This window comes from Amblyomma mixtum, chromosome 9 (genome assembly GCF_055824585.1).
Source record: "Amblyomma mixtum isolate Tamu chromosome 9, ASM5582458v1, whole genome shotgun sequence".
Classification (NCBI taxonomy): domain Eukaryota; kingdom Metazoa; phylum Arthropoda; class Arachnida; order Ixodida; family Ixodidae; genus Amblyomma; species Amblyomma mixtum.
In genome coordinates, this window is record NC_143020.1 from 28,643,363 (window position 1) to 28,712,924 (window position 69,562).

Sequence of the window (69,562 nt, forward strand, 5' to 3'; positions counted from 1 at the left end):
CCTCACCGCACTTTAGGTCAGCAAAGTGCCTCCTGAATTTTTTGGGTGGATTTAGAATGTCGAAAAGCTGATAAAGATATTCTTGGCTGGAAAAAAGGCACATGAACTAAAACAAAAGAGAAAGGAAAGACACAAGCGCTAAATTGACTTTCGCCTGCGAAGCTACTCAAGTATATGTAAACTTCCACCAACTGTGTTGCCAGATAAAAAGCTATTTACAAAAAGCTCAGTTTCTTTTTAAAGAGCCCTGCCTCATTCTCTCAGGAGTGATACACCGAGGGAATAACCGTCGCGCGTCGTGCTGGTTTCCATTTACTTGATTGTTTTATGCTGCGCTAATGTTTACCGAAGAATACCCCGGAAAGGCACAGCCGGCGTTAAGGCTCATTGCACGTTCAAATGAATTACCCATGAATCCAAAGCCTTCCTTTGCTTATCACGAATAGAACCGTAGTATATTGCCCATATCGAGCCCAATGAGCTCTTATTGTCTCATAGTGAACTCGTGATTTATGTAGAGCGGTATATTTAAATATAACTGACATTGTAGCTAACTGGTATTACACCCTGAAAAAACACGAGGGAATAAGGACGGAGAGGACACCATAAGTACCTAATCGTAAAAGAGAGCTTAATAAGACAACGTAGAATCAACGGAAGGCGTAAAAAGTTAAAAAAAAAAACAAGAACGAAATAATAGATCATCTTGAGGCACGTCCGTGTAAGACATTTCTCTTGCAAGAGTAACGACTGGTCGCTGGCGCACGTTTCCTTGTTGTTATAGATATGGCAAGCTGCTGAATCTTCGCCACAAAACTGATTTGGATGCTAACGCAAACTGTCGTTTAACGTGTCTAACAAGTACCACACAGGTGGTATTTATTGCAGTGCTTGGCTGCATAGAGGACGCCGCTTTTTTATCCAAAACACTGACTTTGCTACACGGTCTCTCAAAAGCCTTTTGTTTTTGATTTCCTGTCCTAGGGGTCTGCAAGCTTATGTCTCACATTTGGCTGTTTTGATGAGCTGCATTTACGGCTCGCTGACAAGGCTCTCGTCATTGTTGACGACGCACAGAGGACGTGAAATGTTTCTACGTAACATCTATACAAAATGTGTTTCTGTTTACAAAGCTCCCCGTTTTTTTTTTTCGAAAAAGTTGGCTATCGGCAGCGGCTAGAGCTGGCAAAAAAAATTTGCCTGAGGAACATTCAGGTGACACCCCACATGTAAATGTACCTTTGTCGCATGCAGCGAACAAATGCGAATTGTAAACATTTGGTTTCGTCCGCTAAAACTGGTGCTCCAGCGGACGTAGAAACTGCGCAGTTGCATGCTCCTGGTCAGTTGGCCTATACTTAAGGTGGCGATCATGACCTTTTGGCGTCGCAATTGGGCAAAAAGTAATGGAGTTCACGCAATGAGCTGCGGCAATACGGTGACAGAAATATAAAGGCGGGTCAGGCAAAGTACTTCGCGACACTGATCGGCGAAATCAACCAGCATGCACTGTTTTATTGTGCTTGCTCTCCTGTGTGGAGTTGTTCAAGGTAAGCTCGACTTTAATGCACGCGGAAACTTAATCGTTTTCTCAGGGCTGTAAGTGCTTGCGTTGTATTGTCGCGTGGTGGTGAAAATTGCATACAGATTAGAAAAGCAGACTGGCATGGGACTGAAATAAACTCTCCGTTGGGCTCACCTGTGCCTCTAACGAATTAGGTTACTAGGAGGCGGTCAAAGCAACAAGCGAGTTAAACTGTCGTCGCTGAAGAGATTCCGCACCGCTCTCGCCCGCGCTCTATTTAAAGCTGACGAACTTGCAAAAAAAAAGGGGTGGAATCACCTTCTACAATCTCGAAAAACATATCAGCAGTTGTGCGCGGCTGCAATCATTCCAGGTAAAGATAGTTGCACATCGCGTTGCAAAGTGATGAAACCTTGTGGTTTCATCACTTTCAAAATAAACCAATAAGCATTCGAAAGCTTTGCAGCAATAGCACCTTTTAAATAAACGTCTATCTTATGCTCATTTCAAACAAGAAATGCAAAAATTGATTTGAACCAGCGCGCGTAAGAAAGGCAACCAGAATACATACTAAAAATTCAAACTGCAATGTCCATAATCATGCATAGCAGGATTTCAGATGCGTGACAAGCACCACATCTCGGCATATGCGACGCCGCTGCGATGCGTCGTTCGATCAGAAATGAATTCATTATGCTGTTCACCGATTGGTCGAAGTGTCTTCTAAGGTTCGAATTAAAAGTGTAACAGCTTTTCACTACGTCCTCGAAAGTGACTTGTTGTCCGCATGAAGGGTATATCACCTAGGTGGTATTCTGCACCACGTCGTCGCAAGTTGTAGCGTCGGGCGACGCTGCGCTGCTCATATTTGTTTAGTTAGCGGGCAGGCCATCGGGCTTTTTCTCCATGCTTAAAATAGATGGTGACGTCAAGGTTTATTCTTGGGGGATGTCTGGGAGTATGTCGTTTATGCAGTGGTTGCCTCCCTGCCACGGATGAGCCTAAAAGACGTCATCTCGGTGGTTACCTGCACTGCGGTGCTGTAGGCGAAGACGACATAAGGGGACGACATCCCAGGTCTTGTATTCCGCGTCGACATATACGGCAAGCATGTCTGCAATGATCTTGTTCGAGCACTCCGGGGCCGTTTGTCCGCGGATAGTGTGCAGTTGCTCTCCAGTGGCTTGTCTGGCTTTTGAGCAGGATTGCTTTCAGCTCTGCTGTAAACTCTCTTATCCTTTTCGTGATGTGCACCTCGGGGGCACCGCATCTCAGCAGGATGCATTTCATGAAAAATTTCGCAATTTCTGCTGCTGTGCAGTTTGGTAGGGTGTTTGCTTCGGCGTAGTAGCTGAAGTAGTCGGGCGCCACTACAATTAATTTGTTTGCACAAGTTCATGTTGGGAATGGCTGAAGGAGTCTATAGCGGTCTGCTAAAATGTCCGTGTCGGTGGTCGGATTAATTTGAGAAGTATTGCTAGTTTGGTAGATAACGCCTTTCGTCTTTCAGAGTCATGGCAGGTTTTTGCCTAATGTGGGACGTCGACGAACAGTGGCGGTGAATAGTACTTGTTATGAATGTGGTAAAGGGGGTAAAGTCCAGATACGCGACTGTCGGTCCGTTATGGGATGCCTGTAGTATTCTCGAAAGCCATTGGGAACGAAAAGAAGGTTTGGAGCCTTGATGGGGCGAGGGGATACTTCTTCACGACAATGCCATTTTGTAGACAGAAAGAGGACAAACCACGCTTGAACGCAGCTGAGGGTAAAGAAGCCTTGCTCTTGAATTTCTGCGGATTTCTTGGGTCACAATGCTGCGGATTGTGACCCAAGAGTGGCTGCTGCGCGGAAGTGTTGCGGCTGATAGCTCCAAGCGAGGCCTTTTCATCGCCGTCTTTCTGAGGTGCGTCGACAGGGCCTCGTTACAGGCAGTCGACGTTGGGGTGCTTGGGTTCTTACTTTTGATGCAACTATGGTCGCATCAAACTCGTGGAATCGTAAGCTCCAGCGAGCGCGGCTGCTTGAAGTGTCTTACAAGTTAGAAAGCCGGAATAACACGTTCTGGCTGCTGACAGCTTTGAATGGCCATCCACACAGAAAGGAGCAAAAACTTGGGTGTGACCATTACGTTCGCAAAGCTCTTTTTTTGTCGTTGCATACTCAGCGCCTTCGGCCTTTGCCAGTGAGCGGCAAGCGTAGCCGATGTCTGGCTCTCTTCTGTTTCTTCTTTAGACGAGGACGGCGCCGAGGCGCAAGCTGCTTGCATCAGTGCAGATTTCAGTTTCGGCTTCTTCCCCAAAGTGGGCGAGGACTGATGGCGCTTGCCAACGACGTTCAAGTTCCTTGAAAGCTTTGATTTGTGGCGCTTTCCACCGACAGAAAGCGTCTGCTTTTGCCAGAAGCGTCATGTTCTCGGCAGTGGGGTACAAGTTACAAACAGGTGATTATAGGCGCACACTTCCAAGAATCTTCCTACCACTTCCAAATTGGCACGCTCCAGGGAGTGCAATAACAGGTGTCTTTGCTGCCATTCATCGGTCGGGCCGCAATTCGTTCGTGCTATTAGCGTGGCCAAAAAAACAAGAGCTACTGATAGCCGCAAAGGCCTTTTTCGAGTTTCAACGCAAGCCTAGAAGACGTGACTATATCTAGCACTTGTTGTAGACTCTTTAAGTGCACATCGAAACTCGTTGCGAAAACTGCAACGCCGTCAGGTTAAACGAGGCAGGTTTGCCACTTCAGGCCTGGTAACATCGTGCCCATGACCCGGTGCAGGTGCGGAGGAAAGTCGAAATGGCCCTGCACCGAACTCTAAAAAGCCTCCTGGCGTGATTTAGGCTACCGCATTTCGTTTTTTTTTAAATGTTGACAACAATCTTCTGGCAGCCGCTCTTGAGGCCCATCGACGAGATGTACTTGATGTTCGAGGGTTGGTCCAGCCTGTCGTCGATGCGTAGGGGGTGGACATTTCTTAGTTACAGTGTACAAAGGACGACGATAACACACGAAGTACTGAAGCGTGCCATCATTATTCTTCACCAGAACAGGTGTCGCCAACGTGCTCTTTGACGGCTGAATAACGTCGTCCCGTAACATTTCTTCTTGTTGAATATCGGGTTCTCGTGGTGACACTTGGTAGGGACATTGACATGCAGGTTACGATGCAGTGCTTGGTGACTGGTGTCTTCGAGAGCTTTAGCAACGAATTAAAGTCGCATTTGTAATGCCGGACGAGATCCTTTAACACATGCTGACATTGCCTCGGCAACGCTGGGTTTACGTCGCTGGTGGGCACTGGTGCTTGGGTTACTGGGGTCACTGACGACGACGCTCATATGGTGAACGTGTCGAAAGAAAATGGAACGCCGACCGAACGTTGTTGATGAAATGTTAGACTTTACAGCTTCCACACTAAACGGAAATCGCTAAGCATGAACCTTAATACGGGCGTCGCAGTTATCGCTCGTAACATCTTGCGTACGTACGCAGAAGAGTACCGTCTTTGCGATTCAGGGTGTTTTCTGTTACTAGAATTATCAGGCACTCCAGATATAAGCGTGACAGCCAAATTCTTCTCTTCCGATAATTGCCGTTTCTTTCCTGGCGATCCTGTGTTTTCCGCAAGCATGTTAGATGCAACCTTCTTATTTTGTGACGTAGTTCTTGTGATCCCCCAATAGTTTTTTGAATGTAACAAGAGTCGAAGTCTGTGCAGGGAATTTAACAAGAGTCGCAGTGTTAGCAGGGAATTTTATAGACGACGCCAGGAAACTTCTATGTCATGAGTCTGTCATTAACGTCCACCATCTCGTGCCTCACATTTAACGTTGGAACTTAAGTGACGTGCTCTTTTTAAGCGCGCAGAACACGCGGCAAAAACTCGCTCACACCAGACACATAAGGAATAGAATCTCGTACGCGGCAAAGAGGACCAACCGGTTATGATCGTCGTGACGAGCGTCGTAGAGCAGAATCCACGAAGTGCTTGGAGAAGCCGCACTGATTGAGCTCTTGCCGCACTTGCCATAGGTCGGAAGCGCGATCTTCAGGTTTCGAGCAGAATTTTTCGTCATGTCGGACGAAGGAAGCAGCGACAGAACTCTTGTGGCATGCTGGATGAACAGAAATAAAATGATATCGAGCTGTGTGAGGGTCCTTTCTGAAGACGCTGAATAAGAGGTGGTCGGTTGCATGCGCAAGATGTGTAGGGATATTAGTGCGATGCCCTTAAGCATAATAATAATAATAATAATAATAATAATAATAATAATAATAATAATAATAATAATAATAATAATAATAATAATAATAATAATAATAATAATAATAATAATAAATGTTTTATTGCACATAATGATACATAGATCAAGGAGCGGGTCTGTCAAAGCCAGCAGTGGCTTGAGGGACTAGGCCCGGCTAAGTCAGCAGACGAGGGTGCAATAATTCAAATCAGCATACAAAAAAAAAGTGTTGAATGATGGTTAACAGTTGGGACGATTAATGTCAACATGTGGTGAACCGCGCACACATATACAAAAAAAAACAACAACATCAGAACAGACAACGCGTACAGATTACAGAAATGAGAACATGCACTTTACAAAGAACCAAGCATGCTTTTTAATGCATTTTTTGATGATACCGAAAATACATCATCTGGCAAATCATTCAAGATTTTCGGCACATAAGCACAACGCCTAGCTTCGCCGAATCTTGTTGAAGATCGCGGAACAACAAAGCGAACACTGTTACAATAATAATAATAATAATAATAATAATAATAATAATAATAATAATAATAATAATAATAATAATAATAATAATAATAATAATAATAATAATAATAATAATAATAATAATGACTATATGCGTCGATTGTATACGGTAAGTCACGCTTTCCGTTTAGGGAACGAGGCTTCCGTGCGGAAGCCGACCGTATAACACTTTAACAACTTCTGGCTAGTGTTGCTTGTCCTTTCGACATGAACCTACTACCTGAGCAGACAAGGTGACGTCAAACGTTAGATTTAGTAAGGTGAATATATAACTCAACCACACAGTTACATCCGAGAATATGCGGGTCTAGTTTTTGTTGAGGACTAAGTGTTCTCTGCTGACGGCAAACAGCACTTACATTTGCCCGCTGCAAAAAATGCGATGCTCCTTGCGATGCGGAGACCACAGTTTATGAGCAACTGCTTGTTGCCCTCAATAATGTCTTCGATGTTATAGTTATCCCCGTCTCATAGAATGACGATTGAGTTTGTTCGAGTTTGGGCGCTGACTTCTTTATTGTAGATCCCGAGGAAAACGTGATTCCGCAGGGTTTTCTTCGAAGTCTCGTCGTTGTCCATCGAAACCATGATGAGGTTGGATCGAGGGTTCATGACTGTTTCGTGTTCAGTCTGGAAGTCCATGCCCAGAATGCTTGTTGGGAACGCTGCTGCAGGACTACGAATGTCGCTGGGTAAGTTGAGGTCCGGGTGAAGGTAAAGATACAAGCTGTTGCCTTCTAACATTTCTCACAAGTTGCCCAACTCAAATATCTTGCTATGGTGTGTACAAGATGGCAGAGGACGCCAATTTGCTTTCTCATGGACAAAAGATTTTTCCTCACTTCTCGGAAGGAAGGCGTGATTGCGCTTCGAACGGAATCGTGTACTCTGTTTACTGATGTCGGCGCCTGTGCGTCTATTGACCGCCACTGGTGTGGTGCATCTTGCCTGCAGCGTATAAGGTGGCCTGTGCTAAAGAATAAAAACGAAGTGCTACCTCGTCTGGAGCTAGCACCAACATGCCTCAAGAGTTCATCGTCAGGCGGCGTCTTAATGCAGTGCGTCACGGTTCGAAATTGCATTGAGGGAGATGGGGGAGAGTCAGTTACCTTTCCCCACGATAGTAAATACCCGGAGCCACCTGCGCTCTGCTACTCTGCACAGTGTACTTCCTTCAACCTCCACATGCGTTCTTTTGGTAACCACGACCGCTAGGCATATGTCGGGATCCTTCGCCTTTACTCTGAAAATTCTATTCTCATCGAGGCTTTATGAAAAGTTGCCACGAAACCTTCTCTAACTACCCTGAAATTGGCTCACCAACTCCCACTTCTTCATTTTCGTAAAGATGAATTTTTAATGGGTAATTTTACCACCTTGAGAAAAAAAAAAACATTGCTGCGTTTTACTTAAAATCAGTGAATGATCTATCCAGTCCATCAAGGGCTGAAACCTGCAATATAGATCTGGCAGCTGAGTGTATTCGTCTTAGGCAAAAGGTACGGAGTTCGATCCTAAATACTCAAGTACCGACTGCCCTTGAACACGTGCAAGGTTTAGCCCTCGTTGGTGCCTTTCTGTTGGGCAAAATGTTTGAAAAAAAGGGCCTTTCCCTCAACCCCAAGCACGCCAAAAAATATTAGCTGTAAGCTGTCTTTTCTTAACCTGCCCTAGTGCTGTTTAAGCCCAATCACTGTCATGGTATATACAGGGTGTCAAATATTTCCTTCTCGCTAGAATTTCGGGTCTTTTACAACCAATGATCAGTATTTTTAGTTTTATACAGTTCTTAATACTCCTACAGTTTTCATTTATAACAAGGAAAATAAGAATGACTGGATTGCGTTTGGAAGGTTATTTGAGGTCACGAATAGCAGTGCCAGTGTCATGAGCCTCCGGGACATGAACGTTTCAGTGCAGTGGGGCCGTGCGGGGGCCCAAGGACCGACATGTCCAAAACTCGCTTGTTCCATACAAAGTTGTCATCATCATCAGTTTAAAAGTGTGCGCGAAGCGGGAAGTAAGGGGCTGTATCTTACCGGTACTCACCTGTGGAGAAAAAACTGGGAGAATAATGGAGGGGGTTCAAGTTAAAGGCAGCAGATTTTCCTATGGAATGTAAAAGAATAGGGGCGAGGTTAAGAGGCCGGAAAAGATCAGAATGGATCAAGATGGGGAAATGGGCATCTAGTGCTAAACAAATAAAAACGGTGGCCCTATTGCTATTACAGCGGACTCCAAGATACGGCTAGCGTAGCAGGTGGCGTCAGAAAGTCAGATGGTTGGATAAGATTAGGACACTTGAACAGACAAGGCGGCCCCAGCTTGGACAGGATAGAGTGGATTGGAGGGTTATGGAAGAGGCCTGAGTCCTGCAGTGTACCACTGATGACAATGAGTCTGGACTAATTCTTCTGGATCAGTACCGAAGTTGATGAAAACTGGTGGCATTGCTTAGGCACAGCTTCGTATGAATCGACGATCATCTTGCAGGGTTACAGGAGCCACGGCTGGTATACCCTCGTCTTCTTCAAGAGCGCTCCAATGATGGGAAGCTTGTTTTGGAGATAGATGATGAGCTCACACTGAATTTAGAAAAAGCATCAATTGCAGCCCCCCAACTGCGGTTCCTTAGAGGAGGGAAGGAGTCACTGACTATCATGGTAAGCATGCAGAGAATACTTTGGTTTGGGAATTCCAAGTAGCGCGTTAGATTGCAATTGGCAGTGAACGAAATAGAATAAGTAAATCTGTTAGAAGCATCGTGCGCGGAGTGCTTTGCGTAGAAACGATATCTGAAAAATTTAGGGGGGCACTTTGTTGACCTAAAGTGTTATGAGGCGATTGCCTTAAGCCCGGTGTTGCTGCTTGTGTCACTGATGTGTGGTCAAGATGTTAATTAAGTACACAATTGTTTGTGAATCTTGAATGCTGGAGACACTGGAGGGCGTTTGGGAGGCATCCGTCTGATTCGTTGCCTTTCTGCAAACTCTTCACTGTCCTAGACAAGAACTACATAGGTGTTGGCAGGAAGTAGCGTAGCCATTAGCAAGCTGGGGTGCGGAACGGAAGTATGGTGGTTCGATTCCCATCGCGTACAAAGATTTTTTCTGGTCTGACTAGAAAAGCGTGACACCTCTGCTGACAACCTTCTGTCGATAACGATGAGGCATTAAAGGCTTTCGCCTTAATATGCCACAGGAATGGTCGCGGTCGTCAAGTATGGTTCTGGAACGCGAAATGAGAAGTGACGGACACACAAGAGTAGGAGAGTCAAGGAAAAACGTGCTAACGCGGTAGAAGCCACAAGGGTATTAAAGCGACACCAAAGGTCGAAAAAGAGTGAATGTGGCGGAGGAGTGTAGAAATTGTGATCAGACGAGATGTGACCTGATCCCACGAACAAATTTTGGTTTCTACCACTGAGCTCGGGACTGCAGCATTAAGCCGCGAGGAAGCTTTCTTGTCTGCTGTCGTGCCTCTCCCCGTTTTTCGTATGCGAGCTTATGCACTGGAAGAACACACTTGGAGTTTGAGGGGAGAGTTTCCGGACGTAGTGCAACAAAACACTTGCCTATCATGACGTGGGAACTTACTCGGAAAAAAGCATAGTCATTAGAAAAATTACCGGAACGTTTTCCCACTATACTGCGCTAGAATTGGGTCTCTGTACTGCTTGAAATGCTGCGTCGTACATTTTTGCTGTATGAAAGGCAGTGCTTAGAGCTGTCTACATAAAGTTAGACCTGCATTGAAGAGGTTGGGTCTCAGTGAGGTTAGCGACTAGTAGAGCAAGCACAGGAATGGCGCACATGCGCACATGATAGGCGCTAGAGCAGACCAAGGGCTGCTTTACAGGCGGACTTGTGCAGCTGAGAAGGCGAACAAAACTTTTTGGACGGGGAGGAAACGGGCAATGAAAAAGTGGACATCTTTAGACCGGCCAGCCGGCGAGTGAAAACTGGGAGACCACACACGGGAAAAAAAAAGTATGGTTGCACTATCGTGGACTAAAAGTCTCAGAGATACTAAAAATATACCTCCTCATACGATGAACTTGTGTCGAATTTTTGTATTTTTGAGTAGACATCAGCGCTATGAAAAAATTCAGGCGGCACTTTGACTGTTTTAAAGTGCGTAGAGGAGAAAGCGTTTTCCGCAGCACTTTGACTGCCTGTGTGGCACTGGTGACGTCTCCAGTGGATGACATCACATATAATTAAGTATTAATTACTAAGTAATGACAAAATACTAATTGATGGCTATTTATTGATTAATGACTAAATACTAATTAACTGCTAATTAACGACGCTTAAACTTCGCACGCGACAGCGTGTTGTAGCGCTGCCGGGGAGTCCACGGAACGCCACCAGCCGTTCGGCGCGATGCCTTGCCCTTTGAACGCAATGCTTTTTGAGAAAAGAAAATGGCGCATTAATTCTCTGTGATCTCGGTGGGCACCTGAACCGCACGGTACAGGAAGGGAGGAAGTGGAAGTGGAAGAAGAAAGAAAAAGAGGGGCCGTAATGGAGAAAATGAAAATTGTATTTGAGGAAAGGAAATTACGCAGTAACTGTCTCACATATCTCAGTGGACACCCTTCATTCGTTTGTAGAGGAAGGGAGGAAGTGGGAGTGAAAGATAAAGACGGGCCGTAATGGAGAAAATGGAAATTGTATTTAATGAAAGGAAATTATGCAGTAACTGTTTCGCATATCTCGGTGGACACCCGTCATCCGTTTGTAGAGGGAGAGAGGAAGTGGGAGTGAAAGAAGAAAGATTGTATTTGAGGAAAGGAAATTACGCAGTAACTGTATCCAGGGGCTCTGGAACCGGGGGGGGGGGGGAGGCGGTCATCCCCCCCCCAAACTTTTTTCCAGGGGAGGGGGGGGGGGCAGTGCCACCTCTGGATCTTTCCCGATAGCTGATGGGGTTCGCCCGATCGGCGGTGCTCGCCGCTTCGGTCTAAGCACATAGGGGTACCAAACGTAGACTTATACAAGTTGTTACATGGAGTTACAACGAGCAGCGCTCGTCCTGTTCCCTTCCTCGTCCGTGTCCTCGTTTTGCGCTCTCATGTCTTTCACGAGCATGTTACATGGGGCTCGCCTGCAACATCCCACCGCTGTCGCCCGCTAGTCCCAAGGGTAGCGTTGACCTGGCGGTCCGGTGTCCCGCGGAGAGCATCGGCAGGTTCCGGCTAAGGACGATGGCATCGCCTAATAAGCAAAAGGTTTAATACTGCATCTCGTACGAACGGGAAGAGAAGCTGGCCCCAGAGAGAAATCTGACACGCCCACAGAGCAGGTGTCTCGACGGCGACCTAGCGGCGGGAGCATCTTTCAGAGGGAAAGGAGAAAGATTCCGAAGACATGCACGTGTCCAACCAGCGGTCATGTTTATGGCAAGCGTTGCTGACTCAGACCCGGCGACGCCGTGATCCGGGTCCATCCGGCCCGGGGCGAACACTCTCTCCCCGAACGCCGTGCTCTCACAAGCGTTTGCACACACACACGCACGCACACGACGACACGTGGCCCAAAAGGAATTCCCAAAAAAGCGGTTTTTTTTATGGCAGCGCGTGATATAGGTAGGAAGTTTCATCTGTCTTTACAAACAGTTCCTCATGTGTACATTTAACGTAAGCCATGGTGTTTAACTGCTCCAGTACAGGACAGAAATGTCAATTGTTTTCAGATCGACGGACGCGAAATTAACGACCAACTTTTTCAAGATGCAAAGAAGTTCGCAACAGTTGCTATCTCAACGAATGGCACCACCGCGGAAATGGTGCGTCCTGTTTCTTGATATTTTCATTTTTTTATTGCCATTTTCCTGATAGCACATTGACTTCATGGATATCGACATGCCTGCGTATAGCAAAGCTAATACATACTCTGAAATTCTGTTATGCGCCTCTAGAAAAGTTACGCCCTGGATACGGTTCGTTTTAGGTATATTGTTTTTTTGGGAAAAGAAATAGAGCAGTAACTGTCGCACATCTCGGTGGACACCCGAACCGCGCTGTGAGGGAAAGGCTAAAAGAGGGAGAGAAACAAGAAAGGAAGAAAGAGGTTGATGGCTCATGGTTTATGGAGGTTTAAAGTCCCAAAGTGACTCAGGCTATGAGGGACGCCGCAGTGAAGGACACCGGAAATTTCGACCACCTCGCGTTCTTTAACGTGCAGAGAGAGAGAAAATTTTATTACAACAGGAATTCGTGACACGCCCCAGGGTCCCCGCACGACCCCACTCCACTCAAGTGTTCATGTTCCTGAGGTCCATAAAACTGGCAGCCCGGCCGGAGGCGATGGTCTGCACGGCCGGGTCCTCCGAGCGCAGCAGGGTCTCCCAGTCCTCCCAGGTCTTGAGGTTCTCTAGGTCCCGCGTGGGAGGGTCCGCCGGGCAGAGGGAAAGGATGTGGAGGGAAGAAGCGAAGGGTTCTGGGCATAGGGCGCATGCCGGAGTAGGGGAGGAGGGATGATAGTGGGTAGGGTAAGGGGCGCGGGGAGAGTGTGTGTCTGTAATCTGCGCCAGAGTGTTGCGTGTCTGTTATCTAGGGAGGGGTGGTGCGGAGGGTAGAGCTGGCGTGAGGCTCTGTATACCTGGGTCAGCTCACTGAATGAGTGCATGCGCTCCTTCGTGAATCCCGCATCCGAGGCCACCTGAGCCCGGTTTAAAGAACCTCGGGCTAAAAGGTTGGCGGCCTCGTTTCCGGGATTCCCGGAGTGCGCAGGCACCCATATCAGCTCCACTTGGCGGGGCGGGGCTGCATCGGGCGAGTCCAGTATGCCAAAAGCAGGGACATGGATTCGGCCTCGAGCAAAATTTATAATCGTAGTTTTTGAATCACTGAAAATGTACCGGGCTTCCGTGCGGGTGATTGCGAGTGCAATGGCGGCTTCCTCTGCAGCCTCTGGGGAGATGTTGGGAGGGAGAGGTAGTGTGATGAGGGCAGATAACGTGCACTGACATCGCATAGTACAAGGGCCTCTAGCATTTCGCCACCATCACGTTAAAGAACCCCAGGTGGTCGAAATTTCCGGAGCCCTTCACTACGGCGTCTTTCATTGCCTGAGTCCCTTTGGGACGTTAAACCCCAATAAACTGGACCGAAATGTGACCGCCACGGCCGGAATCAAACTCCTGTCTTTGGGGTCAGCAACCGAGCATCATAACCACTGAGCCACAGCGGCGGCTCAGTGGGGTCGTAGTGGAGGGCTCCGGAAAAATTTCGGCCACCTAGAGATCTTTAACGCGCATTGGAATTGCGCAGCACACGAGGCCTTTTTGCGTTTCGCGTCTATTGAAGAGCGGCCAGAACGAGTGTTTGGGTCGGTCTGGGACTTTCGGTAAAAAATGCATTACACTTTAGAGATGTATTCTGGTAAATAGGAACGCTCGGATTTCGCTCGCAAAGGCGTGCAAATAGAATGAACACTTTTTGGAATTTCGCAGAATACCATGGCAATGGCCGCACTTGAACAACTGCAGTACACAAAGTTCTTGCTATGCACGCCTAAAGACACTCCACGAGGCTAAACGAACGTTCAAAACCTTTTGCAAGTCAAATATAGATCTTCAAACAAAGATGGTCAAATCGTTCTCCTATTTTCGAGTCAAAGCTGCTTGATTCTATCTTGCTCAACGTTTTTCAGAAAGGACTAGTGGGACCAAGCCACAGAATTGAGCCGCTGCCTGAAATGGAACGTTCCGACTCGGGCCTCGTTCCACACATGATTTACGAAATTGATCAAAAGCCTGTTATAGACAGAGCGATCGGTTTCGACGATAATGGTACGTAAGCATATTTGAAGATCTACTCAGCGACAACCTTACTAGTTCCTGACCAACCTTAAAAAAATTGCAGGACGCTTGCTTTGCATTTAAGAGCGGAACGCGACAGCGTGTTGCAACGCTGCCAGGGTATTTACTAATGTATTTATCAGTATACAAAGACACTTCATGAAGCAAAAGGCCACAACGCATTCACCAGGTCCACATTTATTAAGCTGGAACCAAAGAGCATTCTTAGTGTGATGAAAGAAAAAAAAAAGCTTTCTTAGTGTGTTCTGCGCGTGCTCGTCTCCCAATCTGAAAGACTTGAGTTCGATTCCTCGTATCTACAAAAGAATTTATTTTATTTGGAGGCTAACAATGATGCCGACATCGGCTTTTCTGCGACACGACCCCCTTTGCGCTTTCGCGCTAATACTTCGCGTCATATTAAAGCCTTCCGGTGAAGGAAACAATGGGCACTGCTGAAAGCACCAGGTCTGCATCAACGACTTCTAAGGAGACAGCGAGATGGCATGCAGATGAGTGCTTCTTGCGTAAAACACTCAATTTAATACCATAGCTAGCATGTCTACCTGCTTTAGTTGGAGATGATGCAGCTAGAATGCATGCCGTGTTGACTGACTAGTGGATGTTCTGGAAGTGCGAAAGAGAAAATTTCGGATATATGCGTATGGCTCTTCAAATTACTTAGGCGGGAATCACTTCAAAGAGGGTGAATCAAATGCCGATACTGCCGGCTATTTTACTTTGAATTCTGACGCCGCACTGTGGTTTAGCGTTAAAAGGAACTGAAGACAGAAACGCTGAAATAAAAAGAGTGCCGAAACAAAAAAAAATCGTACCCGTGTTTTGCAATGATTACCCCAGACTGTCGAAGGACCTGGACAAGAAAACTTTCAGAATTGCATGGCGTCAGAAACATTGGATATGGTTTCGCATTTCCTCTTTACTGCTGACAAAACTCCCAGCTTAAGGCGTGCTGTTCACATTATGCGGTGGAGTTCATACGTTTCGTGGCACAAAAATACGTGAGGGCATAGTAAGGTAGTGGAAAGCTCAGCTGTACTATGTGCATTGTTGACGTTTATTACTCTTGTTTAAAAACTACCGCTCGCGCTTTGAAACCACGCCATCTTCTCAACGCTTTTGCTAAAGATTTATCAACGTAATTAAAATCAATAAGCCAGTGAAGAAAATTCGCTTTTTTGTCGTGTTTTGGCATAAAAGGTGCACTTAGAAAACGCAGTTGCCTGCGCGCAAGAGAGCGGCTGAATTTTCTCCTGATTTCACACTCTTAATCATCCAATAAACTTTTTACTTGAACATCGCGCGTGATTGAGAAGTGCAAAATTGGCAAATTTTCCGAAATATGGAGGTTGTCAATTTCTTTACTCCTGCAAAAGAACGAACACAATGAAAAGATGAAAAACTCTGCTTGTGCATGCGTCGTCAAATTAAGTTTAGAGAAGAGAGGGGACAAAACTGCTTCCCATCGTGGGCTGTATAGAGGAGCTCCCTGATTTCGCATTCCTGGCCACGTGGTTCCGTCCGCACACCTTGTTCTCTAGCAAAAGGATGATAACTTTGTAAGCGTATGTGTAGGATGCTGCCGGTCGCGCAGGGTGCCGATACGACCACAATAAAGACACTCTGAACTTAGATGGATTTGTGGACGCTACACAGTGCCGAATAAACACAGGCTGTAAAGGGCGACAAATTCCTACGATGCTTAATACACTCTTAACAGTAGAATGCGATAGCACTTGAAATCACTCCCGTGCAAGTACTCCTTGTCTTTCATAGATTCATAGATCGTGGAGAGCCCTCATACCGTTCCTGGCGCGCTGGTGCAGCGGTTATGCGATCTGCCCCTGCCCGGCAGGTAGCTGTTGCAAAGCCACCGTTGGGGCTCGTGAGTCCCAGGTTGCTCGTCCCGAGCCCCCGTAAGGGTCATTTTGGCACATGATTTCTCTGAGTTATTCGGGAGGATTCTTTCTCTCTACCAATGAGCTGATGCGCAGTTCCATGGTGGGCAGGTATACAGTCTTTGTCAAAAGTAACCAGGCTCCATGGTTTGCTTCTCATTCGTATAACAGACCCCTCACGGCTTCCCTAAAGATCAATAAGTTCTTTGAAGGTGAGAACAGGGGTTCTTCTTACCATACAGAGATTCAGAGCTTGAGGGCTGGCATAATAGCTTTAATATACGACTGATAAGAAAAACGTGCAGCATGGTTACTTTTGACAAAGACTGTAAAATTGCATTGAATATATCAGAATTAATTTCATTGACGGCTGCCATGGAGCGCAGGCTGCCCTAAAACCCACTGGCAGGTGGGCTTCTTATTTTTTCGTGACTGGACGCGGGCTTTTCTCGCGAATGAAGCCTGCATTCTATCGGAATGAAAGGACGAGTATCACGGCAACGCGCAGCAAGTAGATGGAAAGGGGACAGTGCACCGTAGATTCCACGCTGCGGCGAAAGTTAGCTTGGCAGACAGATGCCGAGCCATAGGCCTAAACCCAGACCATCATTTTGAATACATTTCCCTATAAGACAAGAATCTTCTGAAGAAGACATACGCCCCTGCGGCTATCTAAGTTCGGTTCGCGGCAGTGGAGTGGCATCGTCAAAGTTCTCTGGTTGCGGCAGTTGCACTTGGCCTCACGATTGTGATATTCCTTTCGCGAACCAGCTAGCATGACCTACTCATTGGACATTCAGACATGCGAGTTTTCGTGTGCAATTTTTCTTTGATTACAGAGAATTGTCCAGATTCCAGGGAAACAAAACGTCCGAAAAGAAAGCGTGGAAGAAAGCGCGGTAGAAAGCCCGGAAGGCAGCCGGAGCCCGGGGAATTCGTTGCTGAAGTCTTTTTTCTGCTGGACCGTCCGCATTTCCGGCATTTCAAGAACAAGGAAGATGCACTGATGTACATCTGCATCATGCTGAACTCCGTGAGTGCCATTACTCAGAAGGTGTCCATATGTTTGAACATTCTATTGAACTGAACTAAATCTGATTCTGCATTAGAATAATGGTAAAAAAGCAACGCGGGTATATCGGAAAGCGAAGAATGATTGCATAGTAGTTTGGGGCACAACCCAAAGTTGTGTCCTTGTAAAAACGCTTCACAGGGACTGTCATTGAACAGAATACCAAAGAATACCAACAGACATTTTGAAAGTTCCACCAATCAGCTCTAAATGTTGATTGATTTGCGTATTTATAGAACGTATGCGTTGTAGTGCACTGAAAGGGTAATTATTTCATCGCATTCTTGGCTTTACACATTATTTGAAAGATACGTGAAGCAATGAGGAGCATTTGTAGCAATGACCTTTGCACGTCTGGTTTCACATTTGCGAAACGAAAAATTACGGGCTGCTTAAGTCACCTGAAAGGTGCACTACACAGCATTTTGAGTTCGTCTTTTTATCATGGGGTCACGACGTACACGCTCCGAGAATTATTGGAAACTTCGAATCATTATCCTGTGCGGCCCATTTGCCTATAAAATCGGAAAAAACTTCCCGGCTCCCTCCTGGTTTTTGTAGCTCACCGCGCAGAGTAGGAACAGTTAACCAATATGGCTGCCATGGCTTACAGCACACGCGAAGTGCCTTTAAGCCAATCGCGTGGCGGTTTGCTGCTCCGCCGTTTTCGGAGTAAAACGCGGAGCGGTCTTCGAAAATGTGCGCCTGCCGCAGCCGACGAGGTGAAAACATAGTCCGCTTCTTTCGGGTTTGTTATTTCGGTTATATGCTCTCTGAACCACAAATACGTGGTGGTATTATCAAACTTTTGCTAACTATTGCTTCGTGTACAAGAACAATAGCGAAAATACTTCGGTTGCCCTAACGGATTTAATTACTTTAATTCGTCACTGCAGAGCCATGAGATTTGGTCTCGCGAAGAGAAATAGTCCACGCGTATGTTGTCTGCGACTGAAAGTACTTATTCAAAGGCAAACAAAAAAAAAATAGACGAAAAAGAAATTTTTCAGTGCACTATTTATCGCATCTTTAACAGCGCATGCGACAGCGGCGTGTTCTAGTTCCATTGCGCACTAATCGAAGGTGATAAGACAACGACATACAAATCGCAGTGCGCGCGAGAGAGGTGATGATTGTTGTTGGGAGAGTTGGTGATTCGTGATGGTATAAAAACAGCGCGTAACAAGACGGGACAAAGAAGGATATGTTTGGTCTATGAGCACTTCGTAGTGAAGGGCTCCGGAAATTTCAACCACGTGGGGATCTTTAACGTGCATTGACATCACACAGTACACGGGCCTCTAGAATTTCGTCTCCGGAACAAAGAAGGAACACATGACGACACGAGAACAAACTATGATCTGTTCATTGCTTGCCTTTTTCACGCATTAATACAAGAACATCCAGCATGAAACGGCAAGGAGCTATCAGGTCAACTGATACACACTGATACAGCACGGCTCTTTGCTGGTTGCCATCGATCTAGAAACCCGAGCTTTTTTCTTGATAGTGCCAGTGATGCCACTCTCACACACCTGTTGCCTGCACGTGCAATATTCATAGCCTCGGTAATCTCCCTAACCTGCTTGTCTTTATAGCGGCTGATGAAGCAGGGATTTCATTCCTTCCAATAGCTTTAGCCAGACCAACGAAGAGAATATTTATAAGTGATCACCTATTAGCCGCCTTGGAGGCGTGATGGATAATATGCACCACAGACGCCTCCAGCTGCATGAAAGTGTAGTGCGGCACTGGCGCAGTCTTACAGACATCCAAGACGTAATTCTAGCTTAATAAAGTCGAGCATGGATGTATCCAACTTCAAGAAGTTCGCGGCATAGCTGGATGTTAAAATAATTCGAAATATCAGAAATAGTAATCGATAGGGTTATGTGTAACATAAGAGGAAGAGGAGAAAAACATTATTCAAGGCCAGTACTTCAGGCCAATGAAAAAGAGCGCTTGATCGAGTGAAGCTTAGCACTCCAGGACAATGAGGAAGGGTAAAGGAAATATAGAGAGATAATGGCAGGGTTTCATGAGTAGAGAATGAGTTTTGTGTCTGCCCTAATCTCCGGACAGTTGGGACAATGAGCTGTGTCAGGCCATCAGAAATTGTAGAGCATAAGTGGGTTGAGGAGAGTGCTTGTTTGAACTTTGCGAATAATGTGTGCTTATTCGTTTCGAGAGACGGGTGAGGATGGTGCAATATTGTGCTTGCGATCGAGGAAAATGAGTTGGTTAATCAACGGGCCCGCGAAATTAACATCAGGGCGCCTCGATCTCCTGGTTAAATCTAACGTCAGCGGAAGACGCCGCAACATACAAAGAGCAAATAGCTGAAAACTACCACAGTATCAGCAAACACCTGGAAGGACTAATACAATCCCCCAAGGGTGTGATGCGCTTCTTGCAGCAATGGGCCACCTGGTCGTTGCTAGGCCGAACCTGGTTCCCATCGTAGCTGGAGCCAACGATGCTTTGGAACTAGACACTCCCATCATAAATGTTTAATCCAGTTACCAGTACACTTTAATTGAAATATGATCACTAAAGTTATTGTACGCTTGGTTTCTGCAACGATATCGGCTAAGTTATTTAGGGTGGCTTCACCGCGCGCTTTTGACCTGGAGGAAAATTAGTAGAACAGACCAAGAATCCCTCTCAAGCGCATCCGATGTTAACCTCGTCATCCGATCTCACAGCTGAAGCGCTGCTTGAAGGTAACCAAGGCCACGCAGCTGACCGGTCCCTTTGCGCGAGAAGTGATTGACGTTCGCCGTGCGGAGACGGTCGGCTTGATGGAGGGCAACGGGTTATTTTTAATGTTTCGCTGCCCTCAAGTTCTCTAAACGCGAATAATAGCGCTGTACTTTTGCACAGCATTTTCAAGAGGGTATTCTGATTGTAAGATGAAAAAATTATTCAACATTTGCAAGTTTGATTTATTCCGCCCCGATAATACATGAATGGGTAAAAGTTCACGGCGTGGTAGCATGTAATTCCAGACTTGTGGAAAGGCAAATTTAGCGGTATTGTTGTATAATCGCCATTATGGAGCAACTGTACGAGTGCTATGATCAGCACTCGAAAATAGCACCTTAAAATCGAAATAACATATGCTTGGGCGGAAAGCTTCGAATGCTCGTGATATTATACTCGTTATATGTATTATATTACAAAAAGGGCTATGATTTTTCAATATCATTGGAGCATTTCTAACTGCGACTCATTATGTTGCAAGCGCACTGGCAGTCTGATATTGCGTGCGTCTGCCTATCATAGCATTAAAAGAGGTTTCATCAACGTAGATATCTTATGGTAGTAAATGTGTGGACGGAAGGGGTGTGGAGGCTTCAGAACGCACGAATACTCCCACAAGAGCAGGAATGCCTTCTTAGTTTTGTAATAAAAGCTCTAATAACATGGTGGTGAAATATTCAAGAATCACTGATATGGTGAGCTGTTTCACACACGTGCTATACCATGTACCGTATGGATCTAAGCTTGGTGTCAGCTTGGTGTCACAAGGCATTGTTTATAGCCATCCTGTATACGCAATGCCTTCTGACCTCGAGCGTACCTAGAGCTTGGAAAAATGATAACATTATCTTAATTCATAATAAAGGAGACACCAAGGACTTGAAGGATTGCAGACCGATCAGCTTACTGTCTGTTGCCTACAAGGTATTTACAAAGGTAATCGCTAATAGTGTCAGGACAGCCTTAGACTTCAATCAACCAAATGACCAGGCAGGCTTTCGTAAAGGATACTCGACAATGGACCATATTCACGCAATCAATCAGGTGATAGAGCAATGCGCAGAATATAACCAGCCCCCATATATAGCATTCATTGATTACGAGAAAGCATTCGACTCAGTAGAAACCTCAGCAGTCATGCAGGCATTGCGGAATCAGGGTGTAGAAGAGTGCTATGTGAAAATATTGGAAGATATTTATAACGATTGCAAAGCTACCATAGTTCTCCATAAAGTCAGTAATAAAATTCCAATAAGGAAAGGTGTCAGGCAGGGAGACACGATCTCGCCTATGCTATTCACTGCCTGTTTACAAGAGGTATTGTGGGGCCCGAAATGGGAATACTTGGGGATAAGAGTTAATGGAGAATACCTAAGTCATTTGCAATTCGCTGATGACATTGCCTTGCCAAGCCACTCAGGACAAGAACTGCAAAGCATGATCAATCAGTTAGACAGGCAGAGCAGAACGGTGGGGCTAAGAATTAACATGCAGAAAACCCAAGTAATGTTGAACAGCGTAGTAAGGGAACAGGAGTTAGCAATTGGTAGTGAGGTGCTGGAAGTAGTAAGAGAATATGTCTACCTAGAGCAGGTAGTGACCGCAGATCCGGATCATGAGAGGGAAATAACTAGAAGAATAAGAATGGGGTGGAGCGCATATGGCAGGTTCTCTCAGATCCTGAATGGTAGCTTACCAATAACCCTGAAGAGAAAAGTATACAACAGCTGTATCTTACCAATACTCACTTATGGGGCAGAAACGTGGAGGCTAACAAAGAGGGTTGAGCTTAAGTTAAGGACAACGCAGCGAGCTATGGAAAGAAAAATGATAGGTGTAACGTTAAGAGATCGGAAGAGGGCGGAGTGGGTGAGAGAACAAACGCGCGTAAATGATATCCTAGTTGAAATCAAGAGGAAGAAGTGGTCTTGGGCAGGGAATATAATGCGAAGGCAAGATAACCGCTGGTCCTTAAGGGTAGCGGAGTGGATTCCATGAGAAGGCAAATGTAGCAGGGGGTGGCAGAAAATTAGGTGGGCAGATGAGATTAAGAATTTTGCGGGAATGTGGTGGCCGCGGCTAGCGGGGGACAGGGTTAATTAGAGAGACATGGGAGAGGCCTTTGCCCTGCAGGGGGCGTAGTCAGGCTGATGATGATGATGTTGCTTTGCGGAAGTTAACACTTGAGGATGGCTGTACTCACGCTATTGTCTTTTGTGTTTTTCAGGCGAATTTAAGATTTACAGATGTGACGAACCCGAGAGTGAGACTTATGGTAACAGGCGCGGAGGAGCCATCCGTAAGTTGACCAGATGGCGTAAGCCACTGCAAAGACGCCGCCAAAATATTACAGAGCACGCTTCGGCAATAATATTCCTGGAATGTATTACCGAGCGAAACTTATATGGTCTTGTATACATTCGAAGCAAACCATGAACTGTTTTTTATGCAACGCGAGGGAAGACTTAAAAAGGCGATGTTGGCTCCATTTTCATACCAAATAGTTTTGGGCGAAATGATTTTTCAACGGGACATCGTTTATGAACGCAGTTCTATATATATAGTACATTTCGCTATAAAATCAATATATCCGCAGATCTGCTGTCGACGGGCTTGCATTCTTTTTCGCTGTTAACGTTTTTGGTGTCGCCAAAAGCATTCCCCATTTCTTTTCTATTGCCGTCTCAACTACTCAGTTAGAGCGATGGACAAACTTTCCAAGAAAGGTTTTGCTACACATCGCAAATTAGACGAGTAGCTTCAATATTTTCATGACAGTACCTTAAAATTTTTTAGTCTTCAAAATTTTATTCAAGAATGTTGTACATGACTCTGTTGCGTGAGTACACAAAATTTTGCTTATGATGCGGTAATTCCTTGATTAGGGAGAGGAGTATGTGCGGGGAACGGAGGAGTTACTGGCAGACTCCGACACTTTGCCCGAGCTGAGGAAATATGCCGGAAGAAAGAAGGATGAGTTTGGAAATCCAGACATTGTGTTCCTGTTGTCAGGGTGAGCTTTTTTCTTAGTACACAGTCTTAATTATTTTGTGTTTTCGACAAAGAGGGTAATTTGATATCTTTTCTTCTTGACAAATTTTACAGGCGGGACGTGATCGGGAAGAAGGGTAACAGTTGGGACAAGAATGCCCGGGGTGAGCAACATTATTTAAGAGCACATACCAAGTGCAGACCATTTTTCTTGTGTGGCTAGCATTTTAAGTTGTTCGCAAAACGCTAAGAAGCTGTATTGATTTAAAAAAAATAAAATATTTAATTATTGCATTTCATTGTAAAACAGAGTAGGAAATGTTTTGGTTACTATATTTAAAGAACAAAATTCTGTTTTATGCAGGAGAGCGCATCCATAAATGTTCTCTAACGTCACTGTATTTTAGGTTTTGGTAATTTACGCATTGACCAGCAGATATTGCGTTAGTTTTTTTAGACTTGTTGCAATGCAGAATGTTAATAATTAAGGGCTTTCTGGCTTCCGGGCAATTATATATTGTCAAGTAGTGGTGACTGAAGTCCGGAGAGCAGAAGACAGCGAAAATTGCTTCTAAACGAAACTCTTTATTATGGCCGACTTGCGCCCATAAAGACTGAAGAGTCGGCCTCGGAGTAGCAACAAGAGTGCTCGGCGGTCGTCGAACCAAATGCCCGCCGCTCTGGGTCTGCTCATTTTATAGCCGATTGCGAACTTTCGAGATAAAGCGTGAAAGTTAGTAGAGCATTCTGAAGAAGCGTAGAATCGGTTCCGCCAGGGTGCGATCAAGGTAAATCTCTGGGCGTCTTGCCTCACAAAAAAAAAACGATAAAGTTGCGTGCCGGCAGCTTTGAAGATTGAAAAATAAAATCAATCACTACAGAGACTCACGGCAGGATATGGGATGGTTTTCTTGTGAAGAAAAGAATCGGTCAATGGCGGATTACACTGAAGTACCGAATCAGAGCGAGAATCTTCTAAAAGGTCGGTAGCTGCGGCTTTAGACAGCCGCAGCTACCAAGCCTGAATTTTCATCACGAAGCGACTTCTAACACAAGTGGCAGACAGAGGGATCATACTATTACTGAGAGTTCCGAAAAATAAATCCGTGAACTTCAAAATTTCGCATTGGTGTATTGTGCAAACTTCCCACAAGGTTTTCCATTGAAGTGTAGTGTCCAATGAAATATTTTTAGCCACTCAATCTGCTTCGATTTTCTCCAGGAGTTGGTTACGTTAGTGGAGTGTGTACCGACCACTACGTTGCCCTGGGTGAAGATCTCCCCGGACTGTACACTGGAATGATCACCCTGACGCACGAACTTGCCCATGTGTAAGAAAAAAGAAAAACAATTTTCCAACATTAATGCCTACAGCAGAGCAAACAATAATTTCTCTCTGCTAGAAGACATGGCGTCAGGAGCTATGCGGTGTATAAAATTTTTAACTCTTTTTTCTCTTTTTTTTTGCTAATGGATTAGGGTAGAGTTCGTTAATGTGCCCGTTTGCTTTGAGTTTGGTTAGGGTTAGTTTCGCGTGAAACAAAAGATGTGCTCGCTTGATCCGCAGGAAATATGGAGTGCATCAAAATGTATCTAGTAGGGCAACGTTGCTTTTGCGAAGTCAGTATAAGTGCAGTTTAAACTGCAACATGGCTGAAGCAAAGGCACACATATGACAGGGATTGGCGAAGATTGTCAGTACTTTAAAAGCGGTACAAGCACTTGACATATCCCGGGCCTCCCATCGCGTATGCGTTTTTGCATGCTGAACATTGAGTGAATAATGAAAGTCATCGATCATAGGATACTTCCAAACTATTGCTTGCGCAATTTTGATTTTGAAAACCCCGCATCTCCACTCTTACCCTCACAACCAAATTAAACTAGTATAAAATGAGCAGAAGCAAAAATGGCATTTGTGGTCACCTGTAATGTTTCTAACGTGGTCAGTCGTTTTGTAGAATTCATCCGCCATTGCTGTGTTTTTTGAATACGTTTGCATGCCCTCTTTATTATTTCGTGCCACCAGAATTTTCCTCGAAATTCAGTTGTTCGAGCTGCTTGCGTATAAGTTGGGTAAAGCCAGATTAGAATGTTAACGTGCTTCGTTTCATTCGCATGCCTTGGCTGTCTGACAACTTCTGCCGTGTCCTGCTAAAGTCTTGGCTGTGTGCACGACGGTGACGGTCCTTACCCCCATATTCACGGACACCCTGGAGCAAAGTCTTGCCCGTGGGATGACGGCTTTGTGATGAGTTACGTCGACAAGAGCGCAAATCACCATATCTTCTCCCGGTGCAGTCTGCGGCAAATAGCGTTCGTACTCAGGTGAGTGGTGTATTGCTACGACGTTGCCTGCTCGGTTAATTTTGCGCATGGTTAGAATGCTGTTTCTAAGCGCTTTGGCCGTGAACCAAAAACGGTTTGCATTTATTTTGCCAAGCATGATTGAATTGGAACTCCACTCGAATAGCTCCGCTAGGCGCACAACCTTTCGCGCGAGAGGGTTGTTTACCTCAGTAAACATGGTACATACCCCCGCGGGGGGATTGACCAAAGTACGGTGATGAATGCCAAGGACGTATTTAGGCGGGAAAACAGGCGCGAGGTAACGAAGTAGATTAGTGGAAATACCGAATACAGAAAAAAATTAATTGTTTGAGTTTAAAAAGTTAAACAAATTTGATGCACTGGGATACAATAACACATTTTTTGTACCTGTGGAAGATTTTTGTCTATAGTTAACAAAATAACCGACCAGTTGCAATAACGTAACGATGATGTTAGCCGCGAGAGGGCCAATGATCCCGTTTTGCAGAGAAATTTGGCATTGTCTTTGCCGGCGTTGTGAGAGAAAAAATCTTTGGAGAAACAATCTGTGTTTTCCACCGTGATCACGTGACCTTGTGGCGCCATCCCAACTTGCCCACTAAATTGTGAGCAAAGTTACCACCGTCGCAGGTGGCAGTTAAATTTATGATCAGTCGCGAGAGGTCGCTCGGCAAGAGCAACCTGGGTCGCACAAACGCCGCCAGTCGCATAACCTGCCATCGCAGGGCAATAGTGCATTTCTAATCGCGGAATCACGGCGTCGGGAATCGAATGAGGACTATCAGGCATCTATGAACGTGGAGAATTTCCAATTCCGCATGTATGGGCATTCTTCGATTAGTCTCACCTCGGCAATCCGACATTGCGTGCGACAGCTCGGGCGCTTTTCGGGTTTGGCCTCAAATCTGCCTCTTGAAAGAACTACAGATTTGGAAAAGCTCGAAAGCGCGAGTTTGGGGTGTTTATAAGAATGAATAACATATAACCTTGCAGGTTACAGTTGTTCAGGTTATGCTTGATTTCTTTATATTCTGACAGCGGCACGTATCTGCGTGTTCTTGAAGGTTATTGTCCAACCTGTTGAACCCGGGTATACTATGCTTTATATAAAGGGTACTTCTTTCAAGCGGCAGCTTTCAGGCCAAGCTCGAAAGGCGCGCGAACTGCCGCAGCCATGTCGGGTTGCCGAAAAAGCAAACTGCAACGTGCGTTCTGTGTGCGCGTGAAACCGCAGCCATGACCGAAACGCTGCGAAACAGACCCGTCAGAAGGGCGCAGTCTCCCCGTATGTCACACAAGTCAAAGACAATTATAATAGAACTGCTCCAGCTATCGTCAGCCGTCGCATACATAGAAAGAGAAATGTGTCGGTTCCAGCGGTCAACACTACGCGGCTCTGGCGTCAGTTCAAGCCACGCTGTTCAGTGTACGTGCTAGGCGGGCTGACGGCAGTACCTGGCAAAACTGACTAATTCTCATGCGTTCTTCTGCAGCTAATTTTACTTATCTAATAACTGTGGTTTGTTCCTTTGAAAGTAGAGGGGGGTCCTTCGGGGTACTTTTCTTGTGTATACCTCTGGCGTCTTTGTATACTGGACAGCAGTTGGAGCACATTCTTCTAGTGCCTTGTCGGTCGTTGTTCCATTCCTATACGTTTCTTTATTTTTATTTTGCTCACATGTCTATAGTACTGCCTTGATCTATATCTACGCACTGAAATGTGTATGCTTCTTCGTTTGCCGGTTCAGGACTCCCACTCAATTCTCAACGAAATAATAGATTTCTCACGCCTTCAACGTGAGAAAGAGGCAAGGACAAGAGAGCGTGCATAAATTGGAGGGGAACATTGCCATTACATGGGGGGGCATCAGCTCTCATGTAACTCTCCCATGCGGGCTTTTGAAGTACATGTAGATCAATAAATAAATAAATAAATAAATAAATAAATAAATAAATAAATAAATAAATAAATAAATAAATAAATAAATAAATAAATAAATAAATAAAAACTCTACTACTACTTACAACGAATGTAACACTAATCCCTAAAAACTTTCTTACAACTGATCAAAATCAATCCTAGTTTTGCAGCAGACTTTTTTTTAAGAGTAGCATCAACGTCTTTGCTTTCGTTGCCTGCACTCCGAAGTAATTGTCAATGAACTCACATAATAATGGCTGACAATTTTTCTTTCAGAGGGAAGGATAAGAAGTGTTGGGATGTTGCATCGAATGGGTACAACATGAGTAGCCAGTACCCTGGAAATCAAGAAATTATCGAAAAGATCTGCGAAAAAACATTTCCAAACAAAAATGTGGAAGCAAAAGTGGTAAGGACGATTTTACAGCGAAAGAAACATTACATATAAATTTTTAAACAGATAAATGGAGCTCAGAAAGCGCTCTCATTACTTCAAGAATAACTAGAAGAATGAAGCTGTGCCATAACATTAAAGTCGGGGTAGTGAGAGTTGTCGTTAAATATGAGGATGAGGTGACCACCCATCTAGTAAAGTGCACAGAGGATTTTAGGCGGCATAACTAAACCGGCGCCTTTACAGCGAGAGGGGTTCAGGACACGCTTCCTGTTTCTGCGGCGTCATTGGCGTAGCAAGAAAGGCAGATGAGGTGCCGGAGGAGGGGCACTTTGTATGGCCAATGTCACCAATGTCAAGAAAGAATGTGCGAGACGCTTGCGTCTCTGGGTGAAGAGGCCGACACTTATTAAGGCGGAAGCCTTTAATGTCTCATCGTTGTAAGCAGAAGTTGTCGACAGAAATGTCATGCTTTTCAATTGGTCGAAACGGTCGTGACGTCACAGTGCGCGAATTTCAAACGGGGCCAATTGTACTTTGGCTAGTAACAATGCAACCAATTGAAGGGATCGTATAGTGATGCTCAAGTAAGTGGGACTGAGCTTAGTTAATTGCTTTATTAGCCAATTAGCCTAATCAACTTTTCTAGTTAGGCCATATAAATAAATAAAACCGAGTAGGAAACTGGTCGAGCTCGGGAATCGAACCCCGGTGTTCGGAGTGCGAGACGAGTATGCTATCCACTCCGCCATGCCAGCTTTTTTTTTCTTTATTTTCGAGATTGACATGAAAACAATAAGACCACTTCAGCTACACTTGAGCTGATAAGGGTGAAGTTAAAATTTCCTAAGTTTCACTAGATCATCTAGTAGTGTTACCCACTGGGGTGGGTCACGCTGCGCCTGGTAACATTCCCGCAGATAAACAGCACTTTCAACAAAGTTCTCACGTGTACTACGAGTGTTTATATCAGCATGCCTTACTTACATTCGCGTTTTCCACAAGCTGTGGATGCCAAGAAGCATTAATAAGTCATAGGGTACCTCTTTGCGATCAACTGGTAGAAATCTGATCCCATAAGGGTGCAGTGGTAGTTCTTTCTTGATGGTTCTCTGCAGGACATCCCAGAAAAGTATGGCGTCGCAGCAGTCTAGGAAAACATGTTCAATTGTCTCCGGCTGCTAACATAACAGGCAATTTGTTGTCCATGGGACAAAGATTTCTTTTTCATTGAGCCAGGTTTTAGCGGGTAGTGTATTAGAGTGCAATTTGAAAAAGAATGTTTTCACTGTCGGCCGGACCGGCATCATTTTCACCCGTTTTAAAATATCCTGGCCTGGGTCTCCACGGTAAGGCGCACGATACAAAGGTGGCGGCAGCATAATATCAACCAGATCCTTATACAGCTTCTTTTTGGGAACGTTATACAGGTATTCTAGTGAAAAACGCACTTCCAACAACCTGAAGGAAAGGACAACCTCACGCAAATATCCGTTTACAGCACCACACATGTTTTCACACGATGACACTATGATTCCGGGGAGCAGCCTTTGCAACCGCATTTGCATAACAGTTCTCAAAAATGTGTCATTTTGATCACGAAGGAAAATAAAGCGCGACACCACTTGACGCAAAAACAAATGAACCAGTCCAACGCCACCGCTTTTGACTGAAATAAACAAGTTTGTTCGCCTGGTTTTCTCCCAGGTCGACGCCCAAAGAAAAACTGCAAACACTCGATGGATTTTTTGAATATTGCTGCGCGACGCACAGAGCACATTCATCACTTACCATATCTTAGAAATCAAGAAAACATTGCACACAAAGGCACGTGAAAAGATTGACAGCTGCCTTCCTTGACACGCGTCCGCTTTCTCTCTTGCCTTTAACGTCTCCTCGTTCCAGTGTGTGCTGGGATCGCGATAACTTTTTAGGGGCACCCCAAGGTACCGCGTCGGTAAGTCAGTCCATTGCAGTCGAGAAAAAAAATCTGGTGAAATATCCCATTCCCCATGCCAATATCCTGAGCTTTTTCCCCAGTTTATCTGACATCCAGTTTGTTCGCAGAACTTTTCGACCACATTCGTAGCTTCACGAATGCTGTCTCTGTGCAAAATACCGCTATGTCGTCCGCGTATGCAAGGATTTTCACTTCGGCTGCCTGAAGCTTGAATCCAGAAATGCAGTCACTGTTAAGAATGGCCAAGCACAACGGCTCGAGATATACTGCAAAAAGCAGGGGAGAGAGCGGGCATCCTTGTCTCACCGAAGAGCGTACTATGAGGCTGTTGGTAAGTTCGCCGTTATTTTTACTCCGCCATGCCAGCTCGATGGTTTGTAATGAACAAAGGCGCGTCTAGTGAATACGGCGTCTTCGCTCACTCTCATCCTCCTCCCTTCCCTTCCGGCGAGGTTTAGGTGTCCACCGAGATATGAGAGACAGATACATTTCCTTTCCTCAAAAACCAATTTACCGACGAGCGAGGCGTAGAACCGAATGGGCGATGGCGTTCTATGGACTCCCTGGCAGCGTTGCAAGACGCTGTCGCGTTCCACTCATAGAGGCGAAGCTTAACATGTTAACCACACATCAGTGACCACACTTTAGGTCAAAAAAGTGCCCCCCCTGAATTTTGGCTGCTGTCCATCGAAATATGTGAGACAGTTCCTGCGTAATTTCCTTTCCTCAAATACAATTTTCATTTTCTTCATTACGGGCCCTCTTTGTGTTCTTCCAATCCCACTTCCTCCCTTCCTCTATGGTGCGGTCCAGGTGTCCACCGAGATGACACAGAATTACTGCGCCATTTCCTTTCCTCGAAAAGCGTTGCGTTCAAAGGGCAAGGCATCGCGCCGAACGGGTGGTGGCGTTCCGTGGACTCCCTGGCAGCGCTACAACACGCTGTCGCGTTCCACTCCTAAAAGCGAAGCTTAAGCGGTCACCTGTGAAATTTTGGTGCATGTCGAATTTTTTTTCTTGAATTTTACTTGTGAAGGTCTACTTAAAAAAATGGCACCGCAAATACAGCCGCTTAGCCCTTGGGCAACGCGAGTGAGACAGGCAGAGCAGATCGATGGCTCTAAAAATTAACATGCAGAAAACCAAAGCAATGTTCAACAGTTTCTCAAGGGAACAGGAGTTCGCAATTGGTGTCGAGGTACTGGAAGTAGTAAGGGAATATGTCTACTTAGGGCAGGTAGTGACCGCTGATCAGAATCGTGAGAAGGAAATAACTGGAAGAATATGAATGGAGTGGAACGCATAAGGCAGGTTTTCTCTGATCATGAATGGCAGTTTACCGACAATCTTCAAGAGAAAATTATACAACAGCTGTATCTTACTGGTACTCACCCATTGGTCACAAACGTGGAGGCTAACAAAGGGTTCAGACAACGCAGTGAGCTATGGAAAGAAAAATGCTTGGTGTAACTTTAAGAGACCGGAAGCAGGCAGAGTGGGTGACAGAACAAACGCGGATTAATGGCATGTTAGCCGAAATCAAGAGGGAGAAATGGTGGGCAAGGCATGTAATGCGAAATCAATATAACCACTGGTCCTTACGGGTACCGGAGTGAAACGTAGCAGGGGGTGGCAGAAAGTTACATGGATGATATTATGAAGTTTGCAGAGATACGGTGACCGCAACTGGCAAAGGACAGGGTTAATTGGATAGCCATGGGAGAGGCATTTGCCCTGCAGTGGGCGTAGTCACGCTGCTGCTGCTGCTTATGATCATGTTCGATATTTTGCGGTATTTAATATCATCCCTTATGAGCGTAGTTTTGTGTCCCACCATGCCTTTCATTTTGCTAAAACAAATAATAGATGAAAAAGTACTCGAGACAAAAAGGTTTAGTGATTCCCAGTTATGTATACGCATTGCTGAACGCATGCGCACACAGCTGGAAACATAATTTTCAATTCCGTCAAAGCGCTTTGATCACATTAGATTGCATACACCAATTCTGGTGGTTAAATGCTATCACTCTTGGGTAACCATTGAATTTTTTGCGTAAGCAACATGAGGATTCTGCTATCAGGTAAAAATCTTTCCAAAGGTGTACTTACCGCCATAAACCCGAAATAAAGTGGTGCAATGAGCCATTACAAAATCGCTAAAGCGCAAGTATCTGAGTACGACAAAACGTCATTACTGAGCCGGCTGCTTAAGACAGAATACAGCACAGTTACAACATGCACGTTTCTAGATTTGAGTGCTGGAAAGAAATTAGTGCTAGGGTTAGCACCCTACCACAAAAATCTGTCTTTGTAATTCACACAGTTTTGTACACTTGGCTGAAAGCTCCCCAAAGGGAATATACACAGTGCAGCTGTCACAACGTTAAGCAAGTGCTAAATGTAAACACTAACCACTTTTTATGCTGTCTACATAATATTGTGGCAGGATGCCATTAATCAAGTGCTTTTAGAACTCTTGCAGAACACACTTTGTATGAAGGATGTTGGAGGGGGGGATCCAGAAAATATTTGTACAGCAAATTTTCTGGACATGGCTTGGTAAAAACAGCACAGAAGTGTTTTTTTTAACAAAAAATTCTTCCTTGGAGTTGTATACGGGTGAAATTCGGTGCTTGAATGCCCAAGCAGCGAGTGGCAGCTGGTAATTTCTTACTTTGTTACTAACAGAGCTCCAATTTGTAAATAATAGCAGTTGTTATCAGAGGTCCAACGAAGCAGGAACATTGTTTTGCTGTTGACATTTTCTTTAGCGCGTCAGACTCCCATACTTTTCTACGAAGATACACTCACCAGGACAATTTCTTTTGAAGGCCTTTTAACAGCGATACTTGGGATTCGCAAGAAGAAAATTCAAAATAAATATGCCCAATGAAGTTCACAGCCTTACAGAAATCCGCAACTTCTTCCAGGTTTTCCCGAAGGGCAACGAATGTAAGCTGCGATGCCTGTACAAGGAAAAGGAAAGAAGATCTATCAGAAGATACTGGATGGACCTGGAAGCACCGGATTTCGTACGTTGTGGACGCAACAAGGTAATTGTTACTAACGCAACGCAGTCCAATGGTACTAGTTTTATCCTAACTGCGCTAAACAGAAGCTGCAGGTGACGCCTCTACTTTCGAATCAGGTTCACTGTAAAAAAAGGTTTAAGAAAAGTAGAAAGCAAATTTCCGATATTGTTGGTGTTGGTGTCCCGAAAGATATATAAACAATCTCAATTTGTTTTTGAAATACTGTGTGCATATAGACCGAAACGCTTTTTGTGGCGCAGAACTATTTACTAACAAAATGTTGTATCAATATTTTTACACAAACAGTACAGTGTTGGAAAGCGTTTCTGGCGATGATTGAATGGACCATTGTTGTCATGTTTTCTCTCTGCATTACTGAGTTTAGGTGGTGGATAGTGCTTACTGGAGTCATGACTACTTATTTCGGATCTTCTACATTCTAAGAAGCGCAGAATGTAAAATGACATATTTTTCTCAAGCAAATTACTCTGCGCGAATTTGAAAGTGTATCCTTCAAAAATCAAGGATTGGTTTAGCCCCACAGTGATACTGAAACTACATTGAAGCTGTAAGGAGGACATTTAAAAACCGCTATAAATCACATTGCCCTTCAAAAGGATGTTCCTTTCGGCCCTGGTCACGCCCATCGTGACGTCATTATGGTACTGTGTTTTTGGAGAGCCTAGGACAACTTCTTGCTGTGATAGTCGGTGCCTAGGAGTACAGTGCGTTCCTTTTAAAAGACAGACGCGAATACGAAGGCGCTTTCATGTAGAAACTATGCTAGCCTAATTGCAGATAAAGTACCATAGTTTCGCGCTCAAATTGAAGGTTTAAGTGTTGTATATTTACTCAAGATCGCTTTGAAATTCGTGGTGTTCAGTTTTGCAGGAGTTCGTATGAAGTGAAGGTTCAAACGCTTTCTCAATCAAGGGGATTTTAGGAATTCGTTATCATAAAAAATCGCAATGCGTCAGTCATTCATTATTAGTGGTTGTAACACATTATGCCATTTATTTATTGTAAGTCAGTAATGAATTCGATGCTCTTGTTTTACAGGCATGTATTAAAGGGCGCTGCGTGCGTACGTGGAGACCGGGACCAGACGACGAGTGACAAAAAATATACAGTGCTCGAACGACCAACGCATATGATGAAAACCGTTTTTTTAAGTATGAAAAGATAATAGACAGCAGAGATTTGGAAGCAGCCTTTCATACGGATCAATAAAAGCTTCCAGATATTTCGTAATTAAATGATATCTGTCTTTTTCTTGTATCGCTGGCCGGGAGTTCTCATAATGAGGAGGCACTAAGGCAGCGCAAGCAGCCAGCAAAACTGGGCCCGATTCTATAAACAGGCATTGTTTATTTTTTATTAGAGCCGTATTTCATTCTCTGGTATTGGTAACTGTTGTTCGGTGACGTAGCCGCGGCTTTCAAGCTTTCGTGGGAAGGGATCGACAGTGAAGCGCTGCATACGGCTAGTGGCAAAGGCGATAGTTTACGTTGAGACCTGCTGCATTGTGATTTGCTGACTGGCCGCTTTCAGATTTCATCTGATGCTGCCAACACGTTGACGTCCCACCAAATTAATTAGAAAGTGGATATCCATTTCAAATGGATAGCTATAGACTACATCCCCTGCTGAACATTCGTTAAGTTGGCGGCGAAAAAAAAAAGTCCTGCCCGGACTTCCTACGGCACAACGGGCTATCTCTTGCTGAATAATAAGTACTTAATTTTTTTGCAGGTGCTGTCCATGTTCGTATTGTTTTCTGAATGAGAGAGCAGCACTGTCAAATATAGGAACTTGCCCAAGAACGAGCCACTCTTACCAATGTGCCATGAGGAGACGCACAGTGTTAAGCGCCCTCCCAAATAGAAATTTGCTCCAGGTGTGCGCAGAGGAGCTTATAATGAGTGTTAATGGCATGAGAAATACAGCAGGCTCCGGCAAAGTGAAAGAAGGAAGAAATGTCTCGGGAGCAGAATACATTAAAATGAAACGAAATCCTTGAGGAAATCACAGATACTGAGCCTAATGCTCGGTTTAGTCTTTATTGGGCTGTTGGCGTTCCATGGTGTAGGTTCAAACAGAGCACACAGAAGAGGTTGGATAGTAAGGAAGAAGAACAGATACGCTGTGTTCGTCTTTTTCACTGTCCGTTGTGGTGTGTGTGGGCTGTTCTACCCTATAGCTAGGTGCATACCCGCAGCGCACCTGATGTGATCGCGGCGCGGGTAACAGTAGAAGGAGAGACGAACAGAGGGGAATGCAAAATCAGCAAGAAGGAAATTCGTCGCGACTCAGCGCCTGGGACTCAGTGCTGTCGGTAGTAAGGCTTCGTGAACCGCCATGATTGGTTTTAAAAAAGCGCCATATCGCTGTTGCTACTTCGTATAATTATTCATTTGCACTGGAATTAGTGCATTAGCTATATGACCCCAGTTGTGATAAGTTTGTGCTGTTCTGATGTACGAATTATGTTCATGTAGGCGTTGTAATCCTGATTACTGTTGGGTCTCAGATTGCAGGCACTTCTTGAAATTGTTGATTGCAAACTTGGAGCAACAAACACCAGGAAGTAGCGAGCAAAGATAATTTACAAAAAATGGATTGATTGAAGCCCTTTCTCAAAGGAGGGGGGATAAATGTGAACCGTAAACTTACTGGCAATAATATTCTTGTCGATATCTATCTGTTCAATGAAAATTTGAAGGTTTGCTGTGGGAGAACGCCATGGACAGAAAGAAATGTTCATCTTTCGTGAGGAATATGTTGTCCCTTTTTTCTCTATCAGTAACAGGAAAGGATATTTAGAAGTACAGAAAGGTGGGCAAGTTGGTTATTACTATCCATGATAAAACAGCGCGGAAAAAACACGAGAGAGGAGGGTTGAGTGCATCGAGGGTGTTGTTTATAAGATTCCCCTTTCTTGCGGTTGGTGGTATGTTGGCCAGACTGGGAGATGTCTAAACGAACGCCTGAGGGAGCACTATAATTCTTTGGACAAGGCAGCCGGTTCGAATTTGGCGCTTCACTGCAGGCAACCTGAGCACACGTGCGCCCCATTGCTTCATCAGACATCCGTCATCTTCAAACATAAGGATCAGATAGTAAGGGAAATAGTAGAGGCATATCACATTGACAAAGGGGGTACAGCATGCATTAGTAAGCCCTCATTATCACTGGCTAACCGCGAAATCACCTTTTTGGAGCATGCATTTGTAGATATGTAGAGTTAATATTTTTCAGTGATGATGCAGTGTTTTTTTGTTTTGTTTAGTGTTTGGCGGGAATGCTATATATGTACACATGTGCGTAATAAATCGTCAGTTGAAAGTTCAGCGCTCGTGTTGTCGTGTTTGTTCCGTCCTCGTGTTTTTTCCGCGCTGTTTTACCATGGACAGGAAAGGATGTTTTTATCTACGCTCCACCCATAACACAATGCGCATAAAGTCGTTGAGCGTTGTTACAGAAAGCAGGTTCAACAGTCAATGTATATCACCTGATAAACTGTTAACATGAAGGGCTCTTGTTTAGATATAATTGCACTAGCAGTGTAGATATGTTTGCTTCTATACAGGAAGCTAAATGATAGTTTTCAATTTTTGAAAATAAAGCACGGCTGCTTTCTGCTGAAAATCGGAAGGAATTGCATGAAGCTGTATTTAAGGAGGGGGGGGGGGGTGCTTGAAAAAAATAATTGATTTTGGTTCACTGCTTGAGCTGACGCTGACTGAAGCGGTACATATAACATTTAGCACACTGAAATCCAGCTTCTTGAGGCGGTAACGGGTCGCTGAAACCCAGCAGTTGTCTGCCAAAACACACACTCCTGTTTAAGTCGCACGCGCTTTTTAATACGATGAACCATGACCCAGTTCCTTTGTTATAAAGGAAAAAAAATGATTTTGGTTTGCTGCTTGTACTGACGCTGACTGAAGCGGTAAAGATAGTCGTATTTTTTTTTGAAGCATATTAGAAGAAACCAACTAAGGTTTGGTGCATTGTTTTATAGAGAGGGTGCGACTTAAACAGGAGTTTGTGTTTTGGCAGACAATAGCTGGGTTTCAGCCACTGGATTTCACTGTGCTAATGGTAGCTGCTGTGATTTCAAGCCACCGGCTATGCCGAAGCAACCTTTTCTGCTCGGAAACACAGTTGGATTTCATAGCCGCGAAAATGTCAGATTAAGACCAGCACACACAAAAAATGAATTGAAAAGTTCAGTGGGGCAAAGACAGTAGGAAATGACGAACTCATAGGGAGATAAATTCTTTGAACTCGGCAAATGCGTTTTCGGTATCATGCTGAACAAAGCTTGAATATATTCAGCATACAGCTAAACTGCATTCTTGCAAGTGACGAACTATTCACTAAGCGTCGACGGACTTCTGACATCAACGAAGCCGATGCAGTGTTAGGTGAGGGATGTGATGCGCATTATTTTTCGTAAGTATATGGAATTGTAATCGGCCATGCTGGAGAGTATGCTGACACGCTAGTTTTATCCAGCTGTCTCCCAGCTTGTTGAGTTGTTGTCACATACTTTGACAAGGGGCCCAAAAAAAGGCAACTCTTCAGATCCGTATGCTATCATCTCCCGCACGTAAGAGAATTACGTAAGAAAGAAGGCGTGATGTTACCCGGACTTTCAAAGGTCAAAACAGCTGCTGTTGCGAGGAGTGGATGTAGTGACGTGGGAACACTCGTTCGCTCGCTTCAGTTCTCGATGCAGGGAAATTTGTCTTTGAGAAAAGACAAACAAATATTTCATGTGTGACTGTGTCCAGGGTGTCGCTTTCACATGGAGCGTCCACTGTTTGTGCGTTTCAAGATACATATATGTTTGAAACTTGCGGTAATTTAGGCCGTCGTTCAAGTGCGCTATTTCACTGCTCAAACCAAGGAAACACCCAGGTAGCTATGGAAAGTTATGGCGATAAAAAAGAGTAAAGACTTTTCATAGCTCTTTTGCACATATAATGTCTTCATAGCGACTGCTTCTTCGTAGCAATATTTCCTATTTCTTCACAGAGATATTATTTAAGCACTAGCTGAATGTGCCTAGTTTTCTCTGTTTCGCGTTTTTGGCGGTGTCATCTTGACCTGATGGCTCCATTCTTCAGCAAAAAGACAGCTGTGTACATCCTTTGTCATGTGTTTAGAGCCCAGGGGGTTTGCTTTCGAGCGACACCTTGTCGCTCGTAATGCATCCCCAGCGTTCGAAATCGCCTGATGGTAAGATGATTTGCAGTCTTGCCCTCTCCAATAAGCACAAATCCCACAGATGCTTCACAAGCCCCACTACATCTTCTACTTCTCAAAAAGGCTGTACATAGTTGCAAAGCTGTCGGCTCTGGCATGATACCTGCTCCTTACGGCCCCTCTACTCATGGCTGCCTTCTTCGGCGAAGGCAGCCAAAATCTTCTGCCAAAATCGAACCAGAGGCGCTAAGCGGGACCAGGATTCAGAGTAAACTTCCCCTTAGACGCGAATGTGCTCAGTCATTGCGATTTTTCTGATACTTATGTTTGATAAGGGGCACTTAAGTGGCAGTGGCAGTCCCATGTGTCGTAATCTCTGCGTTAACTCTTTCGCGAACCGCCCAGCGCTGAGCACTCGTCCTAACCTTCGGAATGGCGACGGTAATTTTTCCTGGAGAAACACAAGTGCACATTTTTTTTCGAGCACTGTGTTATCTCCGGGATGGGCGTAAAGTTAACAAAGGAGTAATACTTGTTGAAGGGCTAGTTGGGGCATGTTTTCAGGAAAGGGATGTAGCGCTGAAACAGACAACACACAGAAAGCTGTGTGTTGTCAAGGACCGTGGGGGCCGTATGTAGAAACATGTGCTTTAGTATGACGTAGTTTGCAAAGCGGAGCCGAAATGTGACATTCTTTAAAGCTGCTTGTCATGTAGAAAATGGATTGGTAGAGGAATGAAAGAGACAAGTGTACAGCGAAGGTTTATTAGTAACGTACAGAGATGAAACAACGTTCGGTTTTGTTTTAAGAACATCTTAACCATATATCATAGGTATAGCTGTATGACGCACCTTTGCCTTGTGCATTAAATTTGGGCTGCGTATTTGGGAAGCCACACGAAAGGGCCGAACTCGCTCTTTGGACGATTGCATTTTTAGAACAGAAGGTTTGGTAAAAAAGTGTGTTACATTATCCAAGGTGCTTGTGACAGCCTTTGTCTTCAACCACGGCGAGGCACTGACACTCTCCCTCAGAGGAGCTTCAAATACAATACAAATGACAGCTCTATTAAAATGATTTCTTCACAGAGTAGATGAGCGCAAATGATAAATAAAATGACATTGAAGATAACTCGGAAACATGCAGCATTATTTCGATTCCCAGAATTAAAAAGCAACATCACAGCTGGAGATCTTTTGTTGTAAGGAATCTCTACAGGAAAATAGTAATGAAAAAGCAGGAATGAAACATGTATGTGCGGCATTATATAGATCTGTCTTAGTTTAACTGATATGCTTTATAATAATATGCGATAAAGCAAAATCTTCGTGCACTACGCATTTGGCGTAATAGTTGCGCGCGATGATGCGGTGACAGTGAACTGCATGTGGTGCGAGCGGGTTCCGCTTCGACTGATGCCACTATGGTGTAGCTACACTACCCAGCTGAAAGTTACCCCTACGTTTTGTTAAATTTATCGTTAAGCGTCGTCCTGTGTCCCTCTCTGTGTCTGCGTCCTTCCGCTGTTTTTTTTCGTTGGAACTATGTACCAAATGGACCAGCTCTCTACCCTACTGGACTTATTACAATGCCTCGTGGGGTCCCTGGAATTCTGACCGGAAGAAGTAGAGGTGCGGTACATCGTAGAGTTTCTCATTTGTTGGTAGTTTTAATAAAGGCAATGAACAATCACTAGGAGGCGCGGTGATAGCATAACAGGCTATTCTGCATATACAATGGTGGGGGAAGTACTGCAGGATTACTCCGCCGTGGTAAGCGGTGAATCAGAAAAGCAGAACTATAGGTATGAAATGAAAACAGCACACTCAAAAACTGTTTCGCTTGAATTTTGTAGCATTAAGGATATGATGTATTTCTTTCGTTGAAGAAAGCTAGAAAAGGGCGTCCTCTTGTTTGAAACGAGGCACCTATGACGTGATCGCTGCTCCGAGATGACAAGTGTACACAGTGAGAGGACTTTAAAACGCCGTCGAGAAGCGTGAAGATCAAAGAAACTCGCTGATATTTGCCGCTTGCACTTTGCGAGCTGACAGCTCTGGTTGCTCTTTCAGATCGCCAACAGGAAAATGTACGCGGCGGGAGGCGCTTGTACAGTGTGCATTGAAAACACGGTTTGAATCATAAGGCTACCAAGCACTAGCCGGAAACGTTCCCTCTAGAAGAAAGCAGTATTAAAAGCTAGAAAGTATTTTGCGAAGAACCGTATAGATCAAATGATAAATAATAATGATCGTTAGAAATCGGGGAAAAAAGGAACAATAAATATTTCCAGCGTTTTCATGAAATTTCTGAATGTTATTTTAGAGAGGAGCTCTTAAGCGTCCGTTCATGGATGCAACCGCTTTGCCGCCGTCTGTGTAACCGTGTCAACTTTGCCGCGAGTAGGATTTGAAGCCGTGGCGTCGCGAAGAGATCAGCACTAGGCTATCGCCGCAGCCGAATACGCCTCGTATAGGATTGCAACACACTCTCGCGCTGCGTATTGCGTATCCTCGTGTTCTTCAGCTGGTACTGCTATAGGACTAATATACACCATCTGGCGCGCTGTGCATTACACATCGTCTTCTTCACCTACTAATACTACTATCCAACTAATATCATCGCCAGACGTGCCGACGACCCAGCAAAGCAAAACAATGTGCCTACAAAGCCTGAGACACCTACACATCGGGGCTCAAATTTCGCATTAGAGAGGATAGTAATTGTCCTTAAAATTTATTGGCTTAACATTTATTGCATTCATATAGATTAGGAACTATTCTTGTGTTGCAATTTTTGCAGGCTGGGAGTGCACGCTGACTGACATGCTTTGCTGGGAAACAGATTCGTAAGCAGGAGCGTCGGCTTAGTTTGCTGCTTTTTTTATGAAATGACCGTACAGAGGCTTGCGGAGAGCGAGAAACTGCTGCACCTACCCGAGGCATGCTCTGAAAGCCCATGTTTAAACAGGTCCTTTTTGAAAGGCGCTAATAGATCGCAAAATTTGAGGGACACCTAAACACCGCCGGTAAGACCGTGACGCGACAGGGCTAACGGGTCGCGGTGAGCAGTTCCTCTTGCACACGGAGACAGGGACAGCTTCCTCTTTCACAAAAGAAATGATTATGTGAAAGACCACACAATATACATCGAAAGCCCCGCTTTAACTTCAACCAAGCCGTAGGAACGTACCTGCATGGCTTTGCGGTGGTGTGTCTTACTTGCCACCTGAGTGTCAAGACTTCTATTACCTGACTAATTACCACAATTTTTTTCAGCGCTGTTAATTTACTTTGTATATTAAAGAACAAATTTACCTTCACATACTCTATTTCAGGGATCTAAGCTAGTAAAGAAAGCAGATCTATGCTGCCTAGCTCAGCGTAGAGTAACATCATGACAAATTTTTCCATCTACTTTATCACGGACACTTCCACATAAAAAAGAATACCTTGAAGAACTATTCGCCAACTCCTCGAGAACTAACAGTGTGAAAGCTCTTTGCCGACGCTAAACCACATTGACTTCCACAAATATTCCTTGTTTCCTTCAGCTACCTGTTAATGAAATAAAGCTGCCATCTGCTTTTGTGAACTGCAGCTGAGTCGAATCCTTCTTAGAACGTGTTAATCGCGTTGAATTAACGTCATTACTACCGTGATACCCCTTTGATGCTGAATTGTTATTGTATATTTATTTTTATCTATACTTGCTTTGCTTGTTTGGTCCGCCATTTCTAGGTTTCTACCTTGCATCCACTCCTGCATGGACCCTAGAGTTGCATTCAGTATTTGGAAATAAATATATAAATAAAGAAAACTTTAATATACTTATATGTGCTAATTACGTTTGAATCATGTTGCGACCTTTTTATCACCGGTTTTGAAATGTTTCACCCACATTTCAATTTACCCGCTCCATCTATGACTGAGAGACATTTTCGACCAATCCGGAGTTTTCACTCACGCAGTCCCCGCCGCCACTGACGACGCTGGATTTTCAGCACAATGAAGCCTTACGCGTTCGCCTAAAAGTCTGCGCTGGCACGTGGATCGCCGTGAGATGCTCGCGTGTCGTCTTGTGCGCAGGCACATATCATCATCATAATCATCAGCCTGACTATGCCCACTGCAGGGCAAAGGACTCTCCCATGTCTCTCCAAGTAACCCTGCCCGTGCGAGCCGCAGCCATTCTATACCCGCATACTTCTTAATCTCCTCCGCCCACCTTACTTTCTGCCGCCCCCGGCTACGCTTGCCTTCTCTTGTAATCCACTCCGTTAGCCTTAAGGGCCAGCGGTTATCTTGCCTTCGCATTACATATGCCCTGCGCAACCCCATTTCTTCCTCTTGATTTCGACTAAGATGTCATTAACCTGTGTTTGTTCCCTCACAGGCTCCGCCCACATCCGATCTCTTAAAGTTACACCTATCATTTTTCTTTCCATAGCTCGCTGCGTTGCCATAGCTTCGCTGCGTTGAAGTTTACACAACTGCGCGCATTACAAAGGCAGATTTTTGTGAGAATGTGCTACCCTAGCGCTGATTTCTCTGAAGCCTTCAAATCTAGAAACTTGCATATTGTAACTTTGCTGTATTCTGTCCTATGCAGCCGGCTCAGTCATTTTGTTTCACAGACTCAGCCACTTCCGCTTGAACGTTTTCATGATGGCTCATCGCGCCATTTTATTTCTTATTTATGACGGTAAGCACACCTTCGGAAAAATATTTACTTGACAGCTAAATCCTCATGTTGTGTACGCAAAAAAAATCAGTGATTAGCGAGGAGTCGTAGCCTTTCATCGCCAGAATTGGTGTATGTAGTCTAATGTTATCAAAGCGCTTTGGTGGAATTGAACTAGATGTTTCCAGCTCTGTGCGCATGCGTTCAGTAATGCCTATACATAACTGGGAATCACTCAACCTTTTTGTCTCCAGTACTTTTTCTCGTATTATTTGTTTTAGGAAACTGAAAGGCATGGTGCGACCCAAAAATACCCCGAGAAGGAATGTTACTAAATATCGGGAACGATCTAACATAATCATAATCATCAGCCTGACTACGCCCACTGCAGGGCAAAGGCCTCTCCCATTCCCCTCCAATTAACCCTGCCCGTGCGAGCCGCAGCCACCGTATCCTCGCAAACTTCTTAATCTCCGGCGCCCACCGAACTTTCTGCCGCCCCCTGCTACGCTTGCCTTCTCTCGGAATCCACTCCGTTACTCTTAAGGACTATCGGTTATCTTGCCTTCGCATTACATGCCCTGCCCAAGCCCATTTCTTCCTCTTGATTTCGACTCGGCTGTCATTAACCCGTGTTTGTTCCCTCACTCACTCCGCCCACATCCGATCTCTTAACGTTACACCTATGATTTTTCTTTCCATAGCTCGCTGCGTTGCCCTTAACTGAAGCTGAACCCTCTTTTTTAGCCTCCACATTTCTGCCCCAAAGGTGAGTACCGGTGAGATACAGCTGTTATATACTTTTCTCTTGAGGGATATATCGGTAAACAGCCATTCATGATCTGAGAAAACCTGCCATATGCGCTCCACCCCATTCTTATTCTTCTAGTTATTTCCCTCTCATTAACCGGATCAGCCGTCGCTACCTGCCCTAAATCCATATTTTAGTGCTCCCTTAACTAATTTAAGGCAGCTGCTGCTCCCTTTGATTTCCTAAAGAGTGTTCTTTTATAGAGTGCTGCTCACAGGTTGGTAATCGGCCCTGAAAGCATTCAACACTAAGTTCAGAAGTCATTCACTAATTTCTTGAAAAAACTTGAGGGGACGGGTCTTAACCAGAATTTGAACGAAGTACATGCGACAACATTTAGGCTGCCTGCAATATGGTTTCTATAATGAGTTGTAGCAGCAAAGCGTAGTGGGCGATTTAGCATTTCATCTTGAGAAAACGAAACAGAGCAAATAATTCCAACAACAAGGCGAAGGAAAGACAGATAGAAAAGTTGATCTAACAACTGGCTGTTTAGTTGGAAAAAACACAGTTAAGTATCATATCTTCCAAGAAGCAGACCGTTCTGTAAGTAGGACTTCTGTTTTTGTTACAAAGCGTGAGATAGGACTTTTGGAACGAGATAGACACCTGAAGGTGTTTACGAATCAACAAATTACTTATGATTTTAATATTTTTATCTTTCGACAATGACTTGAGCTTGCCCCGCGGCGGTTACCTGTTATTTTTTCCATTAAAGCGGCAGTGTTAGTTCAGTATTTGTATGTGTTGTTCCTTTCCCAGGTGCTTTGTTTTAGTTGCGCTGTTTCGTTCTTTCGATAATGAGTGTCTAAGGTTCTTGGATTTCTGTGGAAAAAAAACATTTTTTTGGAGGCGGTCCTATTGCCCTTATATGGTAAGCATGATTCATCACCTTCTAGAATGTTCGAGAAACTTTCTGTGAATTATCAGTGGGTTTATAGCAATAAGACCCACTAATCCCCACCAATCCACCATTATCTGTTTGTGGGGTAGGCCTACTTCCATGGTTTGGGAGCCTTTTATTACTTTTAGGGTGAGTCAGCTATCAAAATGTGGGGGCCCAAGATTTCCAAATTTAGCGGTGCCCAATGATTAATCCATTGGCAGTCGCGGGGTGTAGGTGACCTCACAACCCGCACAACCGCATTCACTTATCGCAGAAAGTCCTCATATCAATACTGGTGCAGTGGTGCAGCGGTTAAGCAATGCGCCACTACCGGGGAAGGTTTCTTTAAAATCAACTTTTTAGCACCAGGTTGCTCTTCACGAGCTACCGTAAGGCTCATACACAGCGACACGGTGGCCTTGTGCCAATTGCATTGGATATCATTTCCACGTTCCACTGGGGTAAGGTGGCTCAAAACCCCGTGGACAGGCTGCCACGTGCTTTGAGTGGCTGAGTTTTAATGGCGTCGCACAATCTCGTGACCTCTCTCGGCTAATCATGATCTGCCACAGGCCACGGTGGGCGGTTGGCTCACAATCCGCTCAGCAAGTTCCCATGTGCCATGATGGGGAGGTTGCGATGACGTCATAAGGTCACCGACCTCTCTCAACCGATCAGAAAATTTAGTGATAGGCAAGCCGTAGATTTTTGTGAAATGACAAACTAAAAGCTATAGCAATAAGAAAGAGAACTTTGGGAGATCTATGGTCCCTTTCGTGTGGATTGTGAACGAAAGCCATTGTGTGCCTGAAATGCCATTTTTGACTTACGGAAGACGTCAGTCCTATAACATTTTGCTGGACGTGAACTTCGCGGTTCATTGCCCGAGCGGACGATTGCAGACGAACAAGAACAGCGTGCAGAATTTGCGTAATGGACTTGTTTTGAAAGACTCACTGCGTGCGGTAATGAAGCTAATTAAAGACTGGTGCTTTGCAAGATTTTCATACCAGGAGGTTTCGACGTTCGTTATAAAGCGTGCCAAGATTCAGATCAGCAGAGACTAAATAGGTTTTAAAAAAGCTTCTCTGAGATTTTTCGCGGCAAGGCACAAGCTGTCGCCAATATTTTTTTAGTCTAATAGACCACAGAAGCAAAGATGCCCCAAAATTATTTTCAGTACCTTTCTTGAAGTTTGATTACGGCGATGAGCTATTGATATGAAAGTTATTTTCTGAGTTCGCATGATGACACGTGTTTTTAAGCTCTATTTTGGTAGGTTCGCTTGAAAAACGTTTTTCTGGAACGAAATGTTGTAAATTACAGAAACCGCAAAGAGCAAAGAACGATGACATGAAGGAACACACAAGAAAGTCCTTATTCAGCGAAATATTCATCTCCTGTTTCCTGGTGGGAGATATTTTAAACACCAGGTTATGTTTAGTGGCTCAGTTGACGAATTTTCGGAAGAATTCTTACCGGCACACAATTTCGTTCATAATTACTTGTCTCTAAAATACTGTGTACTTATTTTTTTCTGGCAAATATTTTGCACTATAAAAAATTGCGCATATTTTTGTGTAGATTCAGTTCTGAATTTGTTCACAAAAATAGAACAAAAGCGTACAAAATTTGGAGCAAACGTTTCCGTATCTCTTTCTGACCGCGATGGGTGTACTCAGGTGGCAAAAAAGTAGTTGTGTTTCTGTAGTCGGCTCGCCGTCTTCAGGGTGCAATATGAGGCCCCGTGGTATTAATGGCGTCTGGTAGTCGGGATAACGAAAAGGAGGGGCCCAGGTGCTTTGAAACATTTAGAGTTCTTCAGTGATTATGAAATTAGCAATAATCGTTCAAGAAGGCGTAGAAACTTTGTCAGTGATGTGCACCGGGAGGAGATGGGATGCGCGTGTCAGTTATCTGTGGGTACATGTAATTCTATGTTTAGTTTTGTGCCCGCTAATTGCTTGCAATTCAGGTGGTCCTGATGCATAATCGAAGTGGCTGCGAGTGAATGGATTTGCAGGCCTGCTCCATTATAAAGTATACATTACATCTCAGTTCTCACGTGCAAGTAATACTCGATACACCCGTAAGCAAAGGGTGCCCTAAAATGCGTCGTCGGAAATTCATATTTCGACATGGGGGGGGGGGGGGGGGGGGTCAAAAGGACTGCGAAATAATTAGTTAATTCGGCAGCTTGATGTAGTATGCTTTCATTAGCGAAGCGATTTCAGAATTAAGGCATGGCTTCTAGAGATTCTGTAATTGCCATACATTAACTTTTCCTTCCAGTAACCCCTGTTTCTCATTGATGTACGTTCTAGCATGCCTCATTTGTCCGGTGTCCAGTGTGGAAGTGCGGCCGGTATGAACCTGGAACATTAAACCTCTGTAGCAGCAGCAGTGGCCTTACGCAGCAGGAGCAGCACCAGCAGCCGAAGACGATGACGCCGAAGTCCCTCCGAATGGAGCTCGACTCTCGTGCCGGCGAGATGCACCGTTCGGCTGCACACCATCTTACATTTTAACACTCCGGCCAGTAAATCAATCATTTCCTTCCTCGTGCCGGCCTCATACTTTTCGGGTGCAACAAACTGCTGACATCGCACGTGTACTGTGCGATGTCAGTGCACGTTAAAGAGCCCCAGGTGGTCGAAATTTCCGGAGCCCTTCACTACGGCGTCTCTCATAGCCTTAGGCGCTTTGGGACGTTAAACCTCATAAAACCAAACCAAACTGGTGGCCCGGGCGTCCGCTGGAACACCCGCTCCCACCATGGCCAATGCCGACGACAACGCCTCCGCCATGTCTAGTGACGGACCCTACAGCGCAGTCCCTGCGCTGTCCCTTCGTCTTCCCCAGTTCTCGGCCGCCGATCCTCAGCTGTGGCTCACTCAGGTCGACAGCCAGTTCGCTATTGGCCGCATCACTAGCCAGGCGCAGAAGTTTCATCACGTCGCTGCGCCGCTACCACTTAAGTTGTTGAACTAAGTTGTATGGCAAGGGCTTGGCAAAAGCCGGTGACAAAGACAAAAGAACACTGGAAACCCTCTTGGGCTGTCTGTCTAGGTTGCCATAGAAGCTGCAGAAGTGTCGGAGAACAGAATCTTTTAAGCCAACCTACCCGCTCTAGCCGATGAGAATAGCCATCAGCGTAGTGCATTACACGATGAAGACTTACCTAATTGACCGACTTGTCGCCTAGCCTGAGCGCACCTTAAGGCAGAAACTTAAGTTTGTGACGAACTTTGCACTTTTCTTTCAACTCGCTTTCAGACAAATTGTTTCTACAGAACCGTAGAATCGAGCACTTCATATATTTGACATGTATTGCATAATGAAACCTACTCAACATAAAGGCGTTTAAATCATGAGGCCAGTGCAGTGATGAGGTTTCTTTGACCAGCAGTGACATTCCAGCTCGCTTTCTATATTTAGTCTAATTCGTCGCTTTGGGACGTTAAACCCCCATAAACCAAACCAAACCAAACGTAATTCGTTGCCTCGGGGGCTTTTATGGATCCCATGATCTTGTGCTACGTTCTGTGTGCATATTAGGTCTAACTTGGAGGTCTAGCTGCTTTGTGCAGTGTTGTTGTAAAGGCGTTTTTACGTCTGGATCTTCCCATGAACGTTTTATTTTTTATGACCTTTCTGACGCATAATGCTTTAAGTTTGACATCATAACAAAAAACTGCTGGCGGAAGGCGTAAAGCATTAGCAATAATAGCAAGATTCAAAATCATCACCTTGGCGTGGCGCTCCTGCCGTTCAGGTTGTTCCCTCGTGCGCTTTTACAGAGAATGCGTAGACCTTTATGGAGCACGATATTGTTATCTTTTATAAACAGAAACTCTGAAAATCCTTTTTCGTTCTGGTTGTATTAATATGGCCGAATTCAAGGTTAGGGAGAAAGAGCTGCACTACTTTGTGAGCCGCCGTGCATCTCGAAAAAGTAGAACTCATTGAGTGGCCCAGGTGTAACGAATGCCTCAAACTGTTCACAATATGCAATGCGTAGTAGCTGCACTTTTTATTAAAAAAAATGCGTGATGATATTTATGGGTTTTTAAAATCAATGGTGGCGGAAGCGACGTAAAACCACGCTGAATACGTTCATTGTTTTTGACTGTCCACTCACTTGATAAGTACTAGTTTTCGCTTAGTTGCTCAGATTATCTACTGGAAATCCAAACATTTTGTCAGGTTCTTTTTGAAATGTATCATGTAATGATGTCGGTAGTTTTTGTGCCTTGATAGAGACGCAAATTAAAGTTACGCTCATGAAACATCCTAGGTGAGAAGCTGTTTATGTGTTGAGTATAATTAAATTATGGGAATAAATGAGAATTGTAGATATCCTAAATATTGCGGAAAGGTCGCGTGTTTCTAGCATAGAGTATGCGCTCAGTGTCTAGTCCTACCGCTGAACGTTGTGTGAAAAAAACAAATGTTCTTACTATTTCTCCCTACCCCTTACCCAGTTTGCAGCAGGTGTAGACTCCACACATGGTACATTGTATATGTTTGGCAATTCAAAGTGTACTGGAAACAAAAAGGCTTGGCTTTGCGGCCATCTGTAGTCGCTGCTTGTCCAGCCAATGATTCCCAGAATATGAAGCCCAGAATATCATTCTTAAATCAGGTATTGCCCAACTACTGTATTCTCGTGAGATGCGAGCAAAAGTTTGGATGTCAGCGTAAATCCAAATGCATACTATTTCGAGGCTCCATGGCCCGCAAATCTACATACCGAAGTTTGCAGCCGTAGGCTCCACAGTTCTTCTCATGAGTTTTTTCCATGCATCTTGTTACAGGCCACTGGGTCTACATCAACATACACTAATGTTTGTGCCGCCAATTTAGTTAAATACATGCACGCCATGACATATCATGGAAAAGCATCAAAGACATAGAACTGGTCTTTCCGCTGCGACCAGAAATTCGATTTAAACAAATCAAACCATTTGGACAGCAGCCCAGAGCGCCCCCTTTGTCAAAAAGTTCTTGAAAAGCTGACTACGTGGAAGCCAAGAGAATACACTCTGACTTCCATTGGTAACTGCGTCGCAGAAGTTACGCGTTTGAAAAAAGTTTGCAAAAGACAGACGCTCATTATAGTGTGAGCGGGGTCTCCCTAGGATATACTAGAATTTACGCTACCTAATATTAAGTAATTCTTCGAGTTCCTCTTTGTTTAAACATTGCATTGATGTAATGTTTTCAGTAGTCTGCCATCTTCTCTGTTTGGAGGTCTTCTCTGCACATTTTATTCAACACTATTCAGTATACTTCAACCTGAATTAGTGGTGATGGGCACAAGAACAAATAGCCTTGCACGGACTTGACTCCGAAAATGCACTGACGTGTTACAAAAAGCGCAAAGTGTCCTCAATATATCGAGCACCAAACACGATATTTATTTATTTACTCATGAATACTGGACCTCCTGTGAGGGCTAAAGAAGGAGTGGAGTTAGAAATTCATCCAATGCACAGTGAATCCCAGACGAGAGAGCGCGCCTCATTTGATGTTCTGACAGAGAATAAGGCGTGTTACAATTTGCTTCCAAGTATGTGCATGCATCGGACCTGCTGTGCGCCACTGTCATCCTTTTTACTTTTTTCTCCATGTCAGTTTTGACGCAAACGGACCGAGACGATGCTTCTTTATGCATTAAACGTTTCTCTCTCTATCTCTTCTTTGGAGCGTTCCCGAATCACGGCTCCATAGGTTGTGTCGTACTTTTTAACTCGTTTCTTTTGTACTTGACACGTCCAGTGTTTACTGACGATCTATCTTCCCGACATCTTTCCCGCGCTAGAAAAATAGGCACTCGACGGTAGCCTTGAAGGAAGTGTTAAAGTGTATCGTCCGTCCTTCTTTCGTCCAAAGGGTATCACATATCTCGGCGTGTGTGTAGCTTTCACTCTGCTCCGCATCAGAGTCGGAGCAGTTATCTTTACATTTGGGTATAAGGTTCCGTGGGCACAGGAACTCACGCCTTAGTCATATCATTGTTTACCAAAAAGATCTGCCGCTAACAATCAATATGAATTAAGCATGTTGGCCCAGACAAAACGCTTTCCTCAGCTAACACTTCTGACGAAGTGCTTCCTTTTTTAACATTTTATCCAGTATGAAGTGTAGGCTTTCATTTGCAGTTCACATATCCGATTCAAGCACGTCAACAAGACAGCAGTCCGGTAAAAACAAGGAACCAAAACCAACAAACGAAGCACAGCCGCAGTTGAACGTGTCTTAACATAAGCACACTGGCTTCACGGGAACGCTCACCGGAAGGCCTTAGGATGAAATGGTTGAAAATTTAGCGACTCCCTCGATTCTTCTTCTTTTGATTAATTTAGCCAGAAGAAAATGGTCACAAATGGTAAAGTGTTTGGAGTCGGCAAGAAACCCATGACGAGAAAAGCACATCCTGCCTGCATGGCTGCCGGGAATTCTGACGTCGTAATAAAAATTCTTTATTGAATATGTTATGGAAGCTTTTCACTCATAAAAGCGCCTAAAAATAAAAACATAGCAAATATTGAGGAGATGGATGAATTAGCCTTAAGCGTTTTAAAAAGATTTAAAGCGAAAACGTTTTGAACTGAGTCGCTTGGAAGTACCTTCAATGCTCCTGGGAACCACACTTGATATTCCGCCTTATCTAAACCGATATTGTTGTGCATACCTACGCCGAATCATACGCCAATAAAGTGGGCTGTTACGGAATTCTTAAAGCGTATGACTAAGTTTTGTATTCGTATACAACTGACCGCAGTGAAGAGTAATTTTAGCCCATGACTTTCAATTAGGAAGCTACTGCGGTTGTGGGAATGTGTCAAACTATTTAGTTTTCGTGTCATGTGGTTTTGGAATCCGAACGAAGTAAATAAATCGGTGAAATTATGAACATATTATAATGAACATATTGGATTGCTGAGGACGTGTACAACTTCCTGATTTCCCGAAACACGCTTGCTACGGTTGCGGATGTCATAAAAGAATTCCTTGCATTTGAGGCGCTTAAAGCACGTCGGATAGCACCCAAATTCGGCCGCCTTTCCAATGTGACAACCGTTGCCAGCATCGATATCCCCGAGCCAGAAGACATCGCTTCTATAGCCAAGAGGACTGTACGTGAGGAGTTGGCTGCTCAGCGCCGACGTACAAATTTTGATGAACTTTACCAACAGGCTTCGAGGCCCATGCCAACATCGGAGCAGCGTACGGCATGGACTGCACCAAATAACAACGACCCGTTTTGCAACTCCGGTATTGAGCGGAGCCAACAACCGACGACGCACCCGTACTTCCAGCAGCTTCCATCCCGTCCTGACGAAGTACCTCGTGGTGCGTCTCGTCGCGCGTCCGTCGCCTCTCCTCGGCCTTTAAGGGATCCTGCTGTGAGCTACCAAAGCCGCCAGCCACCGATATGTTACGGCTGTGGGTTCAGCGGACAAATCTCCCGCTTTTGCCCGCGTCGCCAATTTTCTCGACCCCCTGTGCAACGCGCACCACGCTTCAGGAAAGACGCCCAGTGGGAGCAGCCACCCGCTACCTTCTATCGGCATCCTTCTCCCCAATGCGGTGCACACAATGATTTCCCTGTCTCCGATTGCAGAATCACTCAACCGCCGCAGCGACAAGGCCGTTCACCATCCCCACGTCGCCGCTTTGTTTCTCTACCGCCTGGAAACTAGGCGGTGTGACCGATGGAGGTAAGGCGAAAAAAAGACAATTCTTGGCGATTCTTCGTTGACTACCGCCGTCTAAATGCGCTAACAAACAACGACGTATGCCCGTTACCTCGCATTGACGACGCAGTTGATTGTCTGTATTCGACGTCATATTTCTCCTCTGATGATTTGCGATCTGGTTATTGGCAAATTCCCCTGCATCCATCCGACCATGAGAAGACAGCCTTGGTAACCCCAGATGGTTTGCACAAATTTAATGTAATGCCATTTGGATTATGCAACGCCCCCGCAACGTTCGAGCGATTCATGGACACGATCCTTCGTGGCTTAAAATGGGAAATCTGCATGTGTTACCTGGATGATGTCATCATTTTCGGCAAGACTTTCTAAGAGCACAATGAAAGACTCCATATTGTTCTCCAATGCATCGGATCGGCGGGACTGATTTTGAACTCCAAGAAGTGGCATTTTGGGGACCGGCAAACTCTGGTTCTTGGCTTCCTCGTCAACCAGGATGGTATCAGGCCGGATCCGCAGAAGATCGCTGCAGTACGAGATTTCGAACCTCCACGCACCCTGAAAGGCATTCGGAGCTTCCCCGGACTCTCTTCATATTTTCGTCGCTTCGTTGCTGTCTTTGCGCAGATTGCCCACCCCCTCAGTTCTCTTCTGCATAAGGATTCGCAGTTTGTGAGGACCTCCGAGTGCTACTCCTCCTTTCATCAGCTGAAATCTTCTCTCACGTCAGCACCCCTCTTGCGGCACTTCGACCCTTCTGCTCGGACGGAGATCCACACTGCCGCCAGTGGCGTCGGTCTTAGGGCGGTGCTTGTACAGCTGCACGGTGGGGCTGAGTACGTTATTGCCTATGCCAGCCGCACGTTAACAAAATATGAGCGCAACTACACTGTCACCGAATTGGAGTGCCTCGCCGTTGTGTTCACTGTGCACAAGTTCCGACCGTATCTGTATGGACGCCACTTCACCATTGTTACGGACCATCATTCTCTCTGCTGGCTCATCGGACTTCGCGATCCATCTGTTCGTCTGGCGCGCTGGGCATTGCGCCTACAAGAATATAACTTTGCTGTTTGCTAGAAAAGTGGGCCCCGTCATAGTGATGCAGACTGCTGATCACGCCACCCGTTGCCAACCTCAGACCATGATGAAACGCTTTCGAAGAGTGTTTAGCCTCGTGCGAGCCGACGTTCCCCAGTATGGCGACCTTTAGCCGCGAGCAACGCAGCGACCTTTCATTGCAGCCCCTTATAGAAGCGGCAGCAGGAGGACTAGATTCAACCCCATTTATTATCAAAGATGGTATTTTGTTCAAGAAGAACTACTCTGTCGATGGTGCTGCCCTGCTTTTGGTCGTCTCGAAAAGTCTCCGGTCGCAAGTCTTGCACGCTATGCACGATGATATCACATCTGGCCATCTCGGCTTCTCTCGTACCCTCAATCGAATTCGCCAGTGTTTTTATTGGCCGCAAGTTTATAAGACAACCAAGCAGTACGTTGCGACATGTCAACCATGCCAACACCTTAAGGCACGAACCACCACGACGGCCGGTCCTTTGCAGCCCGTCAAACCACACATTTCCCCTTTTGAAAAGATTGGAATTGACCTGCTTGGTCCTTTCCCAAAGTCTTTAGATGGACGCCGTTGGGTGATTGTATGCGTCGACTATCTTACCCGATACGCCGAAACCGCTGCTCTCACTACCGCCAAGGCTGATGATGTTTCGTCGTTTCTTCTCCACTCTGTTTTTCTTCGCCACGGCGCATCCCGTGTTATAATAAGTGATCGTGGACGGGAATTTACTGCTGATGTCGTGGAAGAAGTGCTCCGGCTTTGTGGATCAGACTTCCGGCACTCTACACCGTACCACCCGCAGACCAACGGTATTATCGAGCGCACCAACCGCACTCTGGCAACTATGTTGTCCCTGAACGTCTCGTCTGACCATCGCAACTGGGACGCCGTGTTGCCATATGTGACGTACGCTTATAACACGGCAAATCATGAGGTCACCTGGTATTCTCCCTTCTATTTGCTATATGCCCGAACTCCCCGCGGTTTCCTCGATAGCATCTTCCCGTTTTCCCTCAACGACAACGCGTCGGTTGCCCAGATACTCTGCCGTATACGTACCCTGGCCTCTCAACGCCGCTAAAAAGAGTACTACGACCAACATCATCGTGCAGTCACTTATTCTCCTGGAGACCTTGGCTGGCTTTGGACGCCAACCCGCAGGCGAGTATTATTTTAGAAATTTCTGTATAAGTACGATGGCCCCTTCGTCGTGTTGGACCGATTGAATGACGTGAAGTACGTCATCGCCAAGGTGACGACGGGTAAACGCCATTCCCGCAAGACACAAGCCGTTCATGTGGCCCGCTTGAAGCGCTGCCAGCGTCGAGCTGCCTGACCTGCTCGAGGATGGGAATCGTCTGCCCCCGGGGAAATTGTTACGCCGCGTAGTGGCTGACTGAGGACTTGGATGAAGAAGAGGGAAGCGCGCGCAGACCGATCTGGGCTCTGAGCCGTTTCGGGCCAGCTGTGCTCCGTCCAGCCTTCACCTGTATAAAACCTATTTCATCCGCTACATTATTGTTACGCTATCTAGCCACCAGACGACAAAAGCATTGCATAACGATCTAAAACAGGCAGGTGTACCTTCCGCGGTCAGAGAGCGGGTGATTTTAGCGATGAAAGCTCAGGGTGGCAGGAGAGGGTGCTACGTGTACGAGGAGTGCTACTAACGCAGAGGAAACGCCTCGGCCAGCCATCTCTTGCACGGCAGTTGGGGTGGAATTTATCATCACGGTGAAGTATTGAAGCGAAAGCTTAACTACGGTACCTCGAGCTTCAATCGCGGACCGTGTAAATTTGACCTTCAGCTTAGTTAGAGCCCAAACCATGAGAACGAGAAAAAGAAACTCAATATTCATGACGGCGAGTCGAACTCGCGGCTGCGCGAAAAGATCTTTTTTAAAAGCCGCTCCGCGGGACCACTAGGCTATCGCTGGTTTTTTTTCCCCTTCATGGTATTTATTCCGCATAGTTGTGTACAGAAAGGTGCAGTTTTAGGCAGGCTTTGCAGGTAGGGTAGCCTGCGCGGAAATGTGTATACGTAATTCGCGCACTTTGCAGGATGACACATTTGTGCAAAAAGCATTTGGAGAAAGGAAGTAAACCAACAATGTTGGACACTGTTTCAAACCGCTTGTGCCTTTAGGAAAGAGGGAGCCGCACTTCAGCCCGCGTAAAGCTGTGCATCTTCCCACGCGTTTTCTACTTGGTGCTAGAACTTTTAACCTTGAAGTATCGTTACTGACCGCACCGTCAAGGTCTCCGGGACAACGGGGGGGGGGGGGGGGGGGGGGGGGGGGGGGGGGGGGGTTGCGTGCGGCTGAATGCGGCCGCGTCTGTCTTCGAGTGTATTCGAGCAAGATATACCTTCGGTATCTTTCTTCGGCCCGGCCACCGCAAACGGTTAGCTGTAACAACATCCTTCCAGGCGCCAACGCAGGAATCGGCGTGGGAGGATGATGTCACAAAAGACATAGGCGTTGATGAGGACGACCCGCACTAATAACTACTAAGGCGTCAGCAGTAAAGGGTGCCCTATATGTGATCAAGAAGAATGGCTAATTAGAGAAATTAAAAAAAATATTGTTTTTTTGGAAAGGAAATGGGGCAGTAATTGTCCCACGTCTTGGTGGACATCCGAACCACGCCGTGAAGGAAGGAAGGAAGGTGGAGGCGAAATTGTGGAAGTAAGGTCTGCTGATTCAAAAATCATTGCTGGACGAAGAGTGAGAAAAATTGGGGGACATTAAAGCTTGAGATGTATTTGTAATCAGTTCTTTTAGTGATTATTTGATCGCCGTGACATTACAACAGCGAAATATTATAACACTAATTTTTTAAAGTTCAACTATAGTTAGCAATGGTGCTGTGTGAGCGAGTCCAAAACCGTAATAAAATAAAAAATTGAATGATGCGTTGTTTTCTCCCTAGTCGTGTTGTTTTCCTGTGGTTGTGCAATAATGATTTCAGAACAACTGCATTTCTTTTCTTTTGTAAATGTTCAAGGCTTTCCGCCAAGAAAGCTGTTCTCGCTTTGCTATATTTATTAAGCTGTTATGTTTTTGTAGCGTGAGCTACACTACGCCAGCCGCTTCGCCTCTTCAGCATGGTCGAACTTCCGCCGTGGTTGCACCTCGGCCGTGGTCGCACCTCAGTGGACACCCGAACCGCACCTCACAGGAAGGGAGGAAGTGGGAGTGAACCAAAAAAGAGGAAAAGGGGCCATAGTGAAGAAAATGAAGATTGTATTTGAGGAAAGGAAATGACGCAGTAACTGTGAATCCACGTCCATGGACGAAGATGAAGAAGGAACGCCCAGCGAAGCACAGCGGCGAAAAATTGACTGCAATTCGACTCAATGAATTCCACCCGGTCCGCTGTACCTATCGCATCACTCCAGGTTTAACCAGAGCTAAACAACAGCTAATTTTTTAATCGGTGGCCTTATACAACCATAGTAGCCCCTGAAGCGCACAACATGGAGTGCATTCGGCGAATTGCCCCTTCCCCCCCCCCCCCTCTGCCCCCGAGCCAATGCAGCTGGGTTGCAAAGACAGCGTTATCAAGATAGCAATAATGGGCAAGCCCCTTGCACAGGCTGGATGGCATAAGTGCAACCGAATTCGGCCGAACTGAAAGAGGAAGAAGACAGTCTCCCATATGGTCCGGTATCCTGCTGGCTAACATCCCCGAACCCACGTGGTATGCTGGGAAACTGTTTTACAGTAGGCTTTTTTCTTGCGCGTGGTGATGCATAACTGGTGCACAGACACGCATGTAATCAGGCTTCTTTTACTCCGAACCACACTACCCCAGCGAGCTTTCTAAGCGATTCGAAAGGTTGTAGAAGGTTGCCAGGCCCTGTGATCGAGTGCCTAAGAAACCATGGATAGTGGCGGTTCAATCATGTCATGTCATGGTCCCCGGGCGGTTGCGAAATTCCCAGGGAACTTTCGGTTTTCTCTAACCCACTGGGTTGCAAACTTGTGGACTAAGGTTCTTGTGTACTACGTCTTGAGCCCACCTTTGCACTGAGCCCAAGACAGAAGCAGGGGGCAGCATGGATTGGATGGCTTGGTATCTAAGAGTGCATTCTTGCTCTGGGCAGGGATGCAGGCTGCTGTAGGACACAGACTTCTAAATGGGGTGAGTTCATTGCGCTTCCCGTGTCGTGATCATCATCATCATCATCAGCCTGACTACACCCACTGCAGGGCAAAGGCCTCTCTCATGTCTCTCTAATTAACTCTGTCCTTTGCCAGTTGCTGACACTGTATCCCAGCAAACTTCTTAATCTCATCCGCCCACCTAACTTTCTGCCGTCCCCTGCTACGTTTGCCTTCTCCGTTACCCTTAAGGACCAGCGGTTATCTTGCCTTTGCATTACATGCCCTGCCCAAGCCAATTTCTTCCTCTTTATTTCAACTAGGATATCATTAACCCGCGTTTGTTCCCTCACCCACTCCACCCTCTTCCGATCTCTTAACGTTACACGTATCAGTTTTCTTTCCATAGCTCGCTGCGTTGTCCTTATCTTAAGCTGAACCGCCTTTGTTAGCCGCCACGTTTCTGCCCCATAGGTGAGTACCGGTAAGACACAGATGTTGCATACTTTTCTCTTGAGGGATATTGGTAAACTGCCGTGTAATTCCAGCTAAGTTGGGGCGCGTGGTCTATGATGACCTCTTCCAATTTGTAGAGGTGCCTCACCGGAAACGTTGAAGGGATACGGTGCCCAGAAAGCTAAGAAGAGGAGCTGAAACGTTACGCGTGGCCACAGCACGGTGGCATGCAGCAGAGGCCTCGAATTGATGTGACTGCTGAAGTGGTTCACTAAGTTGTGGGGCAATCGCTGCCTGCTGCACGAGTCGCATATATCAGAGTGACTGGAAAATTTTTTACGGAGGTGTTTATGAGAAGGGGCAAAAATTGCGCAATATTTGGCTGAGGTTGGGCCTTCTGTACATGTGCGTTCAATCAACCCTCGTGTGCGAGATGCTTGGTTACTAACACCTCACCGATGGGACATCAACCGTTGCACCGGGAAATGCCATCTGACCCCGCATCGCCTCAATGGCTGAGCCGTCCCACTCCACATGAGTTGATTAGAAAAGTGGAGAGTCCATTAGAACCTTTCCGACGTGTCACAGGGTAGCGGACTACGTGGTCTTAGAAGTGCTTTACTTGGTATTCAATCTTTCTTTTCTCTATGGGGTCAGGGCAGGAATTACAAGGAGCTGATTGAACCTCGCACATCGTCGCGGGGATGTTGTCTTTTGTTTAAAGAGCTTCTAAGCACGAACAATTATCTGAACATTTGGCCGATAAATTCAATGAATCTGGCTTGACTCAGCTCTCGTTCCTCATGAAGTGTCAAATTTTGGCTGCTACCTCCCTCATTTCTTCATCTCTTCCCTCACTATGTGGTTGAGGTGTTGTCCACCGAGAGGTAAAAAAGTTACTGCGCCATTTCTTTTCTTCATGGTATAACTTTAGTTACATTTATTTCATTCTTTAATGTCATACCATCTAGTCTGGAAAGAGATTACACTAATTTCGGAAGTGCCTGACAGGCTTCAAGGAAAAGTTTAATTGGATTTAAGGATCATTTCTTCCCAATTGTGAACAAGAACTGTTGTTGGGGAAATCTTTAATGAATCCCCCAAGGTGGGCTAGATTTTGAATAAGGAAGTAATTACTCATTAGCGTCCACCTAAGCACAGCCATACGTCTACAAAGGAAACCTAGGAAACCTAGACAGCTTCCAAAGAAGTATACTAGTTGAAAAATCTTCCTGGTTCAGAACTCAAGCCTGGGTTCGCCACCTCACTGGAGCAGTCGCTCTACGCACTTAGCTCGCCGGGCGAAAGCGTATTGGCCAAGAACTCGAAGTAGGAACGGCATTGGTCCAATGTTAATGGGAATCCCCAAAGTCGAGATTGTTATTAAGGGAGTAATTACATAATACAGCCATTTTATGACCGAAATGCAATATTTTTTCTTGGAAAGCTTGCCAGTCCTAGAATGTTTCGTTCGATGTGAACTATGTGTGTCAGTACCATAGTGGTCCGTAATGAACGAACCTGCCACATTATGACGGGAATTTAGTGACGTGACTTTCTGCGTAGGATGCATTGTGGCTTCTTATAAAAAGCAGTTTATCAACCAGTGCATCGAAAGGTATAAATAAAAGGAGGTTTCGCAACTTTTTTATACTGTCCACCAAGATTTACATCAGCAGCACTCAAGAAGGCTTGAGAGAAGCTTCATTGTGTTATTTCGCTCGAGACCAGTAGGTGCTACCACAAATTTTGCGCTGGACAGACGATAACAACAGTGACTTCTGGTGGTACATTCTTACGCACAAAAATTAATTTTAGTATGCCTCATTAATTTTTTGACCATGGAGATTAGAATTTCATTTTAATGAACTGTTCCCTGTTCGCTCAGTTAAACTCGATGTTGGTAGAATTTTACAAGTGCTGATGAAATTTTGCAAAAAAATGTCTGAACCGCTTTTTGGTCACAATGGGTGCGTTTTAGCAGAATGCTTTAACAGTGGGTGCCTTAAGCAGAGGAAAACCGCACCAACAAAGTCTGCATGTCCTATTCCAGGTGCAGTCTGCAGTCACGTGCTCTACGTGACTGCCGATAGTCGAAGCTATCAAGAGGCGGGGGACAGGTGTGTTGAAGCACTCAGAGCTCTTCGGTAATTGCGCCACTAGCTGTACTGTCTTCCATATGAAACTTGCAGATGGGCGAATAGAAAGTGTATGTAGCGATACGCACCGGGCAGGAGAGGGGAAGAGGGGATATGGGTGCCAGTTAGTTGTAGGCGGAAGAAAATCTGTAGTTTTGTGCTGGCCATTTGGTTGGTGATGAGGAAAACCTAATCATATTTTTAGTGTCTTGAGGTAACGAGTTTGCAGGGCAATTCCAAAATATCGAATACGCATCACATTTTAGTTGTCACATGCAAGAATAACTTTATGTAAGTATAACTAATCAACGATAAGCAAAAAATGTGGCGTCGGAAGTGGGTATGTCTGTGCATTTGGACGAAATAATTGGTTCTTTCAGCAGCTGCAAAGCGTAATGTTTTCATTACGAAAGCGGTTATAGCATAGATGCGTGCTTATCACGCATCTGTGCGGGTAACTAGCTTTTCCACTAACATGTTTGTTTCATGACGTGGGTACAAGTATGCAACATGTGAGTGCTCAGCAACGCAGCGCGCCGAATACCAGGTATGGCACTGACGCACTAAACCTCTGTGCATCTATGTTGGGTACAATGGGCGTAGCAACACCCGGAGATTGAAGGAACACAGTACTGAGAAATGTATTGGCAGTCTTGCTAGTTTGACATTAAAGTTGGCGAAGTGTCAGAGAGACAGGCTGTTGGGGCTACTCGATGCCTACTATCTGAGGCGAACTGACATCAACGCAGTGTTGACGTTCATGACAAGATGATGAAGGCTGACCTAAATGGTCAAATTTTGATCTAGTGTGTGTGCGCCTTAAAACTCCAACCAAAGTCGATGACGAACTCTACATCTGACTTTGAACACATTTTCTTAGAACAGAACAATGGAAGTGCTCTTACGTATTACATGCTTTGTGTAATACAGCCATGACAGTATAAAGGCGTTTCCGTCATTTGGCTAGTGCAATGACAACCTAACCTTAACTGCTATGACGTTCAAATTCAATATTTTTCGTGAGTTTTGTGCATTTCTCGAGGACTTGGTTTGGCTCTTGTGATTTCGTGTTGCTTCTGTGTGCAAGTAGCCCTCACACAGAGCTGTAGGGGTGCAACGCAATCCTTTTGTAAAGGTTCGGTTGCGTTTCTTCTCCTGCCTTTTTTGAACTGATAACGTCATCCTTGCATGCACCTTTTGTTGTTTTACTTTCTTGTTAGACATCTAAGGTTCTCTCTTTAAAAACTAGAAAGTAAGAAGTACTTTAGCTATAGGCAACAGGTAGTACGATTCATGGCAAGAGTTAAAATCATCACCTTGGCTTGGAGCTGCACATTTCAGGATATTCAGCCACTCTGTAGTGCAGAGATGGCGGAGACCTTTGAGAAGTATGACAGTGATATCTTTAAGAAACAAATAATAAAACATTTTTCCTCCTGGGTAATTTTGCGTGACATGCTTTTAGGGCAAGAAAAAAAAAAACTGCGGGCCATCGCTCAAATAGGACTCATCATGTGGCAGGTGGCTCACAGACCTCATGCTCCTAAGAAAATTTGATTTTTAGTTGCTGCCCATTTTACGAAAATGCTGCGCGATAAAAAATAAGGGTTCTTGAATTGGTGGCGGCTCTTTCGGTGTAAATTAATGCTGGCTGAGACCATTCTTTTCAATTTTTCAATCATTTGCCCAATTATTGTTTTCGATTAATTGTTGCCTATGTGGCGTGCTTGAAAGCCAAATCTTTTGTCAGGCTCTTTTACGTAGAGCTTCGTATCTCCTGATGGAGTCACCAGCGTTTTACGAGCACCTTTAAAGGTGCATTGAAGAGGGTGTTGAGCTAGCCTTTTTCTGCTGGAACTCGATCTACACGCTTCGCGCATTTCTAGGAACTTCGAATTATGGTCCCGTGTGGCCGATTTCTCTACTAAATCTAATTAAATGTTCTGGCTGCGGCCTTTTTTAAAAACTGACATCCGAAAGTAGGAGGAGTCAGCCAACGCCTGGAATGCCTTCCAGCCAGTCGCGTGGTGGCTTCGCTGTCGCTTTTATTTTGTTTTTAGGTTTCCGTTTCAGTCTCAGCGAGAATAGCCGCAAATTAGGCCCATGAAAATAAAAATAGGCATGGATTCTTTGCTTTTTATGTCATTCCGCTGATAGCGGAGCGGCAAGCCACCATGGGATTGGCTTGAAGGAACTCCGCGCTTAGGTTGACTCCTCCTACCTTTGACGATGAGTTAAAAAAAAAGGCGGGAACCGGAATGTTTAATTCGATTTAATGGTGAAATCGGCCGCTCAGGACCATAGTCTGAAATTTCTAAGAATGCTTGGAACGTGTAGATCGAGCTCCTGCGCTAAAAAGACGAACTCAGAATCGTCTTTAGTGCACCCTCAAATGTAGAGTAAAACTGTATTGACGCCTACGACACATCCAAAGTTATGGCAATGGTCGTTACTTTTGTGAAGACTGTCCAGAGAAACCATATGTGTGCCTACTATTTTTAAAATGTGCTCGGAAAATATCTTTGTACGATTAATAAATACTGCGCTAAACGTACTGTAAATGACACTACGCAGTACGCAGCCAGAGCATAATCCGCACACGCTTATAGCGCATTTCATAGACAGTTGAAAACAAAAATGCTGCATAGGCTGTACCTAAGATAGTGCGAAAAGCGAAAAATTCTAATCATCAAAATTCTAATCTTCATAATGTAAGGTACCAGTTCTTTAATGTTTTACTAACTGCGTGCTTGACAAATACACCCATGAAATCTGCTCCAAACTCTCTTTAAGATTCGGTTTCGAGGCATCTTCGGCTCATTCCCTCAGATACTTTGATAAACTTTTACGACAATAACAGGTGGCGAGCGGAAAATAAGTAGCCCTTCTAGGGCTTCACATCGAACATGCAGAGGCGTTGTATGATGCCAGCACGGAATGATCCTCCTTATGGGAACATAACAAGGACACGAAAAAGGAAATAGCTCCTGTCCAATGCCTTCTGACTGACTTGCTTTTTTCTTTGCTTATTCTAAAACATGTCTTACAATACTTAGTTACAAAACTTTCAAATGCGTTATACTTGTGTCTGCTAAGCATATTGGCATTCGCGTGTTTTGTTAATTGTGAGCCTCGACCAATTTCTGTCCACCCCGTTCCTCTATGTGTAAAATTCCCTAAGGGGCCTTTCCTGTTTCATAAACGATGAAACACGGGACCAAGCTCTCACAGCAGCTACGTAATTATGGCACAAACTCTGATAACATACAAAAATAAGGCAGCGGAAAGGCAGTTAAAATTCCGGATAAGAGAACTTCTCCTCTACTTGACAGAGACCAAGGCATGCTGCGACGATTCGACTCATAGCATGTGTATGCATCGTAGCTGCCTCAAGCTCCACTTTCGTTGTTTTAGTTTTTTCTCTACATATCAGTGTTGATGCAAACTCACACAGGCTATGCTTTTTGGGCATGACCCCGAACTCGGGCTCCGTAGGTAGTTTCAGAACTTCTTAAATCTTTTCTTTCGCACTTGACTCATCGAGACTTTGCTGATGATCTATCCGCCAAGATCCTTTTCCTGCTGACAAAGAAAGCACTGAATGCTAGGCTTGAAGGGTGTGTCAGAGGGTATCGTCCGTCCTTCTGTCTTCCAAAGGGTAACACACATCTCGACATGTGCGCACCTTTTGCTCTGCACTGCAGCAGCGTCGGGGACGTTATGTTGAAGAAATGTGGCTGCTGCTTGGCTTGTGTACTAAAGCTCACGCTTCTTTATACCGTCATAGTTTACCACTCTTTATTGCCACATATTATCAATAACAATTAAACAACTTAGTCCGGAAATATACTTGCCCTAGGCAGACACTCCCGAACAAGTGCTGCCATTTTGTTAAAACAGTGTATTCAGTATACCGGGTGTTTCAGCGTACATTTAAAAAAAATTCCTGAAAATATTGGGTTTAATACAGCAACAAGATAGGTGTAGGATCACAGTTTCTGCCCCGGCGGACAAAATATGTTGCAAAACGCCTCTAATTATCCAGGTAATGAAGAAAAACTTACGAATTAACTATTTAATATCGTAGCTGGGTGGTTAGTCTCAACTGGGAGTTTGATGCCGTCAACGAGAAGATATCACATCAGTTTGTGAAACGAAGAGAAACTCAATTTCTAGAGCCCTGCAGCGGGATGGAATCCGACGCTTTTTCCCGCACGCGACCCAATCTGAGCACATGAGGAGCGCCGGAAGTACGGCGTAAGCGAAGCGTCTGCTGGTGACGTGTAATGAATGCAGCTTCCCATTCGAAACGCGTGTGCTAACTTTCCTCGCTAGAGAACCTCGGTGTTCAGCTGAGACCGCGGTCGGCTTTATCGACTGCTTTGTCGCTCGGAGTAAGGAAAATTAGTCATCGTCAGCTACGGGAACGTCGATTTTGTGGGCCCTGACGGGCGCATCTGCAGGAGTTTTATTGCGAAAGCAATACTACTTGCACTTTCACGCCTTTGCCGTGCCGCGGCCGGTGACCACCATCGTGCCGCGGCGGTGACCACCATTGACCTTCATTTGTCCTTGATTGCATTAGATTGGCTTAGACTGGATTGGATTGCACTGGACTGGACTGGATTGGATTGGATTAGATTAGATTACATTAGATTAGATTACATTGGATTGGATTTCATTAAAATGGATTGCATTGCATTGGTTTGGACTACATTACATTGGATTGGATTGAAGTGGATTGGATTGCATTGGATTGGAGTGGATTGTGTTGAAGTGGATTGCATTGGAGTGGATTGCATTGGATTGGATTAGTTTGGATTACATTACATTGGATTGGAGTGGATTGGATTGCATAGGATTGGAGTGGATTGGATTGCATAGGATTGGAGTGGATTGGATTGCAGTGGATTGCATTGGATAGCATTGCATTGAATTGCATTGGATTGGATTGGTTTGGATTGGATTGGATTGCATTGGATAGCATTACATTTCATTGGAGTGGATTGGATTGAATTGGATTGTATTAGATTGGATTGGAATGGATTGGATCGGATAGGATTGGATTGTATAACCGATGCATCACCAAAAGTCTAACCACAAGCACCACCACCAGCTACACTACCAGCTGTACCATGGAATAGGTACGGATATTGCTTTCGCAATTACCGGGCTAAACCACGCTAAGCCGCAGCGAATTTTTTTTTTGTGTGTGTGCGCGCCTGTGCGTTCGTGCGCGCGTGCGCGCGCGCCACTTCTGGTATTACGAGCCCGACGGGCTCGTTTTTGTGCGTCATCTTGAATTCATTTTCTCACCAGATTGATCATCCGTTTTCTTATAGTCGCTTCGCGTCAGGAACCACGTCCTAAAAAGAAAAGCTTTGTCAGCGTGGCAAGGAGAGCTTGCGCGGCAGTGGCTGTGTGCTATCGGGCAGTTGTTCTTGCGGTTGTGGTAGCCTGCGCAGCTTCAGTTTCCCGATAGAATTGCATGATCTGAATTGCTTGACTTCCAAAATGAAGCTGCTGCGGTGCGCTGAAAATGTCATATTTATCTGTGTTCATATTATTATTAGCCCTTAACCCGCGTACCCTGTAAACTTCTTAAGCACATTATTTACTCTCACCTTGTTACATTCCTTGAATCTAACAACTTCTTCAATTCTTGCCAACACGGTTTTCGAAGATATTTTTCGTGCGAAACGCAACTCCTCTCTTTCACTAACGATTTATTTCGAGCTCTGGATTCTAACCTTGTTGTGGACTGTATTGTTTTAGATTTTGCCAAGGCATTTGACACTGTTTCGAATGAATTGCTACTAATTAAACTCAAGGCTCTAAATATTGACGACCAGGTATTAGGCTAGATGAAATGTTTTTTTTTTTCTAACCGAAGCCAATAGGTCTCAGTTAATGGTTATGACTCGCCTCTTATTTCCGTAACTTCTGGAGTACCTCAAAGTTCTGTGTTAGGTCCACTCTTGTTTCTAATTTGTATTAATGATCTTCTTAACAATGTTTTGTCCCATATTAAACTTTTCGCACATGATTGTGTGCTGTATCGTATAATTACTAGTCTCTGTGATGAAGCATGTTTGCAGACGGACCTGGATACAATTTCTTCATGGTGCAGTGATTGGCTCATGAAACTCAACACTACTAAGTGCAAACACATGCATATTTGTAGCCGAACGTATGATAACACCGCTCTCTATCTTGTTAATAACACTCGGTTATCACCTGTTTCATCGTACAAATATATCGGTGTTTACATAACTCACAATCTCTCCTGGAAAATGCTCATGAACTATGAATCTAACCAGGCTAACCGCACACTCGGTTTCTTACGACGTCATTTTACAGCTGTAAACAGTTCCGTCAAGCTTCATTTGTACAGGACGTTAATAAGACGGAAACTAGAATATGCATGTTCTATTTGTGATCCTAATCAAATATCTCTAACAGTTTAGAGTCCGTTCAGAACCGCGCCGCCCGCTTTATTGTTTCAAATTATTTACGAACAGCAAGCGTATCTGCACTAAAGTCAACCCTTGGTCTTCCAGCTCTTTCTTTGCGCCGTAAATATTTTCGCTTATGTCTTTTCCAACGGATTTATTTTACTAACCCTATTCTCAAAAATCAGTTACTGCTTCCTCCATTTTATATATCCTCGAGCACTGATCATAGATTTAAGGTAAGAATCCCGTACTGCAGAACCACCCTTTGCTTGAATTCATATATTCCTCGAACTGCAAATGACTGGAACCACCTCCCTGCCTTCATCGCTGCAACACCAATGTCGAACATTTCAAGAAAATTACTTTTGATTTTGTATGCCCCTCCTCTCTGTAATGCCTGCGGGCCTTGACAGTATTGGAAATAAATAAATAAATAAATAAATAAATAAATAAATAAATAAATAAATAAATAAATAAATAAATAAATAAACAAGCAAAAAAATAAATAATTTAGTGAGGACGAATTTTCTGGCATTAAAAAAAATTAATGCAACGTGATTATCCTCGTTGCTGTAGCTAAAGAAAATTTTTATGCATCTTGCGGAAATACAGGAAACCATGCAGGTAAAGCAAACCCCTCCAATGCGCGTAACTAGTCGAAAAAGCCCAATTTTGTCGAGCCACAGCGTCAAGGGTAATCGTCTTTTCGAAATTCTAAAAACTGATATGGCCGATAATTAATAGCGAGCAGCCAAACATCTCTAATTACAACTAGGCGCCCAACTCTACTAGTTCAGAAGTTGTTTATTAAAAATTAGTAAACCCGCTTACTACTTAAGATGATTCATCGGTTTTCTGCTGTCCGCCAGCACTGGTAATACTATTCCGCAAAAGCAATATTTTTATCCCAAAAAGCCTTTTTTTGAAAATTTTTGAAAGTTTTCGCTGAAACACCCGATATATATAAAAATACTTAATGAACAGTATTCAGTTCTCACTTCGGCGCAACTTGTGTGTACGTCTCACCTTTCTGGCCGTGTTTTGCAGCGCTCTTTTGGATAATGCACAACCAACTAAGCCAACAAGCCAATTTGTTATTCTATAGAGGTAGACGTATAATGTACCCGCCACACCACGGAAAATTTAAGACTGAAAGGCCAAAGATGTAGCAGGGGACTGAGAGGCAACGTAGTAAACTTAAACAAACTGCAGAAGATACAGCCCACAGATTTTAGGAGCATATGCCCAAGGCGCGCAACACCAGCCGTGTACCACATGACATGCGAGTGTACATCACAAAACGTACAAATTCATATTAATAGAGATCAGTGAGAGGCAATGCTTGCCAGTTATGACCTCGAGGACCAGATCCTCCTGGTAAGAAGAGGGAAGAGGCTTGTGGAAGCCAGCGGAACCCTTAACTAGGTAAGTTGGGGAGGAGGATCTGTTGAACCTTAACTAGGTGCCCGACCATCGATAAGCCTCATTAGAGCCCAGCTGAGTAACTAACCATTCAAAGAAATTTATTGACTCCCTCATTTAGTACACTAAACTGTTCGGTGGGCCGTTCTGGCTTTAAAGGCGAATTTACGTTAGATAAACTACGACTCCTGAACGCTATGCTCCCAAGGACAACTTTCAGGCCGTCCGCAACATCTTAAGCTCATCTACCGTGCTTTGTCCTGTGCATGACTTGTTAAGGGCACCATTTTTTGAGAACCGTGCTATAAAAGTTTCGTGCGCACTTGCTTGTTCCCGTTTCATTTGCTCGTGTTTGCCCGGCCTTCTTCGAGGGGAACTTTTTTGTGTATTTTGTTGTCGCACGGAGCGGGGCCCCCACTCCTTAGGCGAAACGGCCCGCGCGTTCATCACTCGTATTTTGATGTGTTTGTTTCCGCGGATGAACTCGCATTTCGCGAGGAGTGAACATGAGGGTAGCTTCTGTCGGGTCTTCTTCTGGCATTGGCATGGAAAGCTCCATGTGACCCCGTAGACGACGCTTCGCGCATGACTTAGCGCATGGGGCTCCAGACGCCTTCTGCGAACCACACCTGCGCGTCCGTTAGGGGTCTGGGTTTGCTTTTGATTTGTCGTAAATTTGCTCTTCTCCACGTGAATGGGCTTCCTAACATTGCGGACCGGGGCGGCCCACATGCGTCGGCATCCAAGCCATGTCTGCGGTACATACATTCCACCAAAACCGAGGGAGAGTAGCTTTGGGAATGTAGGAGCGCTGAACTAATAATTGTTTCTCGGGAAGAAACCCGTGCGACGGCCGCGAGCGGCAGGCAGTTGCGGTAGCAGCTCGTTAGGAGCCGGACTACCTGCCGCAGTCCACTCCGTTACCCTCAAGGACCAGCGGTTATCTTGCCTTCGCATTACATGCCCTGCCCAAGCCCACTTCTTCCTCTTGATTTCAACTAGGATGTCATTAACCCGCTTTTCTTCCCTCGCCCACTCTGCCCGCTTGCGGTCTCTTAACGTTACACCTACGATTTTTCTTTCCATAGCTCGCAGCGTTGTCCTTTACTTAAGCTGAACCGTTTTCGCTAGCTTCGACGTTTCTGCCCCATAGGTGAGTACAGGTAGGATACAGCTGTTGTATACTTTTCTCGTGAGGAATATTGCTAAACTGCCGTTCATGATATGAAAGAACCTGCCAATTCTTACTCTTCTAGTTTTTTCCCTGCCGTGATCCGTGTCAGCGGCCACTACCTGCCCTAAGTAGGCGTATTCTCTTACCACTTCCTGCACCTTCCCACCTATTTTGTATAGCTGTTCCCTTGCAAAGGTGTCGATCATTGCTTTGGTTTTCTGCATGTTAATTTTAACACTCACTGTCCTGCTCTGCCTGTATAACTGATTGATCAGGCTTTGCAGCTCATCTCCCGAGTGACTTAGCAAGGCAATGTCATCAGCGAATCGCAAATTACTCAGTTATACTCCATTACCTTTTATACTCAGTGGTTCCTAATCCAGGCTTCGGAACACCTATTGTAAACAGGCGGTGAGTAGCATTGACGAGGTCGTGTCTCCCCTCCTGACACTCTTCCTTACTGGAAGTTTATTGATAATTTTATGAAGAACTATGGTAGCTCTGCAGTCGCTATGGATACCTTCCAGAGTTTGCACATGAGGCACTTCTACACCCTCAGACCGCAATACCTCCTGCATGACTGCTGAGGTTTCTAAAGAGTCAAATGCTTTCTCGTAATCAATAAACGCTATATACAGGTTTCGGTCACATTCTGTGCACGGCTCTATCACCTGATTGATAGTGTGAATATGGTCAGTTGTCGAGTAGCCTTTATGAAAACCTGCCTTATCATTTGGTTGATTAAAGTCTAAGGTTGTCCGGATTCTATTTGCGATTACGTTAATAAATTCCGTGTACGCAACGCACAGTAAGCTGAGTGGTCTCTAGCTTTTTAAGTTCCTGGCGTCTCCTTTCTTAAGAATTAAGGTAGTGTTAGCGTTCTTCCGAGCTTCTGGTACGGTCTAGGTCATAAGGCATTGCGTTTACA

The 69,562-nt window shown here is 45.0% G+C and overlaps 1 protein-coding gene across 1 annotated transcript; it reads left to right on the plus strand.

Annotated features, from left to right (window-relative positions):
• The first annotated feature begins 6,982 nt into the window (after positions 1 to 6,982).
• LOC149328614 (venom metalloproteinase antarease-like TtrivMP_A) lies at positions 6,983 to 33,605 on the plus strand. The gene is made up of 14 exons (XM_089559036.1): positions 6,983 to 6,992; positions 8,794 to 8,963; positions 11,998 to 12,090; positions 13,959 to 14,101; positions 16,137 to 16,149; positions 16,921 to 17,058; positions 22,088 to 22,159; positions 22,746 to 22,873; positions 22,966 to 23,015; positions 24,074 to 24,182; positions 25,012 to 25,179; positions 27,380 to 27,512; positions 32,388 to 32,510; positions 33,549 to 33,605. Exons 1-14 carry the CDS (start codon positions 6,983 to 6,985, stop codon positions 33,603 to 33,605), a joined length of 1,407 nt encoding a protein of 468 aa, XP_089415162.1.
• The last annotated feature ends 35,957 nt before the right edge of the window (positions 33,606 to 69,562 follow it).

What these genes read in the sequence shown, in the direction of transcription:
- LOC149328614 (XM_089559036.1), top strand. An exon ending in CAGGCGCGGAGGAGCCATCC is followed by an intron (nt 22,160 to 22,745) that starts GTAAGTTGACCA and finishes TTCCTTGATTAG; the next exon opens with GGAGAGGAGTATGTGCGGGG. An exon ending in ACGCACGAACTTGCCCATGT is followed by an intron (nt 24,183 to 25,011) that starts GTAAGAAAAAAG and finishes GTCCTGCTAAAG; the next exon opens with TCTTGGCTGTGTGCACGACG.